Source organism: Pinus tabuliformis, chromosome 8, assembly GCF_031772625.1.
Source record: "Pinus tabuliformis cultivar Carrire ecotype Pingquan chromosome 8, CPIR1, whole genome shotgun sequence".
Taxonomy (NCBI): Eukaryota; Viridiplantae; Streptophyta; class Pinopsida; order Pinales; family Pinaceae; genus Pinus; species Pinus tabuliformis.
The window spans coordinates 1,436,221,879-1,436,293,967 of NC_142294.1; the positions used below are offsets into that span (position 1 = coordinate 1,436,221,879).

General features: G+C 36.7%; 1 pseudogene; it reads right to left on the reverse strand.

The window, feature by feature from the left end:
* Window positions 1-4,489: 4,489 nt before the first annotated feature.
* Window positions 4,490-46,513, reverse strand: LOC149241072 (uncharacterized; annotated as a pseudogene).
* Window positions 46,514-72,089: the final 25,576 nt, after the last annotated feature.

The following is a 72,089-nucleotide window of genomic DNA, read 5'->3' on the forward strand; positions in this document are numbered from 1 at the left end:
ACCGGAGGCCAGGCCGGATTATACTTGATTGGGTCATTTGTTAACTTTGTAAGATCTGGCAAGTTTAACGTTGCCAGAAACGGAAGCCTAGGAGGACCTAGGGGTTTCCACCCAGACTCGGCAGAACTCCCAAAGCTCTGAAAAGATTGTCCTGGAATTTGGGAGGCACCAGGCTGCCCGAAGTGACCAATAGAACTAGCTGAACCAAAAGGCAAGCCTTGTGGTCCAGCAAAATTCGGAGTTTGACCAACTCCTGCCGTATAACCTCCATGACCCGCAAAGTTTCCTCCTAAAGAATGGTAAGGAGTTGATAACCCCTGATATGGATTCCAAGCCGAAGCAAGGGGAGGAATACTTTAAAACGAACTAACCGTGGTGTACGGCCTATTCCCTTGTTGGCCGATAAACGGATTCCCAGTTCCTGCACTACTAACCCCAGGGTTATTCCAACCTTGGAAAGGATTGCTGCTTTGTCCTATAGAAGAAAAAGGCATGGATCCTACCGTCGGGTTGGAATATGGTATATGACCACTTCCGAAAGGAAAACCCTGGAATGAAGCCGATCCGCCCATCATGGACGTAACGACACTAAACGGAACCGATGGAATACCCTGTGATTGGGTGCCAAAAGAGAAGAGTCCAGTACTAAAAGCATTGGTTTGGGCATTTCCACTCGTGGACGGAATGGAGGTAGACCCAAGTAGAGATGTGCTCGCAAAAGATCCAAACAAGGAAGTGGAGGGGATGGAAATGGTTCCTCCCCCTTGCACCGATGTAGGGGTTTGCATAGTCGTAGCACTCGTAGAAGCCATGCTTCTAGTAGTGGTCATAAATGGTAAGCGCGTAGCGTAACATGGACTTGATGGTCTATGTGATGGAGTCCCAACGTATTGCAATACGTCTGGATGACTAAATGGTAGGGGAGAATTCGGAGCCCGTAACGACTCTGAGAATTCTTCTACCTCTACGTTATTCTCCGCTTGAAAAAGAACTCGAGAAAGGACTGGATTATCCCTCTCTTGTTCAGAAGTACCAGGCCTTGCTTGGGCAATAATGCCTCCGCTAGGAGGATCAATCTCCGATGCGTCAACCGGCGTAGGACGAACCCCACCGGTGGTACTCCCTCTGCGCCTTCTCGGAGAAGGCTCTAAACTTGGCGGCGAAAGACCACGAAGTCTTCGAGACCGTCTTGGAGATCGGTCAGCCACTTTGAATTTTTTGTTATGATCTAACTAAAGACTCAAAAAATTGAAAGCTAGGCCAACTAGGAGCACAGAGCACACACTATAAAGTCCCTAAAGATACAGCCAGTCAAACAACTTCCAAGTATTTCCGCTCCGGGTGATTAGGACCGGACACCAAAATACGAGAAAGTGAAATAAGGGGCCTTCCGAAGATAGTCTGGGATGATGAGGGCCCAGTCCTATCAACGAAGGTATCAGAGGAAGTTACGCTGACCTCCTAACAACAGCCTGCGCTGGTGCAAGCCCCCAAGCTTCGCAAGGGTGCCCTCCAGTAGTACTGTCGAGAGTGATACAACGTCAACCTCAGGTGCCACGGGATTCCCCTCCGCAGCCACCTGTGTAGATCCCTAGGAGAGGCAACTATGGGTACCAACTCGTCGCAGAAGCCAGGCGGAACAGTCGTGAGGTAAGTTCGGACAAGTAGGAGAGGGGGTATCTCTCTTCCCTGTCTTCACAGACCCTCGTGCTTAACTCCCAGATCCGGAGCTTTCCTGGTCTTCCTAACGCTATTGGATTTACTCTCGTTATTCAGACTCTTATGTTTGACGTTTTATGTGGCCTTGGAGAGTTAACTCTCCACTCGCCTAATCCAGGGCCCTAAAATCCTAAACTTGTTGGTGTAACTGACTAAAACAAAAAGTTCTAGTGGATTTTAATTAGCGCTTGATTTTATTAGGCTGTTCTTTAAGTCACAGGGTAATGGAGATGAAACTTGTGGTGTTTTTATGGACGCAAAAGAAATTAATAAAACTTAGCTATATGCACATGCACTTTTTGTTTTCGATGAAGAGCAATTTCTATGAGGTTCAGAGGTACTTCTAATATAAACAAATTTTCTTTTTCTTTTCAGACTCCACACTCACAAAAACTAACAAAACTATATATGCCTAAAAAGAGATGCAAAGCTGTCCTAATGCAAGAACTATATGTGGATGCAAGATTTAAAGACTACTCTAAAAACAAAGAAGGAAAGTTGCTGCCTTATCAAATTTGTCTTGCCACTGAAATGCTTAGATAGAAGATGATGTGTTACCAATCATTTCGTCCAAACAATAAAAACAAGTTCTAAGATAAACACAAAGCACTTTCACTTCGCAAAAAAGGAAATCAAATGAAAAGCAAGTTTATAAAGCGAAACTCAAAACTTTCAAAAGATTTTCTTTCAATGAAGCCAAGAAGTCTTTTTCAAAGAATGCTCTCAAAAATACTGACACCAATGATTGATGAATAGGCAACCAAACACTTTTGTGAATTGACACCTTTCAAATGATGAAAACCCAACAAAAATAAATGCGTTTGAAATCGCTCATGACAATCAAAAGCAGCAACGAAAGTCCAAAAGATCAAAAGACAAGTTTCAAGAAAATGGTAACAAACAACTTTCCCGAAACTAAGGAGCAAATGGTCACAAAAATGGTTTCGTTAAGCAAACAAAAGGTCACCAAAACAAAATGAACACAAAGATTGAATCCAATCTTCCTACCCTGCCAAAACAGAGCAGTCAAGATTCTTAACCAGAAATCTTGTGTGTCAAAAAACAATGACGCTTGCAATCAACGAAAACAAGACTAATACTCCTTATAACTAGAGAGAGTTCAGAACAAGATGCCCCCTGTTAAACAGAGGACTATTACTGGAAAATGACTGCTTCAAACTGACCCAAACTACCAGACAAACATTCAGCAAAAAGAAAATTTATAAATCTTGAAAATTAGATAATATACGCGCCTGCAGTGATGTGCAGAGTGCGTGTACACGCGACTGTAACTGAGGAAACCTGCGTATACGCGGGTTCACTTAGTACAACTTGCGTATATACGCTTCTGTAATCCAGAAAAACAGCGTATCTAAAGATTTTCAAGAAAAATAAAAAACACAGACTGAAAAAACTGGAAAAGCTTAGAGTTCAAGAACAGATCAGACAGTCAGAGCCAACAAACAGAGAGGCTGAGCCTTGATTGGCTTGAAGACTACCCAAACTAGGAACAACAAGAGTGTTGTTCCCCAGCGGAGTCGCCAATTTTGGTTGAGGGGAAAGTACCCCTAGGGTCCTTTGGGTTAAGACTCTACCAGACTGAAAATTGCTTATTCAAAGAAACACACACACAGCCATTATCTTTACTATAAGCAAATTCTAATGTTTTAGGGTACGTACCTAAGGTCCTACGTTTGAGAAGGCCTTTAGGGTCCAAACCCTTCTTGGAGTTCCCTTCTTCTCCTTTGACCTTTAAAACAAACAAATCAAAGAACACAACAGTACATGGACAAATACTTATATGAAAACCATCTTCATGCTATAAAGTTAGTTATAAAAATCTTTAAGTAACTACTTGCATAAGAATTCAAGACAAGAATCTCATAAGCACAAAGAAAGATTGTTTCGGGAACCAAGACGTGTTTCTTTATATAAAGGCAAGTAAAGTACATATAACGGAAATATTTCACCTGAAACACCTTCAGCAGGCTCCAAGCAAAGCTTCCTCCCGGATTCGTTCCAGCCTCAAGCCTCCAACAAGAGCTCCTTCCAAGCCTTACTCAATGGTGATATAAAGGATGAATGATCACCAATACACATGGAAACAAGGGTTTCCTATGCAAAATGGGGGAAGTGCAGAAGGCACCAAGGACTTCAGACCTGGTCTAAGGGGAAAATCTCAGCATAATAATCTTGCTCTTCTTTTCTCTCTCTCTTAGGCCTTCCATTTGATGTCTTTTTATACCATCTCCAAAGTAGTTTTTTAGTTAGGAGTTGGTTGGGAACAGTTGGGCCACGGGCACTAACAGGTGATCAGCAGGTAAAACCCGCGATCTTCGCCCGAAAATAAGGAATTATTTATTTTTTTAAGTGTTTTAATACATACACGCGGGTTGGGTATACACAGACCCGCGTGTACACGCATTTAACTCAAGGCAATATCGCGTATAAGGGATAAAACACTGTTTTTTAAATTTTAGGACCAGGTCTGGAAGGATGGGTTGCCCTAGGCCATGAGTGCAGCATCACAAACCATAAGAGTGAGATTTGGAGCTATAACAGTTCCACTTCCTTCACTACAGTTAGGGAGTTGAATCATATCATAGTAACTCTTTGTCACATGTTTACCCTGGTGGAACAGTTAGCTTAGGTAAACGTGGGAGGAGGGTGTTACACCCAATTCTTTTATTGGGGATGCTATTGCATTTATGCTAATTCTTCAAAGCCTTTAGCACCCTTTATTTCAACCTATGTGTTCTGTCTCCAATCATCACAATTCGTTCTTCAAAAATTCTTGTTGTAATTTCTCTTGATTCTTTTTAACTTGAATTTATTCTTGTTTCTTTAAACCATTGGCCTTTTTCATAGCTTCAATGGTATCTTAGTTTACTTCTCTTACTAGTCTCTTATGCCCACTTCCAGATCAGAAGAAATCTAGTCTAATCGATGCCCACATGTTTTTCATTTCAATATGTAAAGACATATCATCATCTATTTTACTTTCATTGTCTAAGATTTTGGTTTTATTATTCCCTTCCAACCTCCAACGTTTCTACAAGTTTCTTGCCCTCAGAAAACTTATTCCTGATGATAAAATCCCATTTGGGCTTCTCTCTTTGTCAAATTTGATCTCGACATCTAACTCAACCTTCTTGGAGTAGTTGACATGTTATGCAAACTTGAAGGTGATGGAAAAATTGCAAGTAAAGATTTGTGTATTTTGGGTAATGGATCACTTTACAAAACACATAAAATAATGATTTTTAAACTTAGTTAACAATAATAACATAGAAAATATACCATATTAGAAACAGATAAGAACAAAAATCATAAAGGAGTTCACCCCTCTCCTGGGCTACATCTCTTAGACAACTTCCAATGTTGGGCCTCTTTCATTAAGTTCTTAAATTTATGTTTACATGGATTTATAGTGTTCAAAATGTAAATATTAGGTCTCCAATGATTTTAGAACAGTAAAAAACCCCTAGCTGGGCCTTTGTTGGGCTCAATTTGGCCAAAAATTGAAGAAGTTATGCTCTCTCAAATTTTTCTCTACTAAATGATCTCCAAACTGCACTGCTTTATTATCCATCCTACGAATCCACCTTTTTTGGGCTCGTCGAGTGACAATTTCGCTCGGCGTCGGTGAGATTCGCGCCAAATTGAGTCCAAAATGTCGCTTACTTTAATTTCCCAGCAAGGCTTGTAGGCAGAAAAACAGGGCTACATGGGGCCATGTGCCCAGGGCCTGGGGTTAACCACCTGCTCCCATCAGCATAGCCCCTTGGATCTTCGACGTTTGGTTCTGTGGGTCCCTTGAAATCGAGGTCATTCCTTAAGTTTTAGTGCCTGAAATCCGAGCCCTCCGCAGTGATCCGCCATGGTTCCATGCCTCGTAGTGACCGTGGGCTGGTCCCAAAACTTTGCCCCTGACTATTCTGATCCATTTAACTTTGGTGTGTGGGCATATAGTAGGCCATGGGACCTCAACTTGGTGCCTTGTCCTAAGCCCCCAAACTATTAGCTCCCAAATCCTAGACTGTGGTTACATGCTCTCTATGTGATCCAGGGCTAGTCCGCAAACTTCTGCCCCCTCACTACTATTGGTGCTTCTGTCTGTTGGCATTGGTTTGATGGTTTATTATCGCAGGTTCCAGAACCTTGGGCTAGGCTTAAGCTCGAGCCCTTAGCTCCCCTACCTGTAGTCTCGTGGGCGTGGGTGACCGGGGGTCAGGGTTTAGCCCCGACCTCGTCCCCCAACATCAAACGACATAAACTTTAAATACCAATTCAAAACTATGGTAGTTAAGAACTACCATGCGCCCTAGCGGTAAGGTGCTACAATGCTGCTCCATAGGTCATGCGTTTGACTCACCTGGAGGCCTATTCATCCATAACATAATTTTAGTGAACCCTGGGTGCCACTTGACAGCCCATTACTTGGCCACGTGGCATCCCACCATTAGTCCAACTCATAACCTCATTCAACCAATCAAATGCGTAGTAAATTTGACCAAATACAAAGAGGCGAAGTGGCAACCTTCCATTGGCCCAAATTGTACAATCAGCCTGTCCAGTCAGAGTATGAATTGCCTAGTCAACAGTCCTAGATCCAACCTTCAAATGTTTTACCTATTTGGGAAAATGATCAGAATGCGATATCGATAGCATACAATATCGATTTTGAGAAATTCAAGTTGTGTTGGAGTCGTCGATATCTATGCTCTGGTACAAGTTTCAAGCACTTTTGAACACTTTTAATTTTGAGTACTTTACTGATCCCCTGGATCACTTTCCCAACTAGAAGCTTTTGGACCTCCAAAAGACTATTTTCAGTCAACAAACAAATGAGGGTACAATTCCCTCACCCTTCCTTTTTCAATTCATTTGGCTTTGCCTTATTTTGTACCTTTGAGCCCCTTATGAAGGTGCCTCACGTTCCTTCTTGAAGTTCTTGTTTCTCTGACAAGGATAAGATCTTGCTGCAATTATTCAAGTTTTTTAGAGGAGAAAAGTTCTCTTGAAAGAATCTAAACATTCTCTCTTGTGTGTTCAACCAAAGGAGGCATACCTAATTTCATTTTCTTTTTACCTTGAACCTTTTCTTTGCTGATGCAAAGCCTTACTTCATCTCCAACCTGAAAACTATGGTCAAAACGATGCTTACCATGTTTAGGCTTGTACTTGGCTTGACCCTTCACCAAATGTGATTGCCATCGCCATGCAACATTCTTCCTCAAAGCCAAAACATTAGGAGAGCCACAAAAATATGTATTAGAACTAATGCCCCCTTTGTCAAGTAGCTCTTGCATCTGCTTCCTTATGCCTGCATTCTCTAACACTGGAATCTTGTTCAAACCAATGTTCAAAAGTGATGCATCTTGCTGCAAATGAACTTCATGTTTCTTTCCTCTTTTGGGAGGAAACACGTTAGATTGTTGAAACATCTTATCACATGGGTTAACAACTTTAACTAAATTAGATTTTAAGGTTGCATCACATTCTTAGAAGGCTTCGGATTCATCAACATCTTTATGTTTAATCATGATTAAACAATGCAAAATTATGACTAGCATTTACAAACCACTTCATTTGTCTAGCATTCACAAGTGATAAATTAAAATTCTTGCTATGTGCTTTAACAATATAATCAATCTCATTTTTAAACAAATGCTACTTGTTCTCATGGCGATGAAAGATGGCTTTCCTGTCATATAAGTATGGGCTTCCCAAAACAATCCCAAAAATGTAAAGTGGTACGGCATTAAGTTATACCTCATCAATAAAATTTGCAGTGATGGCAAATATTGTCACATACCAAACCCAAAGGGATAAGGTTTAGGATGAGAAATGGTTTCCAAATTTAGTTTCTTGACAATGTCTTTTGAAATGAGGTTTTCTTGTGATCCATTATCAAACAAAGTATCTACTTTGTTATGTTTTGTGATGAATCTTATATAGAAAATCTCTATTATTTCTCTTTCATTTTGAGTTTCAATGGGTTTTCTAGAAGAACTAGTAATTGCAATTGAATCCTCATATTTCAATCCCATGGCTATGATTTTTGTTTCATCTCTAGAATTAGATCTTAGATCTTGTTTTGTAGTTGCAACAATCTTTTCTTTCTCCTTGTTATTAAAATTTTTGGGTCTCATTTCAAGATGAAGTTTCCAACAATGGTATTCATCATGGTCTTCTTTTGAATAGTGCGTACACGTGAGTTTTTATCCCTCCTTCTTGACTAAAGAATTCTCTTTATCCTTGCCTTTGAACTTACCTTTTCATTTTTCTCCATTCTTAAATGACTTCTTGCTAGTTTCTTCAAAAACATTCTTCCCTCTTGCTTCTAAATGAGTTTCTTACACACAAATTTCATCTAGTTTTGTAGTGTTAAATATGAGAATAATGTGTCTCAAATAACTATGTAATCCTCCAATGTATTTCAATAGATTATCTTGGGAGGACAAATATATACCCAAAATCAAAGCTCTTTTTCTAAATTCTTGAGTATAACTTTGCACATTTTGACCCTTAGCTTGCCTAAAGTTTTTCCAATCCATTATAGATTTTTGGATGTGTGCTAATGGATAAAATTGCCTTCTTATTTCAACAACAAAATCATTCCAAGTGGATAAAACCTTACCATGTTTCTTCATCTTCTCTTGAGTTTTGGCCTCCCACCAAAACTCAAGAGAAGCATGCTGAATTTTGGTCTCATCATCCTTGATTCTTTGTATCATACAATACACTTCAATTTGACGAATCCAATTATATAATTTCTTAACATTTACCTCTCCATCATACATAGTTAATTCAAAATTTATGTCAAGCTTTAACAAAGGAGTTTTACCACGTCTTTTTGGAGAATTTGGAGGTGTTTGTGAAAGGGTAGAAGAAGTAGAAGATGATGAGGATGAGGATGGAGGTGAAGGTGGTGGCTTGTCACCATTTCCTCCATTCCCTTTTAGAGGTTTGTCTCCTTTTCCTCCATCTCCTTTTGAAGAATTTGAGCTTTCCCCTTGCAACCTTGAGTTCCTCTCTTCATAAAGAACTTTTACCATTTTAGATATTTCAAAGAAAGATTTTTTAAAAGTTCTTTCATCTTCAGACATCCCTTTAGGACCTTCTTCATGTGCCATGACTAGTGAAGCTTGAGGTATGAGTGTTCTCCTTTAAACAATTTGAGATCTTGGTTCCACAATTTCTCCTTGTCCTCTTTTAAGCTTCAACCTTGAAAGCAACAAAAAACAATTGCAAATAAAATAAAACCTTCAAAATAACCTTGAGCTCTGATACCAAAATGAAAACTTGAAGGTGATGGAAAAATTGCAGGTAAATTTTTATTTTTTTTTTCATGTATTTTGGGTAATGGATCACTTTACAAAAAACATAAAATAATGATTTTTAAACTTAGTTAACAACAATAACATAGACAATATACCATATCATAAACACATAACAACAAAAATGAGAGTTCACCCCTCTCGTGGGCTACATCTCTTGGTCTAGCTTATAATTTTGGGCCTCTTTCATTAAGTGCTCAAATTTGTGTTTACATGGATTTATAGTGCTCATAATATGAATATTATGTCTCCAATGGCTTAAGAACAGTCAAAAACCCCTTGCTAGGTTTTTGTTGGGCTCAGTTCGACAAAAAACTATAAAAGTTAAACTCTTTCAAAGTTTTCTTTGCTAACTAATCTACAAATTGCACTGCTTTACTATCCATCCTACGAATCCACTTTTTCATTAACCCAAAATAAACTTTTCAAATTTTATTTTAATTATAATAATTTTAATTTTATAAATAATAATAATAAATTCATAATTATGGAAAAATTAGTTACAATTAAAATATTTAATAATTAAAAAAATTATAATACATTATTTCAATCCTATTGGAAACGATTATAATATATTTCTTTAACGTTATTCAATTTATTAACGCAAATGTAAAAAATTATCGCCATTAAAATAAAAGAAAGGAAACATTAAACTCATTTTCAAATTTTATATTTCATTTATATATTAAATTGCAAAGAAACCTAAAACGTTATCCATTGCAATAAAAATATTTTCACATTATGGTACCGAATATTAATGGCCAACGAATTGAATTTGTTATTGTGGATAAGATGACGTTTAGTCAACTTATCTACACATTTAAGATAAGCTCCGATATGTGGATAATATTAGGCTTAGTCAACTTATCTAGACATTTAAGGATAAGCACAAAGTTGTTGGATGGTCGTGAAAGATATTCAGCGTCTTGAATTTGTTATCTGCAGATAATATGAAGCTTAGTAAACATATGTAGACATTTAAGGATAAATTGAAAGTTGGTAGAGGTTCATGATAATAATAAAATAATAATATCTATTTTTAAGGTCACAGTCAAGCCAGACACCAAATTGGTGTATGAGACCCCCTTGTTTGTGGGACAAGGGACCCACCTTCGTGCAACGATTTGACTGCTAAGTCTACGAAGGCATACATACTCTACCTACCTCTGGGTTTGAACTTGTGACCTCTTAGGAGGAAACACATGCTCTTAACCATTAGGCCCACTTATGAAATATGTTCACCATGTTTTTAAGATACTAAAGGTGGTATAAAGTGAAGATTTTACATGTAAACAGATAAATTAATTATAATTTTTTTAAAGATAATTGAATATGAGAGAATGGTCATATATTGAAAGTTTTATCTAAAATTATGAAAAGTATTGGATGAGGTGAGTTTGCAATAATATTATTGAAATGTTTTAATGTTTCTCTCAAAGTATAGGAGAGATTTTATATATAGGTTATTTGGATTAGAGTTAGTTTTTTCAACTCTTCAATTTTTTATGAGCTAACTATAGTTAGTTGTAAGTTTACATAGAAACCATGAGGAAGTAACACTAGACTAGCATGTGAAGAGCCATAACCTCAAGGATATACAAATAACATTTGAGGTTTCTATGGAGAAAACCAAACCCTCTTTGGAGTGGATAACCATGGTGAATTCAAAATTTGAAGAAACCAAAATTTACTAAGAGTAGAAATTGAATTCATGACTAAAACTTATAACTAGAGTGGAACATGATCCACATTCAATGATGATGTTTGAAATATAACTGAGGTTGTCACGAGAGTCACCGAGAGGATTTGAAAGGATAATGCCCCCATGCAAGAGCTGGAGACTTGTTCTTGTTTAATTGAGTTCTCAATCAAATACAACCTTTGATTAATATTAATCAAGATAGAGCAATGAAAATCATCGATTGTAGGAGCATCAACATTTTTGGTTTTGGTACACCTTAAAGAGGCCTTGCCATGAGAATTGGAATGAAGCAACATAGTACTCATAATTAGCAATAGAAAGACATAAACAAACATGCTAGTTGAACTAACTATACTTTATAATAACCACAACTTACATGTACACTAGGGAAAAAGGGTGCTAAGATCCATCTTAAAGCGTTGGAGCTAAAGACCAAGGATAGGTTTAACACCCTTCTACATTAAAGCATCTATTACCTTTATGATAATCGTTAACATAGTTGAACTAACTATACTTTATAATAACCACAACTTACATGTACACTAAGGCAAAGGGGTGCTAAGATCCATCTTAAAGCGTTGGAATAAAGACCAAAGATAGGTTTAACACCCTTCTTCATTAAAGCATCTATTACTTTTATGATAATCGTTCTGTCCTAGAAAAACAAAACTCCATGACAAATACTTTGTTCCATTATTGCTACTTTAAAAAAACAGTTCAAATGTTAATCGTCTAGATGTGAAAATTGTCCTTCATTTGGAAATGTGTGTTTTACGTCCTCTCATGCCTTCAATCACCCTGTACTAGGAATATTGAAAGATTATTATTACCATGGTCTTTGTCATATGGAGGGTGAGGGCCGTTGGGTGCTTTCAAGCACATGGGCTACTAAATAGCTTTAGTATGAAGAGTTCATACATAAGTAGTGCAACATTCATATTGGGCTAACTCTACTCAATTTATGAACATACAACAATTGGTTCAGTGTTTAAATAAATATATTATTGATTATGATTCGAATATAAGTAAGAGGATACAACTTTCGCTAACCACTTAGACTACACAAATTGACAATTACAACATGTTATATTAAAGGAAAGACATACAATAAAAGTATAGAGAGTATAGATTGCAACAACCAAGTGCATAGAGGCATGGGTGTATTAGACAGGGCTTACTAGTAGGGGAGGCTTGCACTAAACTTACCCGAGATAAAGTAATGTTTAGGAGGTTGACCATGAATTTGGGTTTAAGGGTAGGAGGGTCAAACATACTGCCTATTGGCTGCAGAGTCACAAATTCGCTAGCGGGGATGGCTTCCTTTTGCATCTGTTGAACGACATTACAACAAATAAGAATCATGAGTGACTAGTGGCAACAGAGACTTCATGGGAGCACACACTTAGGATCTTCATTGGCAATATAACTAGTCAAAGCATGAGCACTGGGATAATTGAAAGTAGGTGAAAACAACACGTTCATCATCATTGTTATCGTTATAATGATCTACAGATGGCTTTGAGCACCGAGATCATTGAAAATCGGTGAAAACAACACATTCATCATCATTGTTACTGTTATAATGATAGAGAGATGACTTTGAGCACTAGGATTATTGAAAGTTGGGGAAAATAACATGTTCATCATCATTGTTATTGTTATAATGATCTACGGATGCAGAGGGAATTGGAGTGACATGTTAGGGTTCCCCTACATTTGTAAATATATATCGATTATCATTTAGTAAACAGATATGTATTGTTTAAGTATTTTAAAGATAGGTTTTGGAATATTTCGAAAATCTAATATATAACTTAGTTTAACTTTATTTATATTTATTAGATTTTCAAAATATTCCAAAATATTTAAAATAAACTGAGATGGTAATGAATATAGAACCATTGAAAATCTAGTATATAACTTAGGTTTAGCTTTATTCATATTTATCAAAATTTCAAAATATTCCAAAATCTTTAAAACATATTGAGATTTCAATGAATATAGAGTCACTAATAAACTCCACCCAATTGAAGGCCAAGGAGAGACTAGGCACCTTTATCGGGAAGGAAGGAAAAGGATTACCTTAAGTCGCTGCAAATGATCTGATTTGCAATGATATGATTTACATCCCATGATTGATGTCGAAGCTCAGATTTGGAAAATGATTACCTTAAGTCGCTACAGATGATCTGATTTGCAATGATATGATTTACATCCCATGATTGATGTTGATGCTAAAATTTGCGAGGAAACCAATATTATCGCCAAGGACGATGAATACTTTGCAGCAAAGTTCATTGTCATCTTGCTAGGCTAGCTCGCCACATTCTACGCTTTCTGCAGGAAAGAAATTCTTGGATGCTCTCAGAGCTTTCTATTTACAGATGTCGCTTGGTTAGCATAACAGAATTTGAAGGCTCACAAGGTACAATCGGATTATATTATTGACAATAGATTTTACACTTTGCTCCCTTCCTTTTATACTAATTAGTTTTTTTATTATGGTTTGTTGAAGAGTGTCAAAAATTGGATCGTGGTGCTAAAACCCATAGCACTATTATGAAATCCTCATCTCTGCAACGTTTTGGTCTTCTACATCCATAACTTGGATATGGATTTGAACTCAAAACTCTTAACTTGCCCGAAGTCTGGTGTGGCTACGATGTTCTCATCTCTGTAATGTTCCGAGCTTCTATGTTTGTATCTTGCCTATAGATTCTAACCCAAAGCCCTCATCAGAGTAGCTGATGGTTTAAGTTAACATTCACGTCCACAACTAGGATCAGTGACTGCGTTGGGGACAATTCAAGGCCCAACATTTCCAGGTTGCATACACTACGCTCTGGTGATGATTTTAGATATGCGGTGTATGATATGACATGATTCCATGGTTGCATAAAAGAGACAACTGGAATGCATTCTCTAGCTGCTTCGCTTCCACGATAAACATGTCTGTTAGCATACTCACTATATCCTAGTTCCATATGCCTTCCTACAACATGAAAATTTATCCAACATAGGGTATACGCGTCAAGGATTAAATTAAACACCTGAGAGAGTCACGTGAAGGGTGATTGCAGTTGCTCTGATCACAAGTCTAGAGAAGCACTTGTTGCACTAACTAGTATAGGAAATGAGATTTAATTTTCCCATACATAACCTTACAATTTTGGATATCTTTAATATATATATATTGTTGTGCAACTCTGATAATCATTAAAGACGATCTGGGACCAGAGACGATGATGGGAAAAGCCAAAGAACAAAAAACTGGGGGGCTAGCTAGGCCCTTTTTCTCCACCCCCAATATGATCATACTATATACTAGTCTGTGTTTAGGTTTTATTTTCTCGTTTTAATGATTTCTCTGCCTTACTTTGATGCATTTGACGTATTTAACCTCTTTATGTAAGGTAGATGTAGTGATATAACTTTGAAAGCGGTTTAAGGCCCGACTTATTTTATGAAAGGCTTTAGATAATTATGGTTGTAATAATTTTTCTTACAATACTAATATAAAAAGCGGAATAATTTACAAAAATGAGATTAACTTACTAAGATAATAAGAATATAAAAATATTAAATTTAAAATTTGCTTTCATAACTTGAATTTTTAATGTATGCCATTATTTTTAATGCATGTGATCATTATAATTATAATGAAATACATTTTATTATATGAATTTTTTAGGTGATTTTTTTATTATTTAAATTATAAATTTAGATTTTTATTAAAATCATTATTTTTAATTGAAAAATGGATTTAGATCTTTAAAGCACCACGATTTCATCTTAATTTTATAATATTATGTAACTTTGTTAATTCAAAATAATTCTTATCAAATTTTGATAAAAGTTGTGAGTTTTTTTTTCATTATTTTAAAATGATGAAAACAAAATAATATAAGAAAAATTATTACATAATGAAATATTTATTATTCTTTTATTTTTGTTCAGGTTTTATTTTTATAAGAGTTGCATAATTTTGTAACAATTTTTTTTTTCAAGTGACATGGTGATATGAAAAGTCAAAATTTTCATATATCTTTATTCTAATTGGATTTATGAAGATTTGAGTGGTTTTAAAATGGAGCAAATTAAAGATATTTTATTATTATGTATAGATTTTTGATCACGATAAGTTTTAATGTTTGAAATTTTTGTCTAATTATTATCTTATTTGCAATTAAATTTTTTATTATTTTTATTTGTAAATGGAATAATAATTTTTGAAAAATATTTAACTTTGAAAATTTGTTACCACTATTACACTAGATACAACTATTTCAAAAATATCACCATACATAAGCTAGTTACAACATATTTTTTAAAACTTAATCCACATAATTGTTAAATGAAACAATTTATTAAAAATTTAATCAATTAATTCTTTTTAATAAAAAATAAGATTCTATTTTTCTATTATTATTATTATTAGAATAAAATAATATATATATATATATATATAACTTAACCATTATATAATTATATATATATATTTATATCTAATTTAACTCACTGAACTTCTTCTATAAATATCTCTAAGACTTAACCATAATTTATATATATATAATTTAACTCACCAAACTTCTTCTATAAATATCTCTAAGATTCATCGGCCTTTAACAAAATGTTCATGGCCTTCAATCCTAGAGATGAAATTATAAAATTATAGCGGTTGAACAAAATTAGAAGGCTTTTTAAATGCCGTGGATCGAAATGCCCATAAGAATTATGAATATGAAGTATATGAGAATTTGCATCTAACTAAGATATGAAAATAGCAATAAGAATTGTATATAGTATAACTCTAGTGACGAAATTATAAAATTAGAGCACTTGAACAAAAGTTAAACTTTTAACAGCCGTGGATCTAAATGCCTACAAGAATTCGCGTCAAAATAGCAGAGGAATTTGCATTTGAGTAACAGATAAATATAAATTGCAATAAGAATCGCAAGAATGACAGATCAAAGCTACTAGAGCATCTATGAGGTGCAATCTTTAAATTCTTTAAATTAAATGGTAGAGAATATCTTCACATTACAATATGTTCATGTGTGTTATTATTCAACTCAAACAATTTTCCCTTGTTTGTTCGTCATCATCTAATCTCTATGGTTGCCACAAGTAATATCCTTTGAAGCCATAATGCTTCCATAAACACTATCACCTACTTTTATTGGGCCAAGATCTAAATATCTCTCTGTTGTATCCAATACCTCTTTGTCCTCATTGCAAATTTGTCATTTCACTCCCAAAAAATCAACTTGCAATCAACACTTGGTTTTCTTAGGAAAGAACAATGCAACTCACTTCCACCTCCAAAAAGTGTCCATGCTCCTTCCTTCACCTAAAGAATTGTCATAACGTACTAGCTATAAATCATTCATACCACTGATACCTTAGATTGAATTAGAACTTATTATACTCCAGGGCCTAACATCAATTGACCATGAAGATTGAGTAACTAGTCATCCCATGGACCTACTTCCATCTATGAAGATACATGTGTGCCATCCACTGTACTTGTTAATTAACTAGTAAACTAGTTTAGATATGGGATTTATCTAACTCAATCTTGCATTTTTTGCACCTTCCATTCAGGACTTATAGTGGAACATTTAAAAACCAGTTCAAGGAGTAAAACATATAAGTATAACTCCCATCTGGCTACGCCACTTCTCTACTATCTAGATTCATGAATGATTACAACACTGCAAATTATCAAAAAGAGATAAAAGACATAGTGACAAGATTACCATATTCTTCCACAGTGGTTCACATAATAGGAATCTCATTGTTTCATCTTTGGCATCTTTGTTTGCATATTAGTTCAATCTTCATCTCAGAGTTCCATACTTTAGACAATTGTTAGAGTATTCAATTATAACAACCATGCACATATTAAGTTGATTAGGCTCAATATGTATTTTTTACAAACTCTAAATAAATTCAAGCACACAATTTACTTTACTTCCCAAAGATTCTAACAAATTTTCATTGAAATAGAAATATGCTATGATACCTTCTGTAGCCCTCAATTGATGTTCAACTTATCATATTTAAGATTTAAATCTTGGATCCATATCTTCTTTGAATTGGGGGATCGAATTCACACCATGCACAATTATGATTCTCTTTGTAGCTTCTCCATGATTCAACTTTAGAAATTCTTGTTCACTACCATGTTGTCATCATTGTCATCTATAACCAACCAAATGTGAATTGATCTTCATCGTGAGGTTCTAAAACCCTCAAATATAGACCTTTCAATGCTTCAATGTCATCCTCTAAAGTACCCTTCCGAAGGAAATACACACAACATTTCTCATTTCCTTCATCATTTGGAAGCTCTCCACACATAAGTTTTGCATAAAGTTCTACTTTGTTCTTCAATGCTACATAGCCAACTAATCCATCATTTTCAAATTTTAGTTGAAGTTTATCCCTATTATCTTGATATTCAACATCAATTTTTTTTTTGAAGAAGATATTATGAGAGGCATTGTTCCTCTTCCATGCATGATGCAAATCAATGTTACGGGTGACATACTTGTTGCACTTTTCCTCCTCGTGTGTTCTGTAGGGTTGAGCCCTCTGTTCTAATAACAAAGACACACTCACCCCTTATATAACCTTCTATTTCTTAGGCATCACCCTTGACTTTGTCTACCATCCCAACAACCCTATTCATTTATTGGGATGTTGTTGCATTTATGCTCATTCTTCAAAGCCTTTAGCACTGTTTATTTCCACCTATGTGCTATGTCACCAATTCTCACAATTTGTTCTTCAAAAATTCTTGCTGCAAATTCTCTCGATTATGTTTGACTTCAATTTATTGTTGTTTCTTTAAACCATAGGTCTTTTCCATAACTTCAGTGGTATCTTAGTTTACTTCCCTTGCTAGTCTTTTATGCCCACTTCCAGCTCAAAATAAATCTAGTCCAACTAATGCCCACATGTTTTTGATTTCAATATGTAAAGACATATCACCATCTATTTTACTTTCATTGTCTAAGATTCTAGTTTTATTATTCCCTTCCAACTTCCAGCATTGCTACAAGTTTATGGCCCTTGAAAATCTTGTTCATGATGATCAAATCCCATTTGGGCTTCTCTCTGTCAGCTTCGATCTTGACACCTAACTGACCTTCTTGGGGTAGTAAATGAACTTGACTAAATACATACCCTCTACTACCGAAATGGATCATAGGATTTGAACTAGAAACCCCCATACTAAACATTAAGATAAGAAGAAACATAAGAACACTTATCTTATAAAAACTATATAATTGGCTATAGATTATGGACATTCCACCCAACCATAGAATTTCTACTCCACTTTTCCCAATAGTAAATCACCCTTGGGCTAGGGTTAGAAATGCACAATAAATGATGTGTCCGATGGATGGATATTGTCTAGTTACAAACTAATACCTAGTAAAATAACTTCTATAACAATTTCAATAAACCTATTTTGTTTTTGCTCAACCCACACAAACCAAGGAATGGGATCCCATTCTCTGCCATATAGTCCCTTAGGCTCTCCCACTTCTCTCTAGGGCTCCAACAAGGGTTATCCAAGAAATCTCTTAGTTGAGGACTCTAACTACTCTTGCTACCTATAATTATCACAACATTAATACTACTAAACCTTTTACAATTTTATCTATAGAAATATCACTTATAGGCCCCCAAAAAAAACTTCTTCGTGCATTTAATATCTCAAAGAGGTTATCATAAATACCCACTATGGATACCTACTATCTCCTAACACCCCATGTTTTTCTTCCCCTCTACCCAACTTTAAAAGTTACTCTCGTTACTATTCAAATATCATTTTCTCCCATGTATGTTGACTGTTAAATTTCCAAAATTTTGTACTCAACCCATGCTTTCAATAACTATGTGAGGTGTCTTTTCCCACCAACCTCTCACATGCATTGAATGATTTGGGTTTTCGAAATAACTAAAAGGGGAAAATAGATGTTTCATCACAAAAATAATTTTGGAAAGGTGTAACAGCCCCCTCGTTGCTTTTCTATGTATATAAAAAAAATAAGACCAAGGTCCTAGGACACGTATTAAAAGTTGAATGTTGGGAAAAATATAGTGATGTGTATCACTGGTGATTAATTACTAGCTATGGAAATTTGCAAAGGCAAAGTGACAATAATTGACATTTTATTTATTAAATAAAGGAAAATAGGAGAAAAGGAAGATGAAGAGAGACATGTTTGCATGAGAGGGAAATTGAAGGAAAAATAGAGGAAAATGAAGAAAATAGAGGCCTCAATGATAAAAAGGCTTCTTCGGATTAGTTCACAACTTTTAAAAAGTTGGTTGAGCCTTTTGACAATTTTTGGGTGGAGTTGTCTTCTATTCTCTCATTCTCTCGTACTCTTGCACACTTGGAGCATACTTGGAGCACACTTAGATCACTCTAGTTTCACTTGGATAGAAGAAAGAAGGCAAGTGCAAGGGAACATGTGGATCAATGACTACAACTAGATTTCTTTGCAGGTTATAGGTTGAATGTGTGATTTCCTTGCTGATTTTTGGATGCATGGTATATGCATGTGATTTCCTGGTTATGTATTGTCATTGGCACAGAGGATTACTTGAATTAACAGTGGCTTTAACCTTGCCTTTATATTCCCTAGATAGCCATGGTGTTGTGGGTTTTTTTCACATGATTGTTTTATGATTTGTGCTCATAATTCCTTATGGTTGTGGGTTGGAACAAACTTGGGTTGAGTTACTAGTCCTAGAGCCTAGATTGGGACAAAAAATCTGGAGCCCTTGGTGGTTTGAGTTACTAGTCCTTGGAGCTAGGTTGGACAAACATTCTGGAGCCCTCGAAGGCTATGGGTTGAATTACTAGTTCCTAGAGCCCTAGACAACTTGGGCAGAGATCGATCTAGTTGGTGTTAATGATGTCCGACTGTGAGGTGGAATCACTTGTTGAGGGTTGAGGCAGTTGTCCTTTGGAAGCCTTGGTTTAGTTTTATCTTAGTTTATTACATGAGATCCCACATTCATTCTTGGAATATGACGTAGGGTTGATTGGCTGAAAGAGATATTTGGTTAAGCCCAATCTATGGTCGGGTGGTACGTGGAAGTCCCTGAATTGGTTGGTATTTTCCTATGTCAATATGATAAATTTTCTTATTGTGATAAATGAGCAATTGTAGTATTATGTTGGTGATATTATGGTTGAGTTTGCATGGTTTCTATGCTGGTTATTTTCTAGTTATATGCTAGTTATATGATGTGTATCATCTATGGCTCTTGTCATGAATCGTTTAATTATTGATTGATTGATGGATGTATGGAATAATAAGTGTTGTTGCAACTATGTGGAGAGGGCATAAATCCTTTTTGGTGATTTTTAGACGAATCTCAGACTATTATCATCAAATATGCATTCATGACCTGTAACTTACATGTTTGTTAAGTGTTTGACGAAATGTCTAGTGTCTTCTAGGAAATCTAAGTAAAGTTCTTGATTCGAGTTTGAATTTTTAGCTTTATCTTCATGTCAATAATGATTCTGGAAAGTCTCAAATAGTTATAGGTAGTGGTTTGGAGGTTGGCCTAGAATTGTGGTTTAGATTTCGAGACCACACCCTCTGAACCTGAAGTTTATGGCTATAACCACATGGAAGCAGAGTCATGCATGCAATTAGAGCCCTATAACTGTACCCTTGCAGACTTTTTTGTGTGGTTGGGGTTTAAATTGTAAGAAAAGTAGCTTCTACTTATGGTTTGGTCACTTGGGGTTGTTCTTTAGCCCCTGAGTGTCCTGTAAGCCTTGAGGGATCTTTGTAAGTTATTAGTGTCATCCCGACTTCTATAACTGACGCTTGGAGGTTAGGTCAAGTCATAGTAACTCTTCATCTCATGTTTAACGTGGCAGGTCAGTGAAATTGGTTAAATATGGGATGGAGGGTTACATATTAGTATCATAACTTCTAGGTTCAAATACTTGGACTGGATGGGCTACATGCACGTTGTCATGGTTATGGTTACCATTCATGATATATATATATATACATCTTGTGTGTGTGTGTGTGTGTGTTTTAACCCTGTAGAGGAATTACCTGTAGACGAATTCTAAAAACAAAAAATAAACAATGAAGAGAATATAAAACAAATACACAGAGATTTTCCCTTGGATCCCAAAATTGGGACTACCAGATTATTTTTCATTATGTTCCTCTCAAATTTACAATTCATATATATACATGTTAAAGAATTCATAAACCCCAATCCATTAACCCTGTATTAGAACATAACCACAGTTCCCTTGATCGGATCTACAAAATACCATGGGCAAAAAACTATCATGCTCAAAACCATGTGCAAAACCCATTAAGAAAACCATAGGTAGGTCCGCCCACCTAATATAGGGTCCAATTTATTTTCTTGGGGCAACGCGTGGAGGGGGGATATTGCACCCCTCAAACCCCTCGACAGGGTGGGCTGCCTCCCCTGGTGCGCCCATTTCAATGAATAGGGGGGATACCGCCCCCCTGTGAGCCCCTCACGCGTGACTAGTCATGGAAAGAATATAACACACATCCAACATTCTCCCAATTGTTGTTTTCTTTTCCACAAAGAGGATCAAAGGAGAGCTTATTCATTGGTCCATCCTTGCAATGCCCATTGTTTCTCTACACCAAAAAAACTTCTCAGTGCTCACAAACTTCGTCAATACATCTATAACATTCTTCAAAATGTCCACCTTTACCAACAACACCTTTTGGTCCTCAACCATATCCCTCACAAAGTGATACTGAACATCAATGTGCTTTATCTTTGAATGATAAGCAAGGTTCTTTGAGAAGAAAATTGCACTTTGGTTGTCACAGTATATCCTTATAGCTCGTTGTACTAACCCCATACTTGAACATAATCTCTGCAACTAAATTGCTTCCTTGATTTCATGAGTGGCTGCCATGTATTCTGCCTTTGTAGTTGAAAGTGCCACTGCAGACTGTCTCTTGCTCATCCAACTAACTACTCCTACAAATAGGTTAAATACATTCCCACTTGTAGATCTTCTCCAATCCAAATCTTGAGCCCAGTCTACATCAACAAAGCCATGGATGTCTAAAAATTTGTCCAATCCTATTCTTCCTTGATAGCACAGACCATAATCACTAGTGCCACACAAATACCTTAAAACCCGCTTCACTTTTGTCCACTACTCCTTCCCTAGTTTTGACATAAACCTTCTCAATACTCCCACTGGATGTGAAATGTCGTGTCTAGTACAGACCATTGAATACATCAGGCTACCAACTGCGCTTGCATATGGAACACGAGACATGTCATCTTCCCCTTCTTGTGTCTTGGGACACTGTTCAACATATAAATTTACGCCTATAGGAATAGGAACCTTCACCAGTTTACTATCCTGCATATTAAACCTCTGTAGTATTGTCTCGACATACTTCCTATGGTTTAACCAGAGCTTCATCTTTTCCCGATCTCGTCTAATTTCCATGCCCAAAATACAGTTTGCAACACCAATATCCTTCATGTCGAATTTGGAGGAAAATTTGGTCTTCAAATCCTAAATAATTTCTTTGTCATTTCCAATCAGCAACATATCATCCACATACAAGACCAGATAAATAGTATAGTCACCAATTAATTTAAAATACACACAGTGATCCACTATGCTTCTGGTGAAGCCAAGTCCCCATATATATGTATCAAATTTCTGATACCACATCCTTGGTGATTGTTTTAACCCATACAAATACTTTTTTAACTTGCATACCTATTCTTTCTTTCCCTTCACCACAAAGCCTCCAGGTTTCTTCATGTAGATCTCTTCTTCCAAATCCCCATGAAGAAATGATGTCTTCACATCCATATGTTCTACCTCAAAATCAAAAGAAACAACAACATATAAAAGTAATCCAATAGAATCTACCTTGGAAACAAGAGAAAAAAATCACCAAAATAAATTCTCGACACTTGGGAATAACATTTTTCTACCAATCGAGCTTTTATTTCTCCACCTTGCCTTCTGCATTCATCTTCTTCTTAAACACCCATTTTCTTTCAATGGGTTTCCTTCTAGCCAACAAATCCACCAGATCCTAAGCCTCATTTTTGTCCAAAGATGCCATTTCATCAACCATGGCCTCTTTCCAGAGTTTTCCATCCTCTGAATATACTGCCTCCCTGATAATTTTGGGATCATCATCAGTAATAGATAAAGAAAAATTTGAATAGAAATAAGATGGACTATACCTTTCTAGTTGCCTTCTTTCTCGAACCGATCTTCTCACAACTGGAGTTTGTGGCTCTTAATCTTCTGATTCATGTTCTGTTGTAGAGTCTGATTCTTCCTCCTTTAGCTCAAACTCTATATTCTCAGGTTCCTTTGGTAGGGCTTCATGTTTAATAATGCATTTCACCTCTCTAAATGCCACATCTCGGCTTCCATACAACCTTCATTGTTTCTGGGTTCCAAAGCTTATAACCTTTTAAACCATCCTTATACCTAATAAAGATGCAACTTTCAGATTTATTATCCAACTTGGTTCTTTTCTCCTTTGGAACACGTACATATGCATCACAACAAAATACCCTCAAATGTGAAAGAGAGGGTTTCTTACTAGTCCATACCTCATGTGGAGACTTATCCTCCAACGTTGATGAAGGTGGTCTATTAACCAGGTAGCATGTAGTCTCCACCGCCTCTGCCCAAAATTCTTGTCCTAACCTAGCACCACTGAGCATGCTTCTTGCCTTTTCCATCAAAGTCCAATTCATTCTTTCTGCGACTCCATTTTGTTGAGGTGTGTATGGAGTATTCTTCTGTCGTTCTATACCACACTTCTTACATATCTCTTAAAATTCCTTCTTGCATAACTCTCCACCATTATCTGTCCTCAACACATTTATCTTCTTCTCTGCCTGATGTTCCACCAGTCTTAAATTCTTTAAACTTGTCAAAGAATTTATATTTCTTCCCGAGGAAATTTTATCCATGTATTCTTTGAGAATTCATATATAAATGATACATAGTACACAAACTTACCCAGTGATGGAACCGACATAGGTCCAAACACGTCACTGTGCACAAGCTCTAATATCCCTTTCACCCTCTTCGCACCAAAGGGGAAAATCACTTGATTCTGCTTCCCATATAACACAATGTTCACAGAAATCCAAATCTAGAGAGCAATTAGACATACCTTCTACCATACCATTACCATGAAGTATTCGAAGGCCCTTCTCTCCCATATGTTGAAGCCTTTGATGCCATAGCATGGTATTTTCTCCAGAGAACACTAGATTTTCTACTCCACTTTCAGAAGCCACAGAGTTGTTGCACCAATAAATAACAATACTACCAAGAAGCTTGTATAGAGTCCCAATACGAACTCCTCGCATCAATACCAGTGATCCCCGAACCATCTTGTAGGTATCTTTCTCGAGCATTGTTTTTACACCTACATCATCTATCTTTCTTACAAAAAGTAGATTTTTGGCCAATGCAGGAATATGCAGAACACCCAGAAGTGTTCTAATCCTTCCACCTTGCAAAATCAGTTTGAATTTTCTGCATTCGACGATTTTAGCCTTTCTATCATCCCATAAGAAAACGTCACCACCATCATATTTCTCATACTTGCAAAACCACTCCCTATCCATTAGGGGAATTTTGAGGTCTAAAATGGGCCTCCTAAGAAAAATGTACAACCAAAATAAACTTTATAAGAACCAATAGGATTCAAGATGATGTTGTTAACCATGGGGGATGATTCACCATTTTTGGAGTAAAAACATAAAAGGTTTAAAAATAGAATAAAATAATAAAACTACTTTTCAACTCCTATTTTCAACTTATCTCTCTAAGGTTTTACTCAAATTTTGAGTGGGAGTACTCGTTGGATGAAAAATTTAATTCCTCACCCAAGGAATACCCATGGTGCATACTTTCAATGGACCCTACTACACGAAAAATGAGAAATACATGAAAAAACGTGTTTGCAATCACATTTTTCATGTATTTATCATTTTTCATGTAGCAGGGTTCATTAAAAGTATGCAACATGGGTACTCCTTGGATGAGGAATGAAATTTTTCATCCAACAAGTGTTGTTGCTCAAAATTTGAGTAAACCCATAGGGAGATAAGTTGAAAATACGAGTTGAAAAAATAGTTTTTTCTTTTTTCCTTCTAAAATTTGATGATGTAATCTAATCTTATTTTATTATTTCCACTATTATTTTATTATTTCCACTATTATTTTATAATTTCCTTAGGAGACCCATTTTAGACTTCAAAATTCCCCTAATGGGGAGTGAAGTGAAAGGATGCTCCTGAGTCAATCAAACATGCCTCATGATCTACATGTGTACTTGAAGAAGAAGCCAAGTACACATCCCCACATTCATCTAAGGTGGTTTTCACCTCTACAGAAGGAGCATCATCAGATCCATTTCCTTTCTGAGGAGCTTTAGATCTATAGTCCTTTTTGAAGTGCCCTTCCTTTCTGCATTTCCAACATACCTTTACAGGTTTTCTTAGAGATTTAGATCTCCCACTCGAGGACTTATTTTTGTTTCTGTTTTGGGACCGCCCTTGTACAGACAAGGCATCTCCATTCTGGTTCTCCATATTTTTCTGTCTCATCTCCGACAACAAGGATGAGACTATTTCATCAAACTTCAAGATAGTTGTATTTCTACCTATTGCAACAACTAGATTATCCCATGAATCTGGTAGATAACACAACAAATTGATGCACTTATATTCATTTGAAATTTTTATATCAATAGTTAAAAACTGGCTTACCACAGTATTACAGGAGTTCAGATGCTCTGTCATCGAGTCTCCATCCTTCATCCTTAGGTTATACAACTTTTTTCGCATGAACAATTTTTTCACCAGAGACTTAGATTTGTACAAAGTCCCTAACTTGATCCACAAATCCTTCGATGTAGCTTCCCCTGATACATTCAACAATACTGAATATGAGATACACAACCGTATTGTGCTCTTTGCCTTCTGATCCAACTTCGCCAAGTCTTCTGCTAACATTATTGTTGGTTTAGTACCAAGATATACTGCGATCCACTAATATTTTATCGACCAGCAGATCGTCCATCTTGAGCTTCCACAACTCAAAACTCTTACCATTAAATTTCTCGATCTCTATCTTTCGACAGTTGACCATATTCTTTCACTGCAAAAATCGATCCTGCATATATCCCACTGAACAAGGTCTACCACAGGCCCGAGACAAACCCCTCAATAGCAAAGGCATCCCCTTGAAGCTGAAACAAATCTGATACCAAATGTAGGTTTTAACCCTGTATAGAAATTACCTGCAGATGAATTCTAAAAATAGAAAATAAACAATGACGAGAATATAAAACAAATACACAAAGATTTTTCCCTGGATCCCAAAACTGGGACTACCAGATTGATTTTTCATTATGTTCCTTTCAATGTTACAATACATATATATACATTCTGAATCATTCATAAATGCCAATCCTTTAACCTTGGATTAGAACATACCTGTAGTTCCCATGACCAGATCTACAAAATACCATGGAAGAAAACCATCATGCCCAAAACCATGTGCAAAAACCATGCACAAAACTATAGGTAGTTCCGCCCACCTAATATAGGGTCCAATTTTTTTTCCTGGGGTGCTACCCTTGACCTCATGTAGGGGGGTTACCACCCCCTTGAAACCCCCAAACAGGGGGGGCTGTGCCCCCCCATGACCCCTCCTATTGTGCCCAACACAATGAATAGGGGGGGCAACCGCCCCCCTAATGAGCCCCCCACGCGTGCAACTAGTCGTGGAAAGAATATAATACACACCAAAAAACATATACATATATATATTGTGTTAATATGGATTGATTTTGTAGATGAGATAGCCTCCCACAAACTTCACTGAGGTATGTTGATTATGTTTATAATTCGTTATCTAACATGGTATGTTTGCAAGAAGAAGAGGATCAAAAATGACTAGCAAAATGGTGGATTACAATTTATGAGATTCTCCTTATAGATAAGATGAGCAACACAAAGATGAGTACTCTCCTGACATAAAAAATACTTTGAGATGTCTAAAGGCATATGGTAGCAGATCTCGACCGGGGCATAGTTCATACAGAGATGACACGGTTAGAGGTAGAAGATGGTTGGATACACTTTACAGGAGAGGTAGTGATTATGGATTCCATTCTGGTTATGGACCAGAGAAACAAAATGGTCATCATCATTATCATCCTTACAGGAGGGGTGAGAAGCAGTACTTATTAGATGAGTTCAATAAATCTGAACCTCCTACATTTGATGGAGAGCTAAAGAAACCAGAAGATGCATAAGCATGGTTACTTGGGATGAAGAAATTTTTCGAGCTACATGATTATGAAAATTATATGAAAGTCAGGATAGCCATTTTTAGTCTCAAAGGGAAAGCATACATCTGATGAGAAGGTGTAAAGTGTGTTAGAGGCATCAAGACAAAGGAGTTGAGTTTGCACGAATTCAAGAGACTTTTTAGGAAGTACTTGTTAGAGAGATATTATGATGGTAAGGCTAAAGATTTCTATGAGTTGAAGATGGGATCGATGACAAACAAAGAGTATATGAATAAGTTCTTGGATCTATTGAGGTATGTGCCATATCTTAAGGATGAAAATATGAAGGTTCAAAGATTCATTAGTGGATTTCCTTTAGCATTTAAAGATCGGATTGAGTATGATGTTCCTAGGACATTGGAAGAAGTAATTGGGAAGATAAAACATTGTTATGACCAGTATAAGCATAAGTTGGAGCCTAAGTAGGGTTAGGAAGGTAATGACAAGAGTAAGGGAAAGTGGGATAAGAAGAGAGGAAGACCTCAGGATACATGTAACAAGGAGAATGTAACACCGTGCAAGAAATTCAATGTAGTTGATATAGGACAAGGATTCCAGTATGAGGAGCAGAACAAGGGTGATGGCAGGAAGCCTTTGTAGTGTTAGACCTATGGCAAGGATCAAGGTAGGAGAGATTGTCCACAACATCAGGGTGGCATACCTCAGATTTATAGTGTTGAGGAGGCACAAATAGTTGGGGATGTTGGACAAAGTATTCCTCATATTTATGCAGCATTGGATAATAGGCAAAATGATCATCAAACATCTATTATTGAGATGGAAGGTAAGATTTATGATCAAGTTGTTTCTATTTTGCTTGATCCCAGATCTAACTATAGTTATATCAGTCTTGACCTAGTGGATAAGTGTTGCTTGAATAAAGAAGTGCATGTAGAGTCTTGCCATGGTGCAATTGGTTACATGTACTAAGAAAATAGTTCATCATTGGGTGAAATCTTATGCATTTGAGCTGAAAAATATGTCTACATTAGTGTATCTAAATGTGCTTCCATTGGGATCATATAATATGTTGTTGGGTATGGATTGGTTGTACATTCACAAGACTAAAGTGGATTGCTATGATAAGGTTATTGAGTGTCTGGATGATGATGAAGATAAGAGAACGACGAGAAGATAATCTTGTAGGGTAAGAAGAAGCCTACATCTGTGAGAATGGTTACAACTATGCAAGCAAAGTGGAGTAGCATGAAAAGGTGTGTATTGTTTGTAGTTCATATTTCCAGTGACAAAGGGAAGGATATTGAGCATGCTGAAGTCTTGAAGAGGTATCTATATTTGCAGCAATTTAAAGATGTATTTCAATCAAAGATTTCAGAGTTATCGCCTTATAGGGAAGTGGAATTTTCTATTGAGTTAATGTTAGGAGCAACACCAACATCAAAGGCACTGTACATGTTGAGCACTTCAGAGTTAGTGGAACTGAAGCTGCAATTGAAGGAAATGCTTGAAAAGGGATATATTAGGCCAAGTTTTTTGTCTTGGGGTGGACCATTGTTGTTTGTTAAGAAGAAGGATGGTACTCTCAGGTTATGTATTGATCACAAGGAGTTGAAAAAGGTGACGATCAAGAATATGTATCATTTGCCGTAGATCGATGACTTGTTTGATCAGTTGAAGGGAGCAACAATGTTCTCGAAAATTGACTTGAGATTAGGATATCATCAGTTACTCATCAAAGAAGAGGAGATCTACAAAACCACATTACGGGCTAGGCATGCGCATTATGAGTTTGTTGTGGTTTCTTTTGGTTTGATTAATGCTCCAACTACTTTCATTTGTTTGATGAATAGTGTGTTGCATCCTTTTTTGGACAAGTTTGTGATAATATTTATTGATGACATATTGATATATTCTAGGAATGATGAAGAACATGAAAAAAATCTAGCAACAATGTTAAAATTGTTGAGAGAGCATTGATTGTATGCCAATTTTAGTAAGTGCAATTTCTTTCAGATATAATTTCATTACTTAAGGCATGTTGTTTCCAAGGAAGGTATAGTAGTGGACCCGAAAAAGATCAGAGCTATCATGGAATGGGCAACTCCTAAGAATGTGGATGAGGTCAGATCATTCATGGGATTAGCAGGTTAATAGAGGAGGTACATTTGAAACTTCTCATGGATTGCCTATCCTATTACATGATTGCAGAGAAAACGAAATATGTTTGAATGGACAGAGGATTGTGCAGCTAGTTTTGAGCAGTGGAAGCAGTTGCTTACGAACACTCCAATTCTAAAGATGTCAAATCCAGATAAAGATTTTTTCGTGTGTACAAATTATTGCAAGAGAGGACTTGGTGGAGTTTTGATACAGGAAGGAAAATTGGTATGCAACGAATAAAAAAAACTGAATGAGTACGAGCATAATTATGTGACTCGTGATCTTGAGTTGGTAGCTATCATTCATGCATTAAAGATATGGAGACACTATCTTCTTAGCAAGAGGTTTGTTTTAATGAATGATCACAGTGGGTTGAGATACTTGTTTGACCAACCTAATATGAATCCCAGTAAGGCTAGGTGGTTGGCTGCTTTCAGTGAGTTTGATTTTGAGATCAGGTACATTAAGGGAAAGGAGAACATGGTTGCAAATGCTCTTAGCATAAGAGTGTAGGTAAATCACATTTTCGCAGTAAGTTATTATGGGACAATCTTGCAGGAGAGAATCTTGTAGGTAGGACAACAGGATAGCAGTTATTTGTAGCTTAAGCATAGGTTACAACAACAGGGTACAAGTGATCAGGATGTGGATTATCATCTCACAATAGATGGTTTAGTCAGATTTAGGGATAAGATCTATGTGTCAAACAACAATGAGCTCAAGAAGCTTATCTTGAGGGAATTTAATGTCAATCCGTATTGAGGTCACTCGGTGATCTAGGTGGCTCCATACACACTCAAAATTCAGTAGTGGCTTAGAATAGCTCAAAAATCAAAGTCACCATATTGAAGTGAAACTAGGACCAGATCGTAGTGCTCATCGTCTTGATTCATCTGTTGGAAACGACACTCAAATCTAAGTTCGTATGCTCAAGTTATAGCTGGCCAAAGTTATAGTCAAAGTTGGGCAAGTGGCAGCCACTAACAAGGCAACAATTTGGAATTTTCTGCCAGACGAAATTCAACCGTCAGAACGGGTGAATTTGTCTCCTCGTTAATTTCTCTCGTAACCCAAAAAATCGATGGAAAATGTTTGACCAATTTGTTTATAAAAATTAAAAGAATTTAAAAAAATGGTGGTGGGCCTATCGATCTCGCAACCCCTCATACCCGTCATATATATATATATATATATATATATATATATATATATATATATATATATATATATATGGGTTAGGGCTCGCGGGTAACTCGAGACCCTCCCCTACGATTCGAGAAGTGGCTATGTTACAATGGGGGTTGACGGGTGTCGAATCTGCGCCGATCTGTGGGATGGCCCACCAGTGGCATTCCCATAACCAATGCCATATTAAAATGTGCAGCTCAAATCATATGCCATATGTGAACACTGCTCAACGATTAACATAATTGCACGCTGTTAAAACGAAACTGCCAACGGACGCACCACCAAAATTAAATACACCGAGTGCCAAATGGGGAGGACTGTGGGATTGGAACCCGGGTCTCCCACACCTCATTTCACTACCCAATCAACTAAGTCAACAAATTCATTGGTTAATTCACTCGACACTTTTTATTTAAACATCAACAAATACCATTTGACTTGCATAGGAGGAGCATTGAGTGGAACCAGGTGCAGATGAAACCCAGCTAAGAGTAGGCACAAGTTTTGAGGTGGAGAATATTCGGGGGAATATTCCATAGAATATTCTGTGATGTAGTGAGGAATCTAAAATATTCCATAGAGGGTGATTTTTCACAGTGTCAGATTCATGCCAACTTTATACTTAAACGAACCATAATTTTGTAGGGAACATGATGGTGTGGTCTGTTTCCCCATCTAAGCAATAGGAATTCAGGCGACTATCAATAAGGAATCTTTGTAGAATCTTGTGGAATCTAAAATATTCCCTTGGAAGTTGATTTTTGACAAAGACAGAATGATGTCGACTTTATAATCATTTTTCACATAATTTTGTAGGGAGAGCTGTGGTGTGCTCAAAATTTTCATCCAAGTAAAGAATTTTTTGGCCATCTTGAGGAAGGAATATTTGGGGGAATCTTTGAGATTCCTTAAGGTCCAAAATTTGATGGTGTTAGAAAGGCGTAAAATTTATGTTGTTTGACACAATTTTGCGCCATGAATTCAATAGTGCAGTCCATTTTGTTTGCTGATCTTTGTACTTTCCAGCCATACCGAAAGTGGAGGTAAATGATGTAGTAATTCCATGCTTTTCTTCTGATTTGATGAGATGATGTTTTTGTTGTTGAGATCCCCAATTACCATTATGTTGAGGGATACTTGTATGCCACTTCATGTGAGATTTTATTAGCTTGTCATGCTAAAGGAGGGCCCATTTGAGTGAGAGTTCCTAAGAACGTCTCGTGGAGAGACATGCCACTCTGCTTGAGGGAATTTATCCTTGTAATGAAAAATAATTTACTATGTACTTATCATAATCTTGCAACATTTAATGAAGCGATCTCCCCACTCTTGACACCAGGGCCCAGAGATGTAACCCACACTAGGTGAACTCTGTTATCAATGTGTTTGTGTTATTTGATTTGATGGTTGTCATTATGTTTCATCTTCTTTACAGTATGAAAATGCGAATTTTCATACTCTTTCATATGCAATTTTACTAACATCACAGAAGTAAGAGGTATTGGTTAATTCTGGTAGCTGAAAAGATAAGGATCACCCGAGATATTAGAAGACAATGACAAAAGTTAAGCAATTCTACTATTAGCCGAACTTGAAGAAAGAGGTGGTTGATTTTGTTGTGAGGTTTGGATTGTCAGCAGGTAAAAGCATAGTGTAAGCATCCAAGTGGTTTATTGTAGCTGATTCCGATTACAGAGTGGAAATGGGAGGTCATTTCTAATCGAAATTTGGATTAGGGGCAAAAATTTGCTCAAAAATCAAAGTGCTAAGAATCAATCAAAATCTGAATGATCACGTTCGTCTCGACAATACAATCCCAATGCAACTCGTTTCACTTAAAATAAACCTCGTATGAGAAAGATATCACGTTCTATTCGCTTTGCTAAACAGAAGAATTTTGAAACAAAAAGTACAGTCACTGCATAATTATCAATACGTATTGCTAATGTGGCAGATGACTATGCAAGTCAAAGGTTGGTCAATGACCAGTGAGGTCACGCCAAGTGGTGCTATATGAATGGTCAACAGTTTGATGCGTTGGCATTTTTTCATTGGTCGTGGAAGCACCAATGAGAAGGTGGCATGTGGCAGGCCCGAAGGCCGCCACATGTCCCCCCCCCCAAAGGCTTATGAGCATCAGTGCATAATGGAAAAATTTTATTGGTAGGCTTGGGAGTCGAACCCGTGACTTGCACTGCACAAGCCCAACGCATTACCACTATGTCGCGCCAATGTTACTTAACCAACTACAAGCACACATTGTATTTAAAGTTTAATATGTGGTGGGTTGGGGGGAGGAGAGGGCCAAACCCCTCCCCATGTGACCAAAACCCATAACCAGAAGCTAGATCTTAACGATAACAGCGCCATTAAACACACTAAGTGATTTTAATGGTCATTAAGCCATGATTATCACTAATTAAGTGGAATTAGGTTGGCAACGGTTTTGCAGGTCTGCTAAATCCAACCTTACTCCAAATTTGGCGGAGTTAACTGGAGTTTCTCTAGTTTTGGTGGAGTTTTCCTAGGGAAAATTGAAGAGGCCATAGCTTTGGCATATTTCGACCAATTTTGGCTCAGAAAGAGTCATTCCTAGATGATTTGGATGCTCTGAACACAATGGAATAGGTTGCAGAGGCAGAAAGGAACTTTTGTACATGATGTTTCTACGTTGAAGTTTAAGGAAGCCTAGGGCCACTAGGAGAGGAGGTCAAACCTAGATCAGCTGAAGTCCAATTCCAGAGCTTGGAAAGTAATTTTTGGGGGGTTTTGGGTCTTCTAAATCCAATGGAGGAGGTTGCAAAACCATTGGAGCATTTCATGTGCATGTAATACGAGAATTGACCATTAATCCAAAGAGGGTCTAACCATTGAAGCAGATCCAAGGAGATGTAGCCCAAGAGGGGTGAACTCCTTTATCAGCTTTGTGTTATGATTTTGTTGTGTTTTACTTCTCTACATTTTACTTGTTGTATATGTGTTTTTAACAGCTAATTAACCTCATACATTGCTCATAAAAGACACATAACTTGACACATAATTCCTCACATTTTTGTTAATTTGAGATGATCCTAAACACAATCTTTTTATACTAAGGAGGGAGCTTGCATAGCATTAAGAAGTTTGCCCAAAATTTCAGATCAGGTTGGTATCAGAGCATTGTTAGCTCATTTTAACCCTTAGATGGTTTGCCAAGGTTAGCTAGAAAATTAGCTATTGGTTTTGTATTTGTGCAAGGAGAATTTAACTGTGTGAAAGTTTATGTGTGAATCTTTTTTATGCATTAAAAGTGTGATGATAGCTTCAACAAGTGATGTTTCTAATCCATCTTCCTTAGCAAGACTCTTTGACTTAGAGATGTTGCAAGAGATTATCATCATGAGAGATATGGTGCAAGAGATGAATGAAGATAGGAAGGAGAACACTATACTTCAAGAGGAGTTGTTGGCCATGAAGGAGGAGAATCAAGAGCTTCTTGGAAAGATGCATGAGATGGAGATTCAACTCCATGATGCCAAGGAAACCCTAGCCAAGTATGTGCATGAAAATGAGATATGCAATTCAGTTTTAACTTCAATTTCCTCTCAAAATGAATGTTTTGGTGCTTTTGAAAGACACACTAGAGGAATAGGGTCCAAATTATTGATGAAGATGGGCTATGAAGGTAAAGGGTTAGGCAAACATGTACAAGGCATAGTTGAGCCAATTTTTGTTGAGGAGAGGCCTAGGTATTTGGGTCTTGGTTATGGCCAACATGATGGAGAATGCTCCAAAACCAAGGAGGCACATGAAGGTTTTCCAAGAAGGACTTTCACTACATGCTTGTGAAGTTTGTGTTCATGAGGAATGCAAAAGTTTTATACCCACTTTTCAAGAAGATGCTCAAAAGCATGCAACTAGTGGAAATGGAAAACAAGAGAATGTTGAAAGCTCTAAGTTCATTGAAACCATTGTTGGTATTCCGAAGAGAGCCACTACTTCATCAAATTCACCTCCTCAATAAGGTGAAAAAGGTGAATGTGAAGGTATAAATATGCCTTTAATCAAGTTTCCTTTGATTATGATAAACATGGTAAATCTTCACATAAGATTTGGAGAAAATTTACATGTTCCTTTTGTGGTTTGAGTAACCATATTGTTTTGAGGTGTTGGAAGAGGATAGCCATACACAGGAAACTTTCAAAACAAAAGAGACAGAAAACCAAAGGTCCATTGGATAATGGAAGCCATGTTGAAAAGAAGATGCAATTATTTTGTACTCATTGCCATAAGCAGGGTCATCTTGTAGACAATTGTTGGAATTTGCATCCAACAAGTCATCCATGAAATTTGAAGAAGGTGGAGAGATATTTTGCCAAGAATGGAAAAGAGGATTTTATAATTGATGTGGGTCAGGATGATACACATGATGAAGTGCAACTGAAAGAAGTGCCATGGAAATGGTTTGGAAAGAGATGGTTAGATTTCTTAACCAATTAAGGCCTTGCATTTCTTTTGATAATTGATGAAATTTTTTCCTTATTGATGCATTTATTTTTTCCTAAAAGTATGCTACATATTGCATGAAGAAAGATGTTGGAAAAATAGAGTTATGTTGGCTCACTTAGATGTAGCAAAGATGGCAATTTGAAACTACAAATTTGCATGCATGTTGCATTCTTGAACTTGCATGTTTACGCCAGGTTGGTGTTCGAAAGTGGATTATTTGACTCACTTTATTGCAAAAAATTTTGTCATTTCAACTCTTTAAGTACTCGTACATACTGTTGGGATTCTTGTACTTGTGAGAGAGTTGAAATTGTTATACATGCATGAGATTTTGTGTGGGTGAATAGTGGAATTTTTAATAGTTTCATTATGCTTGAACATGCATGAGTGATTGACTTGTGTTGGTTGATTGCTTTGTTAATATGTATGTTGTCAACTTGAGAATGTTGATCATTTGCACATGCATGAGTGTCGGCTTGTGTGGTCGATTGATTGTTACATGCATGTTATATTGATTTGGAAGAGTTGATTTTTGTCTCCAAAGATGGAAGGGAGATGTGACGAATTGTTTCATGAGAATGTCGAATTCTTGTTGTAAATCGTTAAGTTGTTGTACATGCCTTTACTTGATTTGAAAGTCAATTGTTTAAAGAAGCATGTTTTGTTGACTTGTGTTTAGTCAATGGTTTATACACCAAGATGTAAGATTACATGGCAATGTTCACATGATGTGACATTTGTTTCTTTGAAGAAGCAAAAGGAATAGGTCATCAAGTTCTTCTTGCATGAATGTTTTTTCAAGGTTAATGGTGTTTTTTGTGACAAGATGTTGCGGGATTTTGGAAGGTCCACACTTGAGAAAGAGGCTCATGATTAGCCTTCATTCTAAAATCATGACATGAGTAGCATGTTAATACTGGAGGATGATGGAATCAAGAAGTGAAAGTGGAAAAAAAATGCCAAAAAAATTTGCAGCCCTTGTAAAATATCAGATGGTATACAATGCATTTGATGTGTTGAAGCCAAGAAGTGAAAGAGATGGCGAATGCATTCTTCTAGATGAGAAATTTGGAACCATGGAGGTAAAAGAATGGTAATTTATTTTATTTTTATTACTGATATTGGAACTCGTTGCTATAGTTCACTCAGATGGGCTTAACTTGGAAAAGTGGTTTCCAAGGAGAAGCTTGCATAGAATGCATGTGTTACAAAGGAGGAACATGATTCTCAGTGGGAAGGCCGCCAATCAGCTTTCCAAGCATCGAGGGATCGCTTTGGTACAATAGGGTGTTTAATCAGCAAGAAACCAACAAGTGTTGGATTGGGTTAACAACAAAAGGAGAACATTGGTTGAAGTGCCAAGCCATTTGCAAGGCAAGGCATGTCAGTGAACCCAAGTGGTTGTCATGGAGATTTTTCCAAGTAGAATCAATTGATAGAACTTGGGAATGAGAAGAGTTTTTCAGATCTCATAATATAACCATATTTTGTGGGTCCCAAAGCCTGTCAGTGGGAAGGAGTGATTGAAATTTGGATTAGGGGAAAAAATTTGCTCAAAAATAAAAGTGCTTGGAATCAATCAAAACCTGAACGACCACATCCGTCTCAGTGATACAATCCCAACTCAACTCATTTCACTCAAAACGGAGCTCGTATGAGAAAGATATCGTGTTCTGTCCACTTTGCCAAATAGAGGAATTTTGAAAAAAAAAAGTACAGTCATTGCACAGTCTGTACTATTGACGTGGCAGGTGACTGTGCAGGTCAAAGGTTGGTCAACAGCCAGTGAGGTCACACCAAGTGGTGCTGTATGAATGGTCAATAGTTTGATGTGTTGGCTTTTTTCATTGGTCAGGGAAGGACCAATGAGAAGTTGACATGTGGCAAGCTCAGAGGCAACCACATGTCCCTCCCCAAAGGCCTATGAGCATCTGCGCACAATGGAAAATTTTTATTGGCAAGCCGGGGAGTTGAACTTGTGACTTGCACTGCACAAGCCCAACGCATTACTACTACATCACGCCAATGTTACTTAACCAACTATGAGTGCACGTTGTATTTAAAGTTTAATACGTGGGCCAACCCCCTCCCCATATGACCAAAACCCATAACTGAAGGCTGGAGCTTAACGATAACCATGCCATTAAACGCACTAAGTGATTTTAATAGTAATTAAGCCATGATTATAACTAATTAAGGGGATTAGGTTGGCAGAGATTTGGAAGGTTCGCTAAATCGGCCTTACTCTAAATTTGGCGGAGTTAACTGGAGTTTCTCCAATTTTGGTGGAGTTTTCCTAGGGAAAACTGAAGAGGCCATAACTTTGGCATATTTCGACCAATTTTGGCTTAGAAAGAGTCATTCCTAGATGATTTGGATGCTATGAACACAATGGAATAGGTTGTAGAGGCAGAAAAGAACTTTTGTATGTGATTTTTCTACGTTGAACTTTAAGGAAGCTTAGGGCCACCAGGAGAGGAGGTAAAGCCTAGATCAGCTGAAGTCCAATTGCAGAGCTTGGAAAGTCATTTTTTGGGTTTTTGGGTCTTATGAATCCAATGGAGTAGGTTACAAAGCCATTGAAGCACTACAGTTGCATGTAATTAGAGCGTTGACCATTAATCCAAAGAGGTCCTATCCATTGAAGCAGGTCCAAGGAGATGCATCCCAAGAGGGGTGAACTCCTTTATCATCTTTGTGTTATCGGTTTGTTGTGTTTTACTTCTTTGCATTTTATTTGTTGTATATGTGTTTTTAACAACTAATTAACCTCATAAATTGCTTATAAAAGACACATAACTTGACACATAATTCCTCACATTTTGGTTAATTTGAGATGATCCTAAACACAATTTTTTTATATTGATGAGGGAGCTTGCATAGCATTAACAAGTTTTCCCAACATTTCAGATCAATTTCCATGGATTTCATTATAGGTTCACCAAGGGCATCGAAGCAGTATGATTCCATCATGGTTGTGGTTGACAGGTTAAGTACGGTAGCACACTTCATTGCAGTTAAGTCTACGAATTTAGCTAGAGAAGGTAGCTCAAATTTTCATGAGAGAGATAGTGAGGTTTCATGGTGTTCCTAAGAAGATTGTATCTGATAGAGATGTCAAGTTCACTTCTAGGTTTTGGAAAGAGTTGTTTGTAGGTTTGGGAAAATTACAACTTAGCATCCATAGAAAAATGTACAGACATAGAGGTTTAATAAGATCCTTGAGGACATTCTAAGGATGTACATTATGCATCGCTAGATGAAGTGGGAAGAGTATGTACCATTGGTTGAGTTTTCCTATAAAAATGGGTACCAGGAGTTCTTGAAGATGAATCTGTTTGAGGAACTTTATGGGCAGAGTTGTAATACTCCTATTAGTTGGAGTGATTCAATGAACAAGGTATTGATTGGATCCAATGTGTTGGCCAAGATGGAATAACAAATGCAAGTTATTAAGAGTAATTTGAAGGCAACACATGACAGGATGAATATTTATGTAGATCAACACACGGTATTTAAGGAGTTTCAGGTTGGGGAACATGTGTACTTCTGCATCAAGAACAAGAAGAATTCCTTGAGGACTAGATCATGTGCCAAATTGGCACCTCAATATTGTGGGCCTTTTGAGATCCTTGAGAGGTTTGGACCAGTGTCCTATCGATTTGCATTGCCTTCGATAGTGAAAGTCCATAATGTTTTCCTTTTTTCATTACTTAGGAATATGTCTAAGATGTTGATCATGTGATTAATTGGTCTGTATTGCAGGTGGAACTAGAGGGATAATTCTAGCTATAACCACAAGGCATATTGCAGTAGAAACGTCTCATGCTCTCGAACAGAGCAATCGGGCAAGTTAAAGTGTAGTGGACAGACTTTGGGCCTGATCAAGATACATGGGAGATGGATGGTCAGATGTAGGCTATGTATCCTTCTTTATTCGTCGGTTGAGTGGATATTATTTGGTATATACATGTTTGATTTTGAGTTCGTCATATGTCTAAGCATATGTATGTTGTAAACACCGCATCGAGCTGTGTTATAAAGCTCCAATAAGCAGTATGGTGTTCATGTTATGATGGTCATTGACTTGGTATATGATATGATGTAAATGTTGCATCGATTTGTGTTATAAATTTCCATGGGAGGCATGTGTTTTGTTGGTTTATTGGTGTCATTGAACATTGTCCATGGTGTTCCACTAAGGAGGAGGGGTTTTTAACAACCCCATGGTTGATTTTCTATGTAAATGCAAAAAAAATAAGACCATGGTCATCGGACACATATTCCAAGATGAATGTTGGGAAAACCATAGTGATGGGTATCACTGAATGGCTATGGAAATTGGAAAATACAATATGGCAATAGTTGGCATTTTATTTATGAAATAAATAAAAATAGGAGAAAAGGAAGGTGAAGAGAAATAAACTTGGATGAGAAGGAAATTGAAGGAAAAATAGAGGAAAATGAAGAAAATAGAGGCCTTAACAATAAAAAGGCTTCTTCAGGTTAATTCATATCTTTTGACAGTTTAGTTGAGCCTTTTGACAATTTTTCAGTGGAGATCTCTTCTATTATCTCAATCTCTCATACTCTTGCACACTTAGAGATATATTGGAGCATGCCTGGAGCACTTTAGTTTCACTTGGATTAAAGAAAGAAGGTAAAGGAAAGTAGGAAAACGTAAGGGAACAGGTGGATCAATGACTACAACTAGATTTATTTGTAGGTAACATGTTGCATGTGTGATTTCCTTTCTGATGTTTGGATGCATGGTATATGCATGTGATTTCTAGTTATGTGCTCTCATTGGCATGGAGGATTGCCTGAATTGATAATGGTTTTAGCCTTGGCTTGTCATTTCCTGGATAAACATGGTGTTATGGGTTTTTTCCACTTGATTGTTTTCTTATTAGTGCTCGTAATTCCTTATGGCTATGAGTTGGAACAAACGCTCAGGAAGCCCTGGAAGAACTTGGGTTGAGTTACTAGTCCTGGAGCCCAAGTTGGGAAAAACACTTTAGAGCCCTTGGTGGGTTGATTTACTAGTCCTTGGAGCTGGGTTAAATAAATACTCTAGAGCCCTAGAAGGTTATGGGTTGAGTTACTAGTTCCTGGAGCCTTAGACAACTTGGGTAGAGGCCGATCTAGTTGGTGTTAGTGATGTCCGACCGTGAGGTGGAATCACTGGTTGAGGGTTGAGGCAGTTGGCCTTTGGAAGCCCCGATTTGGTTTTGTATTGGTTTATTCCATGATATCCCACATTCATGCTTGGAATATGGTGTGGGGGTGATTAACTAAAAGATAGATTTGGTTCAGCCCAATCTATGGTTGGGTGGTACGTGGAAGTTCTTGACTTGGTTGGTAGTTTCCTATGTTAATATAAGACATTTTCTTACCGTGATCTATGAGCATTTGTAGTATTATGTTGGTGATAATATGGGTGAGTTTCTATAGTTTCTATGTTGGTTTTTTTTTCTGGTTATATGATGTGTACCATCCATGGCTCTTTTCATGAATCGTTTAGTTATCGATTGATTGATGAATGTATGGACTAATAAGTGTTGTTGTAGCTATGTGGAGAGGGAATAAAGCCTTCTTGGTAATTCTTAGATGAATCTCATACTATTATAATCATATATGCATTCACGACCTGTAGCTTACATGTTTCTTGAAGTGTTTGACGAAAAGTCTAGCGTGTTATAGGCAATCTAGGTCAATTTATTGATTCGAGTTTGAATGTTTAGATTTTTCCTCATGCCAATAATGATTTTGGAAAGTCTCAGACAATTTTGGGTAGTGGTCTAGAGGCTGGCCTAGAATTGTGGCTTAGATTTTGGGACTGCACCCTCTGAACTAGAAGTTTTGGGCTATAACCACATGTAAGCGGTGTCATGTGTGTGGTTGGAGCCCTATAACTGAACCCTTATGGGATTTTTCATGTGTTTGGGGTTAAGTTGTGAGAAAAGTAGCTTCAGCTCAGGGTTTGGTCACCTGAGGTGGTTCTTTGGCCCTTGAGTGTCTTGTAAGACTTGAGGGATGTCTGTAAGTTGTCAGTGTTGGCCCCACTTCCATAACTGAAGGTTGGAGGTCAGGTCATGTCATAGTAACTCTTCGTCTCATGTTTACCTCGGAAGGTCAACGAAATTGGGTAAATGTGGGATGGAGGGTAACAAAAGGTGACTTAGGATTAATAACTATGTATAATTTCCCCTTAGTTCCCTTTCTCCTGTGAAAACATAGCTCCTGTGACTCTATCTGTGTTTGTCTACAACTGGTGATGTATTTTATTTTATTATTTTTAAACATAATTTACATATTGCTTGGCATGTGTCCATACATTATATTTACAATACACATTGCCTAGAATTTCCATACATTATACTTACAATACACATTGCTAATTCTAGGTATTATAAATTGGTGTGTTATACATAAGACAAGTCCTTCTATGTTAGGGATCTTAGATTCTACATGCTCTCAAGTTTCAATAAGTAATATAATATAAATGGAAAGCCACAAGATTTTTAAGAGAGGATCCAAAGTGTCCCAAATTCCTATTTATTACTATATTTTTGGTCTACATTGCTAATAATATATTTTCTATTCATACTTATTTCCCTTTTCCCTTCCTTCATGGCTTATTCTACCTTTCCAAATTCCTTACTTGATTTAACTTAGTCTTTTGGAATGAAGTATTCATTTATAAATATTCGTGACGCTTTAAACTTAGAGTATTACTAAGAATGCAATATTTATGGTTATCAAAGCGCGACCCTTTAAACTTAGAGTATTACTAAGTGTGTGATATTTATGGTTATCAAAGCTTACCTTAACATGGATTAATCTATCTTTATGCAACTTATAACTTATCCTTTTAACCACCCAAGTTATATCCAATTGATGACTTTAAATTGTTTTTACCAAGTCAATTATATATAAGAATGGTTGAAACCTAATCCATAAGGATTATGGTGAATGCATTTTTCTTTTGAGAAGGAACATGAAGAGTCTAAAGAGATTGTAAAGAGCCATCAAGAGTCCAAGAGACCTCTTGGAAGATGAAACCAAAGATCATAAAATAATTTATTTATGTGTAATTATTCTAATGAGAAATGCATCACATGATTATCAAAATACACTCTCCATTCTTGACTATCTAATACTAGTATCAAAGCATGTACCTTCCTAGATTTCTCGATTGTGTGAGAGCCACATGTTTGTGGCCATTTCTAAAACTATCAGGTATGTAGAAATCTTTCACTCACCTAGGGTTTTGTCCATGTGGTATATGCCCATGCTTCTCTTTCTAAGTGTTGAAGCACCTTCCATACTTTGGTATCAAAATACTTTTCATTGGAAAACCAATTAGATATACCTCTCTAAGTTTTTCATATCTGCCACTTTGAGTAGCCATGAAACCAATGATCGTTTCTTTGTCTATGCATATATTCTAGATCTTCGTCTCATCTCAAAAACTGGCTTAAATACCTCTTTGTGTACTCATAGCTACCATAGGAGAAATGAAATAAATAAGAACTCTATAAATTTCCATGATGAGCATGTTACTAATGTTTTTTATCATAACAAACCATGTTGATGCTTTAGTTATGGAAAAGGCTTCAGTTGCGGCTCCATCTCTTGGATCTTGTTCAAATATTCTTCTTAGTTTATCACCATTCTTAATTTTATCATGCTCGTAGCTACCATAGGAGAAACGACAAAAAAATAACTCTATAGATTTCCATGATGAGTATGTAACTGATGTTTTTTACCATAACAAACCATGTCAATGCTTTGTTTATGGTGATGGCTTCAGTTATGGCTCCATCTCCTGGATCTTCTTCAAATACTCTTCTTAGTTTATCATCATTCTTAATTTTATCATGCTCATAGCTACCATAGGAGAAACAACATAAATAAGAACTCTATAAATTTCCATGATGAGCATGCTACTGATGTTTTTTATCATAACAAACCATGTCAATGCTCTGGTTATGGCGATGGCTTTAGTTGTGGCCCCATCTCTTAGATATTGTTCAAATACTCTTCTTAGTTTGTCACCATTCATAATTTTATCATGATAACCAACAAGCAACAAGGAAAGGATTGATTTAGTTCCCTCAAATCCTTCGTTACTAATGACATGGTATGTCTGTGGGAGTTTTTTTCTAGTAACAATCCATTAGGACAATCCATTGACCAAAAACAGTCCTAGCCCTGTCCAAGCACTTGCAAAGATACCATTATGCCCCTTAGTGAATGTAATGATATTGTCATTTCCCTTGCTTCTCTTATAATAGTTCCAAACCCCGTGTCTACTCTGGCAAAGAGCATTCCTCAAAAAAACTCTAGTGCTATAAATAGTATGGACATACTAGGATTGAGTTCCTCCTCTCCCAAAAAAGGATCTGCAGAAATTTTGTATAATTATACCAGGTTCATTTTAATTGCAATTTTAGCCAAACTTCTATCATCAAATGATTTTCAAGTGATATTTGTTTAGGCATTAAATGTAGGTATGATTTTTCGTAGCCCCCTTTCCTTTGAATTCTTTTATCTTGTCGAGAGGATTTCTAGAGCCTAGAGCCAAAGTGAGAGCTATAGCTAGGAGCAGAGTCATGTTTCGTGAGCATGATTTGGTTTGCGGCCATCCTTAAAATGAATGACCACAAACCAAACATAGGGAACTCCAACAAAGCTAGAGCTTTTCCCTATATGCAGACAATCAACCTATACTAGCACACAAAAACTCTAATGGGGAAAGTCCTATGAGACAACACTAACACTCAATAAGAAATCAACTAATGGAGTAAATGGAAAACATCAATAAGAAAATCACACCCCTCACCAAGAGAATCACAGGCATGGATCCCTCCACCTCAGACACAAATGAAGAACCCCAGATGCCAAGTTAGGAGAACGACTTAGTAGAATGAAAAGTTACATGACATATGCTCATGCCAACAATACAATTTCTAATAATGCAACAATTTTTTTTAGTTCATATAATATTTTCTTTATAAATGTTTTTATTTTTTTGTCTTGTAAATTCATCAAATCATAAACAATATAAATAATCTTAAATTTTTGTATTATACTACTAATCTAATTTCCCAATAATAATAATAATAGTTAATATATATATATATATATATATATATATATATAATAGTTAATATATATATATATATATATATTATAAAAAATTATAATTTATTAAAATAGATGTATAATTGACGATTTTTCTCTCCTTAATATAATTGACGGTAGAGGTCGATGAATTTTTAGCTTTCTCAAATATTTTATAAGTAAAAGTGAATCCCATCCTTTGCCTCTGCCTTTGATGTATTGAATGAGATTTCTTTTTGATAAGATTCTCCATCAACATTAGAATTAACCTCATTTTAAACTAAGGTTAACTGAAATAATAAAATAATTAATTTTCATGATAAATAATATAACTGTAATGTTTTTGCTTAAAATGTAAGTCTCTAGTTTCAAATCGTGATACACGAATAGGATTGCCACCCTGGAGTGGAATAGCAATTGTGTTGTTGGTTGAAACTCGATGTAAATATACTTCGCAGCCGAGCTATTGGAACAAAATCCCATCCACGGATGATTCCAGTGGCGCGAGATCGAATCACAGCAAAAACTCTACGTTGTAGTTTTCATACACATCACACATGACAGTTAATTAATTTTCGTAACAGCCGTCAGATCTGCTTCACTCTTCGAATTTCTTCCATAGCAATTTCTAACATTCCTCAGACTTTAACAAAATGTTTATGGCCCTTAGCTTTAGTGACCAAATTATAAAATTATAGCGGTTGTACAAACAATAAACTCATTTTAAAAGCAATAGATCTAAATCATTATAAGCATGTGCATATATATGTTTTTTAACATTTTTGTAAACTAGTGAATACAATTTAATATCTGTACGGTCAAAATAATAATTTCCCCTAATAAAAGGAAGCAAAGGTAGTATATGTTTTTTCGAAGAAGTAAATGAATACAATAAGAAGCTTAATCGGGAGGATTGCAGATAGAAGAGAATTTTTAGTTGGGTGCAAAACATTATATGTATTTCAAAATAGATGTAGAGAGGCAACATTATGGGATTGGAAAACGACTAAAGTGATTTTTGGACTCTAGTTTGTCCAGTGATATTATATAGGTGTGAACTGTGGGCTAGAAGCAACCTTGTTTCAAAATGAAAACAAATTGAGAAAATCCAAAAACGTTTGATCATGAGCAAGTTCAAAATAAAAAAGTTTGGTTCCTTATAATATAATGTTGAGTGAAACAAAGTCAGCTCCCATTGAAGCAATTGCTATGGCACAATAAAATGTTCGGTTCATTATGAGATAATGTTGAGTGAAACAAGGACATGGTGCAATAAAAAGTTTAGTTCCTTATGAGATAATGTTGAGTGAATTTAGGGGCAACTCCCATCCAAAGAATTGCTATGATGCCTCTAATCAAGTATCTAAAAAGAATTGGAATTGAGCAAATGGGAGTAGGTAGATGGCCGAAAGTTATCTTCAATGAAGGCATGAGTGAAAGAAAGGAATGGATGAGACAAAACAACAAATGGATGTAAAAATGAAATATTTACCTCAATGCATGTCCCACAAATAGCAAGGAGTTAAATAATTTTGTTATGGAGAAGTTTCGTAAAAGGTATATGGGGAAAACAATTGGGTAGAAAGAAGAAGTACTCTTTTCAGTAATTCAACCCCACTTGTGATCTCCAACAAAAAGAAGTACATTGGAGCCAACATTAAGTGGAGAGCAAAAATTCTTATTGCTCAATTAAGAACTAAGTCACATCAACTTTGGTGTGAAAGGGGAAGGTGGAAGAGACCTAAAGAAGCTTGAGAAGAACGGGTATGTATTTTTTACACATATGGGACAGTGGAATCTGAAAACCAATTCATTTTGGAATGAGATGCTTTGAGAGACATCAGGACAATTATGACAGTGTGTTAGCCTCAATTCCTGACATTGTCTTTTCAGTGAGGGCACTGTTAGAATGTTAGAAGGTTGGGTCAGCCAATCATCAATATTTAAGTAAGAAAATGATTGAATTGCAAAAAGAAAAAAACAGAAAAACTAATCCAATAATCTCATAGATATTAAAATATCATTCGTTCATTCATATAGATATTAAAATATCATTCATTCATTTGTATATATAAAAACCAAAAAGGTTACAGCATCTGCTAGGTGTAATTTTTTTCCTTCCTTAAATTAATTGGCGGAGATTATCTTACCTGGAGCATTCCCGTAGCTGTATTGGTTGAGATGGAGACAGAGATCCACGGCAGAATTCCGGGCCTGTTGCCTTTGAAATTAAAATTAGGCCTCTTTGTTGCCGGAAAATAGCAGCGGAGTGGCTCCCTGGCATCGCCCTCTTTTTCTTTAGCGGTGGCAGAAAATTCCGTAGGGCGAATCACCAGATTTGGGAATTTTGCGTTGCAGGTTTTGAATTTCTGGATGCGAGTTGCAGCGATAGCCATGGCCATGTATCTTTCTATCTTTGGCTGGGCAGATGCTAGATAATAATTTGTTGTGTGATGAATGATGAATGAATTTATATAGAAGGCCTTCAATGGAGAGGTCCGCAATAATGCCGGGCGGCAGCTTTCCTTGACTATTTTCGGTGTCGTGAAAACAACGCCAAAAAAAATTAAATTGCATGGGCTTTGAAGTTTCACTTCTCCTGATCGGACCGGTAACGTGGAATAGATTTTCTTGAAGAATAAATTTATGCGGAACTTGCTAACGACAGACGCTTCATTTAGTCACGTACCAAATGTTTATGGAAAATCAACTTTATTTTTGTAGTTTGCTATTTGTTTATTAAAATAGAGCATTTCACTGGGATTTAAATAGAATATTTGATAGAATCATTGGCGATAAAGTAGGACTATAAGCTAACAAAATGAGCATATTAGCGTGTGACAACTCGAAGATTCAACTAAAATGTTATTTTTAATTATTAAAATAAAGCGTACATGAAAGTTTCAAGTTATTGTACCCTGTTTTGGTAAGTGAAGAATGTAAGTTATCATGTTGAATAAAATTATTCTTTCCGGCCATTGGTTAAATTTAAATCACATCTTCTAAATTTTAGAAACTTTATTTATTTTCAAGTATTCTTGACATTAATTAATTTTTTTATAAAAGCCTTTCCATATTTTGCAATTTTCCCTGGTACTTAAATCATTTTTATCAATATTCTTATTTAACATTTTTAATATATTATTTTTTTAATTAAATATTATTTAAATAAAAATGTTAAAATCATTAATGTGAGGGTTAATTTAATAGATAATTATTATTATAGAATGGATGTTTTTATAAACAATAATATATTGGTATGGAGAACTTCTGGAATTTGTGTGTATTGTTTGAATATTCTGAAGTTTTGGGTGAACACTTCACCCATCTTCAAGCGCGCAAGAAGCAAGTTGTTGATAGGTAGAGTACTACACCAAGTTGTTGATAGGTAGAGTGCTACACCAAACTATATAGAGAAAAGATATTAAAATTAGTTGTTAGAGATAGGATGATTGAAAGACCCTTGCAGGACAACTTTGACTAAATAAAGAGAGAAATTAATTAATTAAAGGTTCAAGTATATTTAATATAATTTGTGGTAAATCAACGAGAGAGAAAAAATTATTGAATTAAAGAATAATGTTATTTTTGGTAAAATTATAATGACTGCATGGAAATGAAACAATTAAACCCTATAAAAGGTCGATTATTGATTGGTAAAATTGGTAACTAAAATTTATAAATAAACTTTAAAAATGAATAATGAAAAGGGGATAATAAATACGTTTTATTTAAGGGGGAAATTTTTAAAAAGAGAGAGATAAACATAAAAATCAATAATTAAATTATTAGACAAGTTTATTTATAAGATTAACTAACATATTATTAATGAGAGGAAAATCTAGGGATCTAAATCAATAGATATGAATGAAAAAATTATAAATGTAAAAAAGAGAAAGGAAATGAAAGAGGTAAAAGGAAACAAACGGGAGAAATAATATTAAATATCTTAATTATGATAAAAAGATAAACATAGAGGACAATTATTAATCTAAATAAAAAAAAAATAATATGATGAGAAAAAATAGCTATAGATAAGGGAAGAATTAAACTATAGAATAATAACTAGCTAAGATAAGGGAAGAATTAGACTATAGAATAATTCGGGGAGGAAATGAGGAAAATTTAAAAGGGGTTAGGATGATAAGAAATAGATGGTGTGTTTCCAGGATTGGCTTAACTGGTATCTATCATCCCGGTTAAAATTATTAGGATGCTTTTCAATTTCAAGGATATCCATCATCTCACTAAAAATTATTAGTATGCTTTTCAATTTCAAGGGCCTCCTGGAATGATGACCCACCATCCATTTCTTATCATCTTAACCCCTTTTAAAATTTCCCCTTTCCTCCCTGAATTATTCTATAGTTTAATTCTTCCCTTATCTCTAGTTGTTCTTTTCACACCATATTATTTTCTATTTAGATTAATAATTGTCCTTTATGTTTATCCTTTTATCATAGTTAGGGTATTTAATATTATTTCTACCCTTTGGTTCCTTTTACCTCATTCCTTTCCTTTCTCTTTTTTTACATTTATAATTTTTTTATTCATATTTATTGATTTAGACCTTAGATTTTCCTCCCATTCATAATATGTCTGTTAATTTTATAAATAAACTTGTTTGATATTTTAATTATTGATTTTTATGTTTATCTCTTTCTTTTTAAAAATTTCCCCTTAAATAAAAGGTATTTATTATCTCTGTTTTCATTATTCATTTTTATAATTTCTGAATGTTGACCTTTTGCCCTAATTTTTTCCAATTTAACTTCTTAATCTCGTGACATAATCAATAAATACAATTTAATTATAAATTTACCAATTTGACCAATCAATAATCGACCATTTATAAGGTTTAACTGTTTCATTTCAATCCATTCCGTCATTATAATTCTAACAGAAATAACATTAATCTTTAATTTAATAATTTTTTTCTCTCTTGTTGATTTTTAAGGTTTTATTCATTAAATTCTCTCTTTATTTAGTCAAAGTTATTGTGTAAGGGTCTTTCAATCTTTCTATCTCTAAAGGCTAATTCTAATATCATTTCTCGATATATTCTGGTCAAATTCTCAACACCAATATAGTCCTTATGTTATAAAGTACTAAAGATGGGTGCAGTGTTCACCATAAACTGATTTTTCAAACAATGCACACAAGATTCCAGAAGTTCTCAACACCAAGATAATCACTATGTTATAAAGTACTAGTACAATCGCATTCAAAATATTAATGGGTTGATATAGCTAAAGACTTCATAAATATAACAAAAAAAATTATTACAGCACAAAGAATGTGTTACCAATGGGCACTTTTACTTGATTAACCAAGTATAAAAAGGTTATTTGTCAACTTTAACTTGAGAGGAAAAAAAAAAAAATTACCCACTTTATTGTAAAATGGACAATTTTGCTAAATAAAATTTTCTTATATATTAATTTCCCCATCTAATTAGAATTGGAATAATCTCAAATCCCTAAGAAATCGGTTGGAGAGGAACCACATGGGACTAATCTCAAATCCCTAAGAAATCGGTGGGATATTAATTTCCCCATCTAATTAGAATTGGAATAATCTCAAATCCCTAAGAAATCGGTTGGAGAGGAACCACATGGGACTAATCTCAAATCCCTAAGAAATCGGTGGGAGAGGGACTAATCTCAAATCCCTGAGAAATTAGTGAGCACGGAGCCACCTAACTTGTAAATTTATTAAAAGCCAATGCAATCTAACGCAACACACTATTAATAAATGTTCAGACAAAACATATAATGAAAATATTCCCTTGACAATAAATATGGGACTAATCTCAAATCATTATAATTATCGTACCAACTTTAAAATCATTATAATTATCCTAACAACTTAAGTTATTAAGTTATGACATAAATATGACAATAAATGTAAAGTATATTAAAGAAATATCTTACATCTGTTTTATATTACACATTTTGAAAATAAATCTATTTTTAGATATTTGTTATAAATTTTACAAATTATTTATTTCAATATATTTCTACTCAACTTTTATTGTAGGGAGAGTATTTTTTATAAAAATGAAATTGAAATTAATAAAATAAAACACATAATATTAATCATTACCTCACACACCAATAAGATTTTAGATCGAAGATAATTAAGCCAAAACTCTAATCCAACCTTTTTAACTATGTATGGGCTATTGTTAATGGGAAGGATGTAAGCACAAATTACCTAAACTTTCAAGTATTAAAGAAAAATTAGGATTTCTAAGATATATATAACTATATATATATATATATTTTTAATTTATTAAACTTTTCAGGTATCAATGATTATCTTTTCGACATTGTAATTCCTATTTAAATGATGACTAATTTTTTTTTTGTTTTTTAAAGTAATAATGATAATTAAAATATTCTAAATTTTTTATGTTTTGGTTTTTAGATATATATTCCAATCAATTTTACTTAAACTTTAGTAGAGATTTGTTAGAATCACGAGTTTAGGTTGTGAAATCTACATAATCTTGGTGTTTCAAGGGTTTTTCATGGTGCTAAATCTATTTGTGCATTAAAAAACATATTTTAAACAATACATAACCACGATTTTGGCAAAAAATATATTTCTAAATATCTACCAAAAAAGTCAAAATATAAAAGAGTTAGACTAAGTAATAAGTACAAAATACATTATTTATTGTTTCAAATAACTATTTGTTTGAAATATTTAAGTTATTGTATGTTAGCTTATTCGTTACATGATTTGGTTAACTATTTCCTAAATTTTATAATTATTCTTCCTTATTTGTTTGAAAGTATTCATAACTTGCTCCGAACTATCCAGGAATACATAATACTATACATTAGTTAGAATGTATAAATATATAGTTAATATAGTTAACTTATATTAGTGTTAGGTCATATATTTTTCCTTTGGATTGACATTTGACACATCCAAAACCTAGGAAGTTGAGTCTACATACTAGTGAATATCACCACATCAAATGGATATAGGTCTAATCGGGACCTTGATTGGGTGATATTATTATCTTTTGTTGGTGGGGTCATTTTCGATCATCAACTCATTGTTGATGAAACTGTACATGGATAAGATTCTTTAAAGCTTCTAGCATTGAGATTTCCGGATCAATAGCATAAGAAACTCAAAGGAAAATGGAATCCCTTACTGTATATGGCTAAGCATAAAACCACTTATCAAGTCCTAGATATTGTGTTATTACATTTCTAGTGTTTTATTAGTAGGTCAACCAAAACCTTTAATTGTATCCTTTCATTATAATTGTATATTTTTTCTAGAACATTTAGTTGTACCCTTTCTTTACAATTGTATGTCCCCCCCTTACACATACACACATATACAAAGGAGGCCTAGTCTTAGAATCACATCATCTTGTATTGAACATCATATTCATTGTAAAAAGAGGGTTCCTCATCAAAATGAAATATAACCTATATAATATATAACCTATCTTGAATTCAAATTGAAATAAGTCATTTGAGAATTTCACTATAAGTTTTTTGACTGGGAAGTTTCAGATATTGAAATTTTGTGGAGATGAAGGTTAAATACCATAGTACAAGCAATTAATATCTTAGGTTCTAGTTCGCTATGTTTTCAAAGATATAGATTATGGATGACAGGGTCTATGACTACTTCCAAAATTAGTTTTAAAAGTCATATTAGAATATTCATTATAATGTTTTTTTAGATAGATCCTTGCACATGCTTGCGTTCCTTCTCATAGCAGAACTCAATCAATATACTTTTCTAATGCATTACCAATATATTTGAAGGTTTCCTCATTCCAACAATGCAGAGGGAAGAACAAAAGTTTAACCCACACTAGGACCAATGATTGAACATCATTTTATGGGTTCCATTGGTCCATATATAATCCATTTGATCCCATAAAATAGGGTCTTCTTCAAAAGGTCAAGTCTCGATCATATTTATTTTCAAAGAGAAAGGTGAAAACACCTCTCCCACAAAATCGAATAGAGATATGCCCTTCTATAAGGGGTTTTCTAGTTTATCAATCCATACATGGAGGGATCTATGAGAGGGTTAGATGATCTGTATGTGAAAACTTGAATATTTTTAAACAATTTGAAAGTTAAATTTGTATAAGTTTTGGGTAGAGGATCAACTTACTAAACACATAAATAAGTAAATTTAAACCAATTTTACAGCCAAACAGAGGCAATTAAGGACATCTGAAACACATAACAAAAAGCATGATAAAGGAGCATTACACAAAATTTTAACCTAAAAGTGCCCATGAAATTTTCACATAATTTCCATGTCTTAACATGTACAATCAAAATCCTTTAAATTTAAAAAGAGGTACATGTAAATATTTTGGAGGGAAAAGAAGAAAAACTATTTTTTTTACTTGTATTTTTAGCTTATCTCCTTATCGGTTTGCCCAAATTTCAAGTGTAGACACTCATTGGATGAAGAATTAAATTCCACATCCAACGACTACCCATTAGGCATACTTTTGAGAAGATCCACACTGATAAAAATTAAATATACATTAAAAAATTGTGTTAACCACATTTTTTTAATGTATCTTCAATTTTGATCAATGTGGGTCTTCTCAAAAGTATGCATAATGGGCACTTGTTGGATGTGGAATTTAATTCCGCATCCAACGAGTGTCTACACTTGAAATTTGGGCATCCAACGAGTGTCTACACTTGAAATTTGGGTAAAAATGAAAAGGAGATAAGCCAAAAATACAAGTAAAAAAGGTAGTTTTATTATTTTCCCTCCAAAATTGATAAATCTTATTTTATTATTTTAACTATTATTTATTATTTTTCCTTAGGGGGGCACTTTTAGGCTGAAATTTCCTCTAATGTTCACCCCTGTCTTGGGCTACGTCTCCTAGTCTAGCTTCCAATGCAGGGCCTCTTTCATTAAAAATGATAAAAGTGTCTTTTACATGCTTTACACCATTCAAATAGAAGAATTGATGTCTCCAATGGAACCAACACTGTCAAAAACCCCTTTTTTGGTTCTTTTTGCACCTCATTTGGCCCAAACTGAGGAAATTATGCTTGTTCCTTCCTTTTGTCAAATTCTGCAGCTAACCATCCTACAACTCGGCCTCAATCTAGCTCAAGCACCCCAAATGCAGAACCGGTGCACCAAACCTGACACAATTCCCTCTCGACAGGTGAAAATGTAGGACCATTAAGCCCCAAGTCCCAAAAATCCTGGACACATCGTGACCATATGACCAAAAAGGTGTTGATTTTTGGGGCTGCTATCTGCCCGTGTCACTGGTGTGCCCCCTGGTTCCATGGTTGCACATGATCGTGGTTCGGCCCCCTTGGTGTTGGCCCCTCTCCTAAATCCGTGTTGTTGTTCATGTGATAGGGTCATATGACTCGAGGCTGGCCCCCTTCCATTTTTCCACTCAAACTTCATTTTGAGCTTGGCCTTCATTTACATTTTGTTACATTATTGGCCTTCGGCTATGGGCATGTGCTACGACCGTGACCTCGGGACTAGGCTAGGCCCTAGCCTTCACCCCCCCCACCCCCCAACATGTAGTCCTATGACGCAGGGGTAGCCTGGGGCTAGTGTTTAGCCCGACCCCCCCCCAAAATGTGCCAACCACCAACTTTAAATATATTTCAAATAAGTTATATACCGAGCAACAAAGTGATGGCGCATTGGTATTGGATTTGGTTGATGAGTCTAAGGTCCTGGCTTCAAACCCCAAGGGGTGATGTTTGGTTTGCAAACCAATTTGGGCCACCATGAGGAGGCCACGTGATAACCACTGGTTGGCCCACGTGGCGCTCCCTCATTTGACCACTTCACCAAAAAATTAACCAATGAAAACTTACCAAATTTGAACCACTAAGATTCTGCCACTTGTAAACTAGCCATTGGCCGATGATGGTCCAGTCACCCTACCATGTCATGGTCTAGTCAACAGTATGAACTGTTGACTGGGCATCCCTGCAACTCAAATTCCAAAATTTTTAGTTGTTTCCCAAAACTATCAGAAAGTGTTTCTGGTAGCATTCAATGTCGGATTTGAGTGAAACGAGTTGTGCTGGATTCATATCACCGAGATCTATCCAATCGTACATGTTTCGAGCTATGTCACACACTTTCAATTTTGAGCATTATTTTGATCCATCAGATCACTCCTCCCCATTGGAAGCTTTTGGACTTCCAAAATATATTTATCAATGAACGAATAAATGAGGGTACTAATCCCTCACCCTTCTAGTCCCAATCCACTAAAATTTTCTTGAACTTGACATTTTGAGCTTTTCATGAGAATACATCATTTTCCCTGATTTTGGAGTCCTTGTCTTGCTGTCATGCATAACATCTTGTTGCAATTTCCCAGAATATGAAGAACAAAAAATTGACTTAGAAGGAATAAACACATTCCCTCCTTGATCTCCAATCAAAGGAAACTTAAGCAATATCAAATTCTTCTCACCTTGAACAGTGTCGTCGTGATGATGCTTACCATGTCTAGCCTTGCACTTGGCTCGACTCTTGACCAAATGTGATCGCCATCACCATGCACCATCTCTTTTCAAAGCCAACACATTATGAAACCCACAAGAAGAAGTTTTGGAACCAATGTCCTCTTTGTCAATTTGCTTTATCTTCTCTTTGACTCTTGCACTCTCTAACATTGGCATCTTGTTCACAACAATGTTCAACAATGATGCATGTTGCTGCAAATTTACTTCACTTTGTTTACCTCTTTTAGGAGGCAACATGTTAGACTCCTGAAACCTCTTATCACATGGATTAGAAACATCAATGAAATCAGATTTCAATTTTGAATCATATCCTTGAAAGGCCTTAGATTCCTCAATACCTTCATGTTTGATCATTAACAATGCAAAGTTCTAACTAACATTAACAATTCTCTTCATTTGTCACACATTTACAAGAGATGGATTCAACTTCTTGTTGTGTGCTCTAACAATTTACTCAAACATATTCTTGAACAAATGATATTTTTTCTCATGCCGATGAAAAATAGGTCTCTTATCCTATAGATATGGGCTTCCCAAAACAATACCACATATATCAATTGGAATTACATCAAGCTCTACCTAATCTAGGAATTTTGCAGCGATTGCAAATATAAGTATGCATTTCTTTGTCACGTGCAATTTTGCATTCTCACATACTCAACCTAAAGGATATGGTTTAGGATGAGGAATGGTTTCTAGATTCAACCTCTTGACAATTTTTTTCTGAGATAAGATTTGCTTGTGAACCACTATCAAACAATGTATCTATCCTGGTATGCTTTGAAACAACACTAATATGGAAAAACTCTATTCTTGCTTTTTCATTCTGAGTTTTATTGATACAATTTGAAGAGCTAGTACTTGCAATGTACTACCTATCAAACCCATGGTTGTGGTCTTTGTTTCATCTCCAGAATCTGAACCTAAATCATATCTATCTTCTTCTTCTTCTCCTTGTTCTTAAACTTTTTGGGTCTCATTTCTGGATGAAGTTTCTAGCAATGATCTTCATCATGGCCCTCTTTGGAACAATGTTTACATGTGATCTTTTCTTTCTCCATATTGATGGTAGCATTCTTCTTCCCATTTCCTTTGAACTTATCTTTTCCTTTTTCTCCAGACTCAAAGGAACTCTCACTAGTTTCTTCAGAAACATTTTTCCCTCTTGCCTCTAAATGAGTTTTCTGAACACAAACTTCATCTAGTTTTGTAGGGTTAAACATGAGAATGGTATGTCTCAAATAACTATGTAATCCTCCAATGTATTTGAGAAAAGTATCTTGTGAGGACAAATCTATACCCAAAATCAAATCTCTTTTCCTAAATTCTTGAGTATACGATTACACATTTTCCCTTTAGCTAGCCTAAAGTTCTACCAATCCATAATAGCTTTCTGCATGTATGCTAATGGACAAAACTTCCTTCTCATTGTAACAACAAAATCATTCCAAGAGGGTAAACCCTTACCATGTTTCTTCATGTCCTCTTGAGTTTTGGCTTCCCACCAAATTAGTGCCGCACCTTCCAATCTAAGAGAAGCAATCTAAATCTTGGTTTCATCATCTTTGATTCTTTGTATCCTGCAATACACTTCAACCTGATGAATCCAATTGTCTAATCTTTCTGCATTTACCTCTCCATTGTACATAGGAAATTCAAAATTAATATCAACCATAAGAAAAGGAGTTTTACCATGACCCTTTGGGGAACTTGGAGGTGTTTTTGAAAGGGTAGTAGCTGTAGAAGAAGATGAGGATGAGGATGATGATGGATGTGAAGGTGGTGGTTTGTCACCATTCCCTCCATTCCCTTTTGGAGCCCTGTCTCTTTTTTCTCAATGATATTTTGAGCTCTCTCCATACAATATGGAATTCCACTCCTCATACAAAACCTTAATCATCTTTGACATCTCGAAGAATGATTTTCTCAAGGTTTTCTCATCTTCAGATATCCCTTCAGAACCCTCTTCATGTGCTAATACTATTGAATCTTGAGGAGTGTTTTTTCTCCTTGAAACGATTTGAGATCTTGGCTCCAATAATTCTCCTTATCCTCTTTTGATCTTCAACCTTGTAAGCATCAGAAAAACAACTTGAAAGAAATCAAATATTCACTATATCTTGGGCTCTGATACCAATATGATTTGTATGTGAAAAATTGAAGATTTTTAAACAATTCACAAGTAAATTTTTTATGTGTTTTGGGTAGAGGATCAAATTACTAAACACATAAACAAGTAAATTTAAACTAATTTTACATCCAAACAAAGACAATTAAGCACATTTGAAACACATAACAAAAAAACATGAAAAAGGAGTTCACCCCTCTCTTGGGCTACATCTCCTAGTCCAGCTTCCAATGTAGGGCTTCTTTCATTAAAAATGTTCAAAGTTTGTTTTACATGCTTTACACTGCTGAAATAGTAGAATTGATGTCTCTAATGGATCCAACGCTGTCAAAACCCCCTATTTTGGTTCTTTCTGCATCTCATTTGGCCAAAAAATGAGAAAATTATGCTTGTTATATTGTCATGTTGTCATGATGTTTTTCTTTTGAGCAGGTATTTCATTGTAAATACTGCAACGAGTTAAGTTATAAAGCTCCATGGGTAGTATGTTTTCTTTTTAGTGGTTTTGATGAGGTCATGGTGTGGTTTAACACCAAGGATGATGTTCCCCAAGGGGTAGGGTTCTATAACAACCCTGGTGAAAATTTCGTGTCATAAAAGTTCATAAAGACAAAATAAGACCACGGTTAAGGGACACTTATTCGATGTTGAATGTTGGGCAAAGATATCCTAGTGGGAATCACTGGATGTGTGTTTTGGCTAAGGAAAATTGACAAAGGAATTAAAAGGGAAAAAGTCATTTTGGCACATTTATTAAGGAAAATAAAAGAAAATAGGAGAAAAGTAAGGTGAAAGGTCACAGGTTGCATGTGAAGAGGAAAATGAAGGAAAATAATGGAAAATGAAGAAATTAGAGGCCTCATTAATAAAAAGGCTTCTGAGGATCAGTAGGAAAGATTTTGCTAACCTTTTGCCAGTTCAAGTTTGGAGCTCTCTCATTATTCTCTCTCTCTCTCTCTCACTCTTGATCAGTTAGAGTTTTCTTGGAGCACTCTAGCTTTGGATTAAGGAAGGAAAAGAGAAAAAAGGGAAAAGAAGGAAAGCAAGGATCAAGGAAGAAAAGCAAGATAGCGCAACTTCAATAGGAATACTTGTAGGTAACCTTTTGCATGTGTGATTTCCTAGCTAGTTTGGAGATGCGTGGCTTTGCATGTTGGTATATGGTTCTCTTGCTATCGGTGGCATGGTTTTGTCGGGTTATGATAGTGGTTTTCAGCCTATCCTTGCCTTTTTCCGGACGCCATGCCATGTTGGGATGTTTATCTCTGTTTTGAGATTTGGTTTGCTGATGGGTTTTGGAATCTGGGGTGGAGGTGGTCTCAAGGTTCATTCCCAAAGGCCTAGGAATCCCTTGACCGATTTTGGTTGGATACATGATAAAGCCTACAGGAGAAGTCTCAGCTTAGGGCTTATTGATCCAGGTTTGGATTGCAGTAAACCCTAAGAGAATGATCTTGATTTAGGGCCTAATGATCTGGGTTTGGATTGCGGTAAATCCTAAGAGACAAGGAGATGGAAAATTCCTCAAGGATAGTGATGGATTCTGAATGGCATTCCAAGTTCAATTCGGTTGTGATCGAAGCACCATTTTTGGTGTGATCACAATTTTGTGAGGGTGGAGGTGGTTTAACCTATGGATTCCCTTGGTTTTTCTATGAGATCCCACATTCATGCTTAGAATATGGCACATGGGTGACTGGCTGAAAGAGAGATTTGGTTCACCCATGTCTATGGTTGGGTGGTACGTGGAAGTCCCAAACCTGGTTGGATTTGCCTATGATTAATAAAAGCTAAGTTCTCTTACTTTTGTACTTGTTTATATGTGGATTTAATGGATGTCATATCTCTGATATTTATATGGTTTAATGCTGGTTATAAGCATGGTTATGTGACTAGTTCATGTCATGGTTATTTCATGTATTTACTTGTAATTGTTAAATGGATGGATGCAAGACCTAATTGATGGTATGATAGTTCAATGGAGAAGGAGGTGATCCTTCTGGTTATGTTTCATAAGTTCTTTCAGTCATTTATGCTTTGTCTTGTATCCTAGACTTGTAGGTTGCATTGATGCCAAGTGTTTGATAGAATGTCAGTCCCGGTTGGGGATGCTCAGGCCTAGTCTTGAGGTTGATTTTTGATTTATCAACATTTTTATCATGTCTTTGATGGATTTTGAAGGTTGTAGCAAGTTCTAGGCATAAGCCATGATTCTGGGCTATAAAAGTGTCTCAAATCTCAGGCTCATTGGCATAGTTATGCTAAGAAAAGTCCACAAACGCTGGCATAAAGGCCTGTGAGAGCGACTTTGAGTTGTTAGTCGCTATGTTGCCTATAACATGAGAGAAAATCTGGGTTGAAAGGGTTAAATCATCAGTGAGACTCAGGGATAGGTTGTCTGAGTGGCTAACATGTCTCCTGAGGGTGTTTTTCTGATGTGGATGGGTTTGTTTGATATGTTCCATCGATTCCATTTCCTTAAGGTCACCTAGGAGATTGAATCCCTTAGTAACCTCTCTCATCACATGTTTGTCTAGCTTGCTGGTTGCTTGGGTGGACCTAGGAGGAGGGAGTGTTACAATTGTAACAACCCCCTGGTTTCTTCTCTATGTAAATAGAAAAAAAATAAGACCACGGTCATGGGACACATATTCTAAGTCGAATGTTGGGAAAACCATAGTGATGGGTATCATTGTTGATTAATTAATGGCTATGGAAATTGGAAAAGGCATTGGCAAAGGCAAAATGGAAATAGTTGGCATTTTATTTATGAAATAAAGGAAAATAGGAGAAAGGGAAGGTGAAGAGACACAAATTTGGATGAGAGGGAAATTGAAGGGAAAATAGATGAAAATGAAGAAAATAGAGGCCTTAATGATAAAAAGGCTTCTTCACAATAATTCATAGCTTTTGACAATTTAGTTGAGCCTTTTGACAATTTTTGGGTGGATATTTCTTCTATTCTCTCATTCTCTCATACTCTTGCACACTTAGAGCATTCTTGGAGCATGCTTGGAGCACACTAGTTTCAAGAAGGAAAATGTAAGGGAACCGGTGGATCAACAACTACAACTGGACTGCTTTGCAGGTAACAAGTTGCATGTGTGATTTTCTTACTAATTTATGGATGCATGGTATATGCACGTGATTTTATGGTTATGTGTTGTAATTATCATGGAGGATTTCTTGAATTGACAGTTGTTTTAGCCTTGCCTTGCCATTTCCTAGATAGCCATCGTGTTGTGGGTTTTTTTCCACTTGAATGTTTTCTAATTGGTGCTTATAATTTCTTATGGTTGTGGGTTGGAAGAAACATTCTGGAAGCCCTGAAACAACTTGGGTTCAGTTACTAGTCCTGGAGCTTAGGTTGGGACAAACATTTTAGATCCCTTGGTGGGTCGAGTTACTAGTTCCTGGATCCCTGCATAGCTTGGGTAGACACCGATCTGGTTGGTGTTAGTGATGTCCGACTATGAGGTGGAAGCACTGGTTGATGGTTGAGGCAGTTGGTCTTTGGAAGCCCTGATTTGGTTTTGTCTTGGTTCATTCCATGATATCCCACATTCATGCTTGGAATATGGTGTGGGGGGTGTTTGGCTAAAAGAGAGATTTGGTTCATCCCAATCTATGGTCAGGTGGTATGTGGAAGTTCGTGACTTGCTTGGTATTTTCCTATGTTAATATGAGACATTTTCTTATTGTGATCTATGAACATTTGTAGTATTATGTTGGTGATATTAGGCTAAGTTTCCATGGTTTCTATGTGGATTATTTTCTAGTTATATAATGTGTACCATCTATGGCTCTTTGTTATCAGGAAAACTAGTGTCCATTCAGAGCTGCTAGTCCCACTAAGACGGGTAGCTATCTTAGAAACAAACAAACTAAAGTTACTTGTGTTTTCCTTTATGAGAGATAGATGAGAGAGAAGCATAGAGTACCAACCTCAGTCTTTTGCTAGTCTTCTTGCTTGTTTCCTCTCTCCTTTGATAGAGATTTCGCCACTCCTTTCTCACTTGTCCCGCTTCAAAGAACACCTGTAGAATCAAAGCAACAAAATACCATCAAAGCATAGAGATCTATAACCATAAATAATGTAGGATCAGATGTACATTAACCATATAAATGCATCTACAAATACAAGATTCAGAGATATACAAGCATATGGAGGAAAACTCAAATAGCTTTATTGATAGAAGTAGTAGAAGAGAGGATTACAGCCAAGCTGTCTGATCCAGCATCATCCTCCCAGCATGATAGCCCTCTTCACCTCATACAAAGCAAGATCACCGAACAATGTCTTCAAAGAGAAACCAACAACACTTCCTTGCAAGTTACAAAATTCCAGCCTCTAGATCTCTAGGATGAGGAATCCATATATAGATGTTTACAGGAGAGTGAGTCAGCTTCTGGGATTTTGATTAGTGTCATTTCACTGATAGTTCTTGGTTCCACTTGGAGATTTCATGATCTCTTACTCATCCCTAGGCGATTTCAGAGAGGCAAGTGTCATATGAGCAGTTTCTAGAAGATTCTTTGAGTTTCCACCTAGAAAACTGATTCTGCCATTTGTCTACTCTCGCTCATCGCACCCTATAGAAGGGATTTCCAATATGCATCGCACCCCCTGTGTGTAATAGGTGAGATGCATCACACCCTATGCATGGAGCAGTCTGTAGGGTCAAGCTTTGACCAATTCTGAGTAGTTTTTCATGGAGAACTTATGGGAGATGATGTAATCAGCTGACCTTGTTCCTTTAGGGTATGAAAAAACACTTTTAGGGGTTTAGAAGCCCTTGGTTTATGGACATATGTGATTGGGTTGTAGTGCCCAAATATGTCTATAACAGTTTCCCCCTAAAGCATGAGGTCGTAAGTCTTTTGATGTCGGGTGAAATGCTTTATAATGAGGATCCGAGGCTTTTCGAACTGGAAGGTGACCTGTAATAAGATACAATAAAATACGTTATCTTCAAAATATTTTCATGATTTAGCTGAGGCGGGCATTCCCATGCTCAACTTTATAAATTCATATTTATGTACATAAGACAGACAACCGTCTGTGTGGAAAACTGATGATTTTGGTAGAGCCATCATCCTTTAGTTTGGATGATTATATGTGCAGCTGTGATGTACATTTGATGTCTTTATTTTCCTAAATATATTGCAGCCCTGATGGATGAAACTAGATGTGGGGTCTTCAAACTCATTCAATCTTCGCCTGAAGTACAAGTCGATCGATGTGAAAAGATGTTCTGATGTCGAACATGGAAAGACATCGCTTGATTACCAGCCAATGATGTAAGTCGTTAACAGGCAGGAGAGGAATCATCGATAATGATAATGACCCTCAAGGTACTGCAGTACAATTTATGTGGTGTGAATACATGAGTTGATGTTGAACACCATGCAAAATCTTTCGGTCGAAGGCCATTGATGTAGACTTGTCGCCGGAAGTGAGAAACTTGCCATTGAGGCATGCAAGCTTCAAAGTACTGAAAGGGTTGTTCCTAAGTCAACTTCTTGGATAATGAGGTGAATGTTGACAAGAAGTGACCCGTCGTAGGAGGGCCTTAATGAATCCCACATCTACGACATGGAATGGAGCAAATGATTTTGTGGAGGTGAAAATGATCTGATGATACAAGGTTCAGGGTGGCAGTCATGAAAAATGGAGAGTGAAGGTATTGCAACGGATGAGGCGTTAGCTAGGTTGGTGAATTCTCTAAGCGACTTCTCTTGAACATATCGGTGACACTGAAATGGATTGGTAGCGTTAACCCCAAAAATGGATGGTACGGTGGACCAATGGTGATATGACCGGTGAATGGAATAACCCAACCTGACTCAATCATGGTGACGGAGTGAAAGTGTCATGTTCAAGAGCGACCTGCTACCAATGAACCTATTCAAGTTTTCTTCCCTTTTTCCCCAGTCATTACTGACTAGAACCTCTTTATTTTTGTCAAGCTTGAGGAGGATAACATATGCTTGTTCTATAATTTTCCCTTCGGGCAAACCTGTCGCTATGTTTTAACGAGTCTAGCGACAGTGAAACTCGCTCTTGTCTGCATGGAAAAGTTTGTCATTATTGTTTTAACGAGTTTAACGACAAAGATAACTCGGTCCTTTTCAATTTTAGAGAGTCTAAAAAGGGATGGAAAGGCAACTCCATTTGTCCTTTTTCGTAATGTAATCCCTTAAGTCAGAAAAATTATAAAATAATACGAAAGGGATGAATTTTTGATAGTTTTAACGAGCCGAACAAGACAAGTGCTCAATCTTTTTGTGTAATAATCCCTCAGGTCCAAAAATATTAAAATCTAGAGGAGGGATGGCACTTCTGATCATTTTAACGAGCTGGAGAGGCCAATTTCTCGGCAATCTTTTCATGTTTTACGAGTCAGATGAAAAGAGATTAAAGGAGACTCGTTTTTTGAGGAATGAGTGATGTTTTTGGATAGCAACTGGTTCCAGGAAAGGTTTGGAAATTTTCAATCACGGAAGTGTAAAGAGGGTGGCTAATAGAATCACTCGTCACAGTTGTTCCTCAAAAGGGTAAACAATCAAATGGAGGCGTATGATCGGCTAAAAAAGAGTGGAGGTGATGGTAAGAACACGACCAAGGTTCAAAAGCTGATAATTATGCGATCGCAAAGATTATTTACTGAAGGTGGGTTCATTTTTTAATGAGCTTGAACTTGGGGGAACATTTGCTCATTGCTAGGTTTATTTTTTAACGAGCTTGAACTTCGTGTAAAACTGCTCGTAGCTAGGTTTATTTTTTAATGAGCTTGAACTTTGCGTAAAAATGTTCGTTGCTAGCTTTATTTTTTAACGAGCATGAACTTTGCGTAAAACTGCTCGTTGCTAGGTTTATTTTTTAACGAGCATGAACTTTGTGTAAAACTGCTCGTGATAATAGTCAGAGATGTTGATTTCACCATTAGCACTATTTTCTTTTGACGGTCGTACTGCCTGTTCAATTACTCCATCAAATTAATTAGAAATGTAAATACATGCTTGAAAAATGAGTTAAACAACAATATTTTACTTGAACTACGTGAATAGTAACATAAAAATAGTCTTTACCTCTCATTTTACCTTTTCATTCAAATTTGGGATTTTTGGAGCTCTGGAGGTGTTTTCCCCCTTGATTTTCATCAGTTGATTTCGGGAGATTTTGTGGACTATTTTCGGCACCGTTTGGACCAGGTAGGAGCTAACCCTGAGCTCTTCAATTGCATTCTTTCCTTTTCTAATTTTGAGCATGTTTTCTTGTTCTTCTGGGCCTCTGGGGTTTGAACAATTCGTTCTCTCCCCATCGCACCTAATGTACATCGAAAGGTGCGATGCATACTAAGCTGGCCATTGGCCAGTCAGGATGCATCTCACCTAGTACACAGCTGGGGTGCGATGGGCGCAAAAAGGAAAGTTTATGCACTGTTTTTTCATGGAAATTTTGCCTGTTTTTGCCTGAATCAGGATCCTAATTCTTCTCTTGTTTGTTTTTCAGAGATTCATTGGATCAAGATGGTCGTTACATGGCATGAACGCAAGCATGAAGAAGAGGACATGGTTGCTTTACATGATCCGAGTACGTGACTGCTTTGCGGAACTGTGGCTTGCTCAAATTCTTCCGCATATCCAGCATGAGGCAAAAAATCAATTTGTTGCAATACTTTCTCGATGCATGGGATCCTACCAACCAAGTGTTCTAGATTTGAGGTAAATCCATCCCTTTGATAGTTGAGGATATCTACTTCTTGACCGATTTATCGAGGCGTGGTGCCCCTCTCTCACTATCAGGATCTGCCCATGGGGGTGAATCCGTGAGGGATTATATTCGTCGATTTTGTAGAGATGGATCTTAGTCGAGCAGGGACGGCAAGATCAGTATTCGAGATGTCACTAACTGGTCCTTGAGGACTATTTTATTCACCTTTGTTAGATTGGCTGGTAGTGCAGCTCTTCATTTGGCCAACAGGTCTTATATGCAGTGTGCTCTGGAATGCCTTGAACTAAAGGTATTCAACTGGTGTGATGCAGTACTTCCGGTTATAAAAGAACAGCTTACCAAGGTGAAGAATGGAAGATCTAAGAAATTTGGTTATGGTTCTATTTTGACCGCTTTCGCCTTGGAGAAGATCCCACTGATGCAGCCACAATACATTTCACTTGGACCGCCAGTACCAACGGAACCACGGATGCAGAGATGGGTCGATCTTATGGCCAGACATGTTGGTTAGTCATAGATCTATGATGCCCTCTTTGAGTGGTTCGACCATCAAGAGATGGTCTTTGGTGAGTATCCATATGCTGGGATGGATTTTCGGGGTGACCTAGATTTGGTGCTGCCCGCTGGCAAGCAGTGGGGTGCTATAGGTAAAATATTTGACCATATCTCTATTTATCGCTTTTATAATGTTCTTGTGTCTTTTAAATGTTATCAAGACTAATCAAACCCATATATTTGTGCAGATATTGGACCAGTGCGACCAGCAGTGCGCCCGAGGGTAGCAGCTGTCGTTCCAGCAGGAGAGGCTATAGGGAGGGCTGTCCTTCGTGATCTGGACGTAGCCGAGACCCTTGCAGTATTGCAGGATCAGATCGAGGGTCTCACCCTTGGTATTCAAGATGTGAGGACCAATGAGTTACCTCTGAGATTACAACACCATACTACTGGCGTGCCGAGTCAATGGACTAGGCTCTTACGTATGATCACACAGGCGGTGACTTGTTATCATCAACACCATTAGTATAGGGTGCTTTTCTGCATTTTTGAGTTTTTGGGTCATGTGACTGATTTTATATTCGACACAGAACATCTTTGACAAACTATAAACAGTTATATATATTTTTTATTTTCGGAGCTTTATTTTGGTTAAGTTATATGATCCTGATGCAAATGTTGATTGAAATGCTTTCTTTTATAAATGCTGCAAATGTCTATCTAACACATAATTTGCTAATGAATCAGTTAATGTGTTTAAGTTTCTGGAAATGTGCTAATATTGAATAGAATCAAACTGCCTTTCCAAAATCCTGACCCTTAGGAACATACGATAGATATCTGGATTCCGAACAGAATAGATGCCAGTAAGCTGTAGGATGACAAGTTGTGAGTCTAGCCTGACAAAAAGTCAGTGTATGCCACGTGCAATGGCATCAGAGAGAAGTTCTATCAATGCGCTATACTCAACAATGTTGTTCGTTGACCGACCAATACATACTCCTCTGAAACTCACTAACTCACCGCTTGGATAAAAAATGGCCCAGGCCGCAGAAGATAGATTCCGCGTACTACAACTAGCCTCGTCGGCATATCCAACAAATGATTCCAATAGGTTTGACATCTACAACAAATTCAAAAGTGGATGACCTAACCAAAATGATCACTTTTGATGAAAACAAAAATGTAACAAAAGCATATGAAGAGATTAATACACTTAGTCAAGCATAGTAACGCTTAAGGTACAACCCGTTTTGGGGTTGCGCCAGTGGACTTCCATCGTAAACTACTAGCTTATAGGCTCCTTTTGCTAACACTCATTTAACAATGTAGGGACCCATCCATAAAGATTGGAACTTACCTGCTCCCAATTTATCGGATTCTTGATCATAAAGTAAGTCCAGGTCACCTTTTGAGAAGACACAGGGTTTGACATTTTTGTCAAACTATGCCTTAACTCATTTCTTATGGGCCTCGTTAGCCAAGGTAGCGTCACGATGGGTTTCATCCAATTGGATTAGTTCGAAGAAACGAGCCTCTTCCTCTGAAGTTCCGGGGAGAAGGTCGATTACGAGCTTGAGAGATGAAATCTCACACTGAATTGGTAAGATGGCTTCCAGGCCATACACCAACTGAAAGGGTGTAAACCCGGTCGCATTTCTTACCGAGGTTCTGTATGCCCACAAGGCTGAGTACATGATTAGGTGCCAACTCCATTTGTGGACTCCAATCATCCTTTGCAACATGTGCTTTAGGACTTTGTTGATGGCCTCAACTTGTCTGTTAGCTTGCTGATAATACGGAGTAGAACTATCATGGGACAATCCTAGTTTGGTAGCCAATTCGACCATCATGTGATTGCGAAAATACGATCCATGATCTGTGACTATAGCCTGTGGAACACCGAACCTAGAGAATACATGATTGAAAAAGAAAAGAGTAGTCGTTTCGCTGCTGTTGTTTAATGTAGTCATCACCTCGACTCATTTAGGAAAATAGTCAATTGCGATTATGATATACCCATGCCCCCTGGCCGAGGTGGGGTTACATGTCATGAAATCTATGCCCCATTTGGTGAATGGCCCAACAGCAACTACTGGATGCAGAGGTGCAGGTGGTATTTTGGTTTTACGATTGAAGATTTGACAAGCATGGCAACTTCTGACTGCGGTTATACAATCTTTGAACATTGTTGGCTAGAAGTAGCCTACTAATAATATATTTTGTGCCGTAGCGTAACCAGATTGATGTCCCCCACACGCGCCTGAATGGAAATCATTCAGGACTTTTTCAGCCTCCTCATGGGTGAGGCACCTTCACAAAATTGTATCGATACCGCGACGGTAAAGCGTATCACCGACGATCATGTAGTCTTTTGCTTGGTATCGAGTACGTCATTGTTCAGAGCGAGAGGTATTAGGCCTGTATGTTTGGGTTTGGAGATAGATGATTATATCTCTGTACCACGGATCGCTTGACGATATCAGAAACAAAGATTCATCCATGATTGTTGCTTTGGATGTTGAATTGTTGGACAACGATGGGAAGTCGCATAATAACTCCGCAAAAGCTAGAGATTTCTTTAATTTGGATTTTCCGAATTCTAGATCAAACTCTTGCAAAATAGCTATCCATTTCGAATATTTTCCCCCAAGTAACTGACGTGATAGAATATAAGTCATAGGGTTGCAATCTGACAAAATGGTAGTTTTGCGAAAGAGGATATAGTGTCGAAATCTCTATATTGCGTGAACAGCTGCGAGAGCCAGCTTTTCAACATAAGAGTATTTGCTTTCTGTATCATTTAAGGTTCAGCTTAAATAATAGATAGGATGTTCAATTCCGTTTTCTTCTTGAACTAGAACCATTGCGATGGTTGTATCTGCTGCAACTAGATACAGGTTAAAGTCTTTTTGATAATCACGAGCGTACATTAATGATGCTTTTATTAGGGATCCATTTAGAGCATCAAAGGAAGCTTGCGCAACGTGATCCCAGTTGAAGGGTACTTCTTTTTTCAAAAGACGTGTATAACCTTTAGCAAGTTCGACGTAATTTGGAATGAACCTCCTCAGAAAGTTTGCTTTCCCTTGGAGTTTCTAAATCTGAAGAAAATTTGAAGGTGGAGGCATATCGATGACTGCCTGAACCTTGAATGGGTCGAGTCAAATTCCGTCCTTAGAAACCACGAAGCCAAGTAAACGACCAGAACTGACACAAAACACACACTTGTGTGGATTGATTCGTATCTTGTAGTGACGACAACGTAGAAATATAGCTCTCAAATGCTGTGGATGATCAGTCCACTTTCGCAAATGAGCCGAAAGATCGTCGAGATATGGTTGAATGATGTTCGTGATGTCATGGAAGGCATAATTCATAGCCCTATGAAAGGTTTCCCCTGTGTTCTTTAAACCGAAAAGTAATTTGTGGTACACGAATGTTCCCCACGGACATATAAATGTAGTCTTTGACTGGTCCTGTGGGCGGATATTTATTTGATTATACTCAGAAAATCCATCCATAAATGAAAAGATTTTGCATCCGGCACATTCATCAATTATCTAGTCGATGAAGGGTGTAGGGTAGTTGTCCTTTGGACAAGGTTGATTTACATCCTTGTAATCAATGCACACTCTAATCATTCCTTGCTTTTTCATCATAGGAACAATATTCGATACCCAATCAGTTAGAGGAACCAGGTAAATGAAACTAGCATGTAAAAATTTTTCAACTTCTGCCTTGATGGCAGCGGCTTTCTTCAAGGGCACCTGCCGAAGTCGTTGTCATACCGGTTTGACACCTAGATACATATTGATTTCGTGTTCAACTATGCTCGAGTCAATGCCTGACATTTCTTCATATGACCATGCAAAGACATCTCTGAATTCGCGAAAGAGAGTGCAATATATTTCCAGTTCTGAAGAAGAACAAGATTTGCCGACATGAATATTCTCTACAACATTAGGTTTGGTCGAGATATTTATGGTGATAGTTTCTTCAATATTGGACAGATTTCACTCGGAATCCATCGTATTTACAGTATTTGATAGAAAATAAAAAACTGAAGGATGATCAAGGTCGTTGGAATAATCTTCGTTGTAATCTGGAAGATGGGAACGATGGTGGTAATCTTCCCATGGTGCCTCTCCTATCATCATTGACTGAATAATTCCTTCGTCTGTAGAATGTACATGTGACCAAGGATCTGAAGAGGTTCCATATTCCTTTGACCTATCTACCCAAACACTCGATGAGCGTTGATTTGGGTTTGCCGCCCAGGCCGAGAAAATTGATTGCTACAAAATCTCTATTGGGCTTGGAGGCAATACCTGTTGATGATCCATGCTAACAAAATGTTCAGAAATCTTTTGAATGGAAGATATCATATTGCAGGTTCCTACTGTTTCCACTTCCGCCAAATTACTCGGAGGCGGTAGGGCAAAAGTACCCATCAAGGCAGGGTCTTTCAGTAGGCCTACTCTGACATTTTGAAGCGAATGAGAGCTTCCATGGATCATTGGAATGTTTCCTGTAACTTGTGAAATGTTGGGGAGAAAGGTTGTTGATCAACAATTGTAATTCCTCCTTGAAAAGGAAATGCAATCTTTCTAAAGTAAGTTGATACAACATCAGCCATAGCATAAATCCATGGCCTTCCTAGTAAGATATTGTAATCGAGGTTTCCATTGATAACTTTGACGTCAATTTCCACTATTTTTCCCCCCAGTTCAACTTGTAAGTTACTTAAAATCCCATACAGGGTGTATGTTCATCCATCGAATGATTTTAATGTCGTTGATGATCTTGACAAGGGTGGTGATCCTAAAGTTTTCCAGCAACTCATTGACATAATGCAGGTAGATGCCCCCTCATCAATAATTGTTCGATGAACAGTTTTGTTGAGGGCTTTCACTTGGATGAGGAAAGCAAGTTGAGCTGGTAACTGAGGTTCAAATCCTTTATGATTAAAGGCCACAAGATTGGAATCCGCTGGGTCAATCCCACCTATTGCTAATAATAGAGCCTGCTTTTGGGAGGGGCAATTTTGTAGTACTTCAAGTGTCGACATAGCAGACGGCGATTGGGCCAGATCCTCTACTATATTATAATTCTATGCTGCTCGGGCACGAGGATTAAATGTTGATTTGTGTACTACTCCCTTTGACAGCTTTATTGTTAGCTCAGGAATGATGGGTGGCGCAACTTCGGTTGAAGTTGTTGTCGAACTACTAGGTTGATCTGCAGCCTTATTGTTCGAAAGCTGTGGATTCCCGTAATCTTTATTCCTTGTCGATATCAAAGCATCATTTTGCTATTTCGAAATGGAAAACATAAGCACTTGGGATGGGGAAGCATTGTCGCTAGCAACCAGATTGGTTTTTGGGTTTGGAAACGGATCAGTCAATACCATTGAGGTTTTTGAACTTTTAAAAAACTTCTTAACCTCAGCTTTATATGGACAATCTCTCGTCCAATGGTCCTCATCGCATATGAGACATGGCTGATTAGGTTTCTTTTGCCCATAAGGGTTTGCAGAAGATTTTTCAGGAGACAAATCATCTTGTTTCTTCTTTTTGCTTTTCCCTTTCTTCTTTCCCCCTGGCTGCTTCGGTTCTTTGCCTTTGTCAGCCGACACGGAATTAACTTCCGAGGCAAGAAGATGTTCATTCGCATTTTGACCAGAAACCGTACGGGCTTTCTTAGATGTAGCCTTTGCAGTTTTTGTGCTGGTAGTACCTGTCACACCATCGTCGGCATGAGAGTCTTTGTTTTATTTAGGAGGAGGAACCAAAAACTCTGGTCTAGGAGCATTAGGGATTTTGTCATAGAGCATGCCAGACTGAGTATAAATCAAGTCTAGATATTGCGCATGAGCAATGACTTGCTCTTTAGTGACAACCCCCCCCCCCCCCCCCCCCCCCCCTTAGCCACATCTTCTGTAATAGAAGGTAATAATGACTTAATAAACCATTCAACTAGTAGCTAATCAGGAACATATGTTTTTACCATTCGACGATGACGTCGCCACTCATGAATATGATCAGATATGTGAGTGGTTCTCGTCTGCTTAAAATTGGTAAGAAGCTTCGTTCCTGTTTCATACCTTATTGGTAACTGAAAATGGGTTAAAAAGGTGGTGGCAAGGGCAAAGAAGTTATCAAATGAAGCTCTAGGCAATTCGATGTACCATTTTGTTGCCAAACCGGTTAATGTTCACTGAAAGAGGCGAAGCCTAATCAAATCATCATTGAGAGTGTTGGACGAACACCACAGATGAAAGGTCATCACATGATTTGACGGATCTTCACCCGAATTTCCATTGAATTTAGGAATATCTGACGGAAGTTTATGAGGAATCGTCGGCCACCAAGGGGCGTAAGCAATTGGATCATTTGTTAGCTGATTCAGATTTGGTAATTCCAACGTTGCGACAAAAGGCAACTGTTGATTCAGGTTTGGCGAAGCATACCCAGGATAAGATGGGATCACCTGAGCAGTGGGTCTTTGCATACCAGCATAATGTATTTGATGTTGATAACTTTGATAAGGTTGATGGGCATAACCATTATGATATGATTGATGGTGACCATTTTGAATATACGGTTGCCCATTACCCGCAAAGCTTTGTTGCTCAGGTCCTCGGTAAGCTTGTTGGAATTGCAGTTGTTGATATTGCACCAACCATGGTTGTGAAGCCATTTGTTGTTGTCCAATATTGGATGTTTGACCAAGATGAGGGGTGATAGTACCCGTTTGAGCCTGAGTCGCTTCAGTTAAGGAGCCACTAATCGGCGATTGTGGTTGTGTCATGGAGACAAGAGGCTATTGTATTATGACCTGAGAGACTTGAGGTTGACATACAACAGGCAGCGCTTGTACTTGTGACACTGTTACAATAGCCGGTGTAGTGGGAATATTCGACACAGGTAGATTTGGTTGCATTGAATATACAACTCTTGGTTGTTGAGGTAGTATTGGCACCCAACCACTGGATGCAATTCCAGCTTGACCTGAATTCTGTTGTGAACTCTCATATGGTTGTTCTCCTGGAGGGAACAATGAAAAGGCATACTGCCCCCATATGG